The sequence below is a fragment of the Notolepis coatsorum genome (assembly GCF_963971535.1).
Source record: "Notolepis coatsorum genome assembly, chromosome: 2".
In the NCBI taxonomy this organism is placed as follows: Eukaryota; Metazoa; Chordata; class Actinopteri; order Aulopiformes; family Paralepididae; genus Notolepis; species Notolepis coatsorum.
In genome coordinates this window covers 216,766,894-216,838,982 of record NC_140166.1, presented here as the reverse complement: position 1 = coordinate 216,838,982, position 72,089 = coordinate 216,766,894, and the positions used below count along the sequence as shown (strand labels likewise).

Here is a 72,089-nt window from a genome sequence, read left to right as displayed (position 1 = left end):
GGCGCAACAACACACAGAGCGGCAGCGCGGTCACGTGGCCGTGTGGCCAATCAGAGAAACGCTGAACGAAAGGCTGAACACAAGTTAGTTGCCTTTAATGTTCACGCGTCCCGGCGCATGTAGGAGTGAGGGGAAATGAGGATGTGGACGATTTGGCAAAGGGGGCCTTGAGGAAGGGGGCGGTGGAAATGCAGGTCAGGGTCAGTAAGGCTGAGGCGAAGGGGATGATTTGGGAGAGGGCAGTTCAGATGTGGCAGGAGAGGGGGGGGGGTAAAAGGGCGTCACTTTTACACCATTCCAAATATCGATCGCGTTTATTGATCCAACGCTGGGTACTGGAAACGCACATTCTCCACTGTTCTGGTGGTGGGCGATAACTTTGATCGTCTCCGGTTACTTGTCTGACAAGTAAAATGTGGAAGCAGGACTTTTTCTTCTCCATGCGTTTCATTCAATCCAATCCAAAGGGGTGCAGTACCATCCGGAGAGACGATGGGGGGCGGTATTTTTCCTGTTCGAGTTCAGACAGATCCCCACTGGTAACGTGAGGCTAGATTGATGAAATATGAATGGAAATCGCGAATTAAAAAAAATTACGATAAAAAAAATGGCATATCTCGTTCCTGGCACTGAACGGTTGAAATAACGAATTATGCCGTGGCTGGCCATCAAAGTGTTAAGGTGACACTCATCATCAAGTACCAGTGACAAGACATGTCTAACATAAAAAAAACAACACTCAGCCAAACCTGTCAATCTACAATTACTCTGGGGAGAGTGAACGTTGTACTTTGCAAGACTCTTATTGTTACTGTTTTTTGTCTGGTATTTTTAGGCCACAGCCCCACTGATATCCAGTACAGTGGAGGAGATGGCGTCTTGCAGTCACCTCTCTCTGTTGGGACCAAAGGAACTATCTGTCTACTTGGTGGACTGCATTAAAACACCAGGACTTAAAGGAACTGTGAATGAAGGAGGAGGTAAGGCTCTAAATTATCTCTTTATTTATTTAAAAAAGAATTCACATCGAGATATTTTTTTCTTTTTTTTTTTTTTTTACAAGAGTGCCCTAGCCAAGACAGGCAACAGCACGATTAACAGGGTTGCAGATATTTAATTTCAACCTTTATTTTATTTTAAAATCTTAAGCTTCTGAAGTTTCCCTCATTTACAGAAATGACGATTGTACAAATGTAAACGGTACATAATAAAAGCAATATTCACAGAAAATTGAGTAATAATAATAAAAAAATCTAAAATAATTTATAAATCTAAATAAATAAATACCAGTTTTTTTGCACCTTTCTGCAAGAGAAGGCCAACCCACCCTATCATACAGGACACAATGGTGAGTATCATATCTGTCACCATTAATAAACCTAAGAGCTGAGTGATATGCAGAATCCAGATGTTTAAGAGCTGATGCCCCAGCATGCCTATAAATCACATCACCATATTCCAAAACTGATAAGAACAACAATTATTTTCCTACTAATTAGAGGAAAGTTGGATCTGTTTCTGTACAGGAAACCAATTTTCTGTGGCAGTTTAGAGGCAAGATTATCCACATGCAACTTAAATGTAAATTTCCCGTCGAGCCACAGGCCAAGATATTTATACTCAGTGACGCTCTCTATACAAGAGCCACTGACAGTAGATACCAGCACATTATCAAAGTCAATATTTCTGGCTCTTGAAAACAACATAAATATTGTGTTACTAGCATTAAGAACTAATTCAAGATTAACAAGGGCCTCCTGAAGAGCATCAAAAGAAATCTGCAATTTGGGTTACACATTTGGGTGGAACAGAATCAGCAATACAGTACACAATTGTATCATCAGAATACAAATGGAAATTATATCCGTACAAAGAAGAAACAATATGATTGATGTAGATCGTAAAAAGGACTGTATTCGAACATTCAACATTCGAATAAATATATATATATTTTTTTATGATTTTTATTTTATATATAAATCTTTTTTGTATAAAAACCAATGGGGTTTTTCTTCACAGTTGCAGATAAAGTTTAGGCTACACTAATATTATAATATTATACTATAAGACGTCACCATCATTTTTTTATGGAATCAAAATATATATATTTTTTTACAGACATTCGAAGCTTTGTTCGAATACTTCAATAGAAGCTTCGAATGTAAAAAAAAAAATTACATTCGATACAGCCCTACTTAGAAAATAGATAATCCCGAAACCAGACACAGACATGTTTACACAGTGTGCTTGTAATGCCGCGCGCCATGGTAATAATAAGCCGTGTTTTTTTCTTCTTCCTTCTACCCAAGATGCACAGTTAGATAGATAGATAGATAGATAGATGCAGTGTGCTGCGTGCGGTATTAATAATAATAATAAGCTGCGGTGTTCCTTCTACACAAGATGCCTGACTGACTACGTTTGGTCCGCGTTTGGTCCAATGAAGGCGAACCGAGACCTATGTTTTTTGGAGGACCGAGTTCGCGTGTTTGGTCCGTGGACCGAGTTCGACTGCGCATTCACACAAACCCGAAAAACCGGACTATCGACTTCTGGTCCGATAGTCCGGACCAAACAGCCCCTGTGTGAAAGCGACCTAACGCAGTCTAAACAGTCATAAAACTTCAGCCCTGATCATAACTATTTTATTTTTTTAGATTTCTATGTTTTTTGTAATGTCAGATTAAAAATGAAGTACTCCCACTTTTCTGAAAAGAGTTGTTAAATCTGACATTACAAAAAATCCATCAAAATCTGTGTTGTTGCTAATCATTATGAGCAGTTTACCAGCTGTTTTCAACCAATATTCCTGCTGCAAAGTCATCCTCTTAATGACAACACTGGAATAAAAATAGACATTTAACGTTAGACTAGACGCTATAAAGAATAGACTACTACAGAAATAAATGCATTCGAAAAGTTTATTTAGGAACCAATTATTTTAAAAAGTAAATAAAGGTACGACTGAAGACTAGATATTGGGTCCTCCTCTACTAGTCAATGAAAGCAGGTGGATTTTATTCAACAAAAACAGGATGCAGGTGCAGATAACTCTCTGCGTTTGCTTAAAGGCCAACTTGCAGGTTAAACCCTACTCTTCAATTATGGGTAGTTTACATCATTGGTATCTAAATTTCATTATACATTTTGTTCCATTTGACGCCGGAAATGCCACTCGGAAAGGGTTAAAATGGTCCACGCACGAATAACATGCACGGAGCGAATCAAAAAGCTTATCAGACGCTAGCAGGGCTGTGACGTCACTCGAGGCAACTTATGCCTTATGCCCGTCCGGGTCATAGTACTACTGGCTATATGGCTCTGGCTAACGTTACCCTGCTAACGTTAGCATTATGTCTACTGTCGTGAACCATTTTAAATCGGGCCATGCAAAAGAGTTTGGGGAACGAGTAAAATGTGCAGGTCCTCTTCTCAGACCTGTCGGGCAAAGCACTGCACACGCATCATGCCGGCTAGCAAGCTACACGTCCCGGCATGTTGATACGACCCACGAGTCCAGGTATTTGAAATCACCGACTTCCTTTAGAGCAGTGCCTCCTGTTGTCCTTAGAGGTGGATGATCCGGGAGGATGTTATACATTATGACCTCGGTTTTCTTGGCATTTAGCCTAAGGCCAACCTTGGCGCACTGCGTCTCCACTCTGCACAGGAGTTCCTGTGCCTGCTCCACGTGGTCAGAGAGCAGGCTGATGTCGTCCGCGTAGTCAAGGTCTGTTAGGACTATGGCGGGGTGTCGTCTCGATCTCCTTGGGGTTATTGTGAGACAAAGTTCCTGCTCCCGTCCATTGATGGCCTTCCTGAGCGCATAGTTGAGGACTATGACGAAAAGGAAGGGGGCAAGGGTGTCCCCTTGCATCACCCCAGCCAGGATGTCAAATTCTTCACTGTTGCCGTCTGGGGTTACCACCTTGGCCCTTGTACCCGTGTACATGGTCCCTATGGGCCGGAGTAGATTGGGAGGGACTCCGTAGGCCTTGAGTATCCTCATCATCACGGCTCTGTGTATCGAGTCAAAAGCCTTTTGCCTTGTGGAACGACCCAAAGCTGTAAAGGAATGTGAATCCCTACCCACATTCAAAACCGCTCTAAAAGAGCACCTACGGGAGGCTGCAATTCGAAACTGGCCACCGTAAATGTCCAAACCCCCCCACCCCCTCCTAGTAGACAGTCTCCTCCCCAACGTATGTATATATTCTCTCCCCACCGTATGTATATTTCTCTCCCACCCACCCACCCCCTCCTAATGTACAGTCTCCTCCCCACCGTATGTATATATTCTCTCCCCACCGTATGTATATTTCTCTCCCACCCACCCACCCCCTCCTAATGTACAGTCTCCTCCCCATCATATGTATATACTCTCTGTCAGGATCTATGGGTAATTTGCATATCATATATGTCACAAATGTAACAGTATTATATACCTGTATGTCATGTATGTCCCTATGCCATAAATGTCATGATGTAGGGCTGACCCCTATTAATCGATTAGTCGACTAATCGGTCGAAAGGAGCCGTAGTCGACTGGCCAAACTCTTAGTCGAATATATATAAAAAAAATAAATAAAGAAAATTACATTCTTTCCAAAAGAAAAGAGGCCTAGAAGCGTGGCTAACGCTAATGGCATGCATACCAGAGGCTAACTGCCTACGAAAACAGGCACAGAGGCAGTGAAAGAGGATTTCACCCATCTAATGAACACACTAGACTAGACAAATATCAAGATGTATCCATCAGTGGACCAATTGCATGCTTTTGCAGAGGACAAGAAGCCTTCAGTCGACTCCTTCAGACATTAAGCACCCCCCACAGCCCAAATGGAATGATAAAAAAAAAATAAAAAAAAAAAAATATTTTTATTTTTATTTTTTTTAAGTCGACCAATAGTCGACTAACGCCAAATTTTGGCCAATCCTAGTCGACCATCCAAATCCTTAGTCGGGGACAGCCCTATCATGATGTCATGTATGTCACTATGAATTGAAAATGGGGGACCCTGATGTAAACAAGACAAACGTCTTTCTCTGGTCTGCATCCCCTTAACAATTGTATTGTATTGTATTGTATAATTATGTTCACACAATATTGTTGACCATTAACCCATTCTCTGCCGGAGCTATATCCATCGCTGTACCCTACCAATGTGTCAGTATGGACGACCGACCAAGCCGGCGGTACCGCGGCAGCCGGATTCGATCCCACTGTCTCTGCGGTGGTAGACAGACGCTTAGTCCGCTGCGCTACCTGGCCGCACCAACCCCGAGATATCTCGGGTTAACTCGCCATGCGCTGGGCGCCAAGACCCGAGATATCTCGGGTTTTAATCGATATTTATTTTATTAGCTATATCCATTCATTTTTCATCCATCCAGCCTGACGTTATCATTGGGAATGGGTCTGAGCTCGCAAAGGGCAAATACCGCCGACTAACGTCTCCCGGATGGTATTGCACATCATTGGAATCCCTCTGGCTGGGGCTGTGCATCGATCTAAGAAGTCCGGTCCATGTTTTACTTCTTGGGCATGCAGTATTGTTATAACAGATGGACTGGGGACACTCGGAGCAGCGTGGATTATGTGTTTTGGACATATAACGTTGGATCAATAAACACGATCAATATTTGGAATGGCGATCAGGAATTGGATTAATCTTTTTGCACTACATCAGATGTGAGGTAAGGACTTCATGTTACGAAACTTGGGTTAATCCGATGTTTCTTTCACCGCCATCAGAGCGTGTGTGTGTGTGTGTGTGTGAGGTTTGCGCCAACCAAAGTACGGAGAAGCGATTTTTCAGACCCCGCTTCTGTTCGCGCATGATGACACAATATTGATAATCTAGCGTTTATTTGAAAACTATTCATAAATCAAGCGACAAATGGCACGATTTCTAACGAAATACATTTAAGCTCTATTTGCTGGAGTTTATTGAGATTAGACAGAACCCTCTAGAAATATATTCATATTCATCATGGTATAAAACGGAAATGTATGAAAAAAGTATCTGTTTTGTGCATGTTGACTGGAAGCAACTAACTGACGATCAACGTGTTATTTAGATCTATTGCTATTATATTTAATATATGTTAAGCACTCGCAAGTAAGTCCTATCCTACATTGGATAAAGCACTGGCGCTGAAGGGCCATCAGCGCCCTCTGCTGTTGGCCCCCAATGAGTTAATGTAGGGTCAGCAGTAATTACTCCACTTAGTGCTGAAGAGCTTCTCAGTAAATTAAGTGAAACTTTGAGCTTAGAAGCTGCAAAGCTAGTGGTGAGAACCATGCATTAATTAATACAATGTAAACACACAGTGGGTATTAATTGCAGCACTGTCACCACTATAATGGTTTCACCAGTATTATCAATACATTATAAAACAATAATGATAATTCTAAGCTTGTGTTGTTAAGAAGTTTGTGTTCTCTGTCCCCCCCTCCAGACCCCCTACAACCTTCTGTCTGTAAAGAGGAGGTTCCCCCTGAGCAGCAGGAGGGGTGCCCCCGTCTGGGCCAGGAGGACCCAGAGCCCTCACAGATTAAAGAGGAACAGGAGGAAACCTGGATCAGTCAGGAGGGAGAGCATCTTAAACGCAGCTACAAGATGGAGTACTTTGGCTTTGAGGACCTGAGTGAGAGAGATGAGGAGAGCTTCCAGGCTAAAGAGAGGAAGAAAGCTAAGAAGGAGGCAGCAGCGTTGGCTTCTTTGGGCTCCAGTGTGGACAGCAGCCCTCAGCCCACCAGTGACTCTCACCACAACAGCAACGCAGGTTAGACTATACTGCACCATAATGACCTAACGTCAGGTTCTCTGGCATACTATGGTGCAGCTTCCTAGAACAGATGTTCACAGATGTTCACTCTTGACCTTTTTCAACACATTTCATATGGCTTGACTTGGACCTTGTGGTAAAGAACGTTTGTAAAATGTCATAATTATAGGTAAAATATTTCTGATTGATGCCGATATGTACTGTCTACTATGGAGCCTTATTGACCTTACTCAGTACATATGGTCATTTCAAGGCTCTGTAAAATATACAAATCACATTCATGCCATTCAATCTCAGTACACATCTACTGCAAATTACTACTACTATAATATTTACTCAGTACTTAATTGTACTTTACTTTAAGTACTAACTATAAGGCCAATGTGGCCCCATAGTAGTAGTCCTTTGTAACTCAAGAGCAGAAAAACGGATGCAGTTATGCATTCAAATGTGGTTTTCTATGCAAGATCAAGTAAATTATCTACTCTGTTTCTGTGGTATGAATGTGATTTGTATATTTTACAGAGCTTTGAAAATTGTCACATAAATGCTCACTTAAAATGCAATTGCAATGGAAGTCTTCCCCAACATAGAGGTACTCAGTTTGTATGGCATTGTTTCAATATAGATGTTGTACAGAGCTTTGAAAACAACCAAGTCTACTGTCCTCAATGGGCCTGAGTAAGCCTATATATAATTGATCAGGTGTTTTAATTAATTTGTTTTATAATGCTCTTCACTCAAAGATTAAACTCAAAGTTGCACAGGTTACTCTGATACTGACTGTTATTCTCAAACTCAAATAATGTTTTTAGTCCATAATGAATTGTTTGTTGTCCAGCTCTGCGTTTTCGTCGTTTCACCAGGTGTAGGGCATTACTTTTTTTGTAGTGCATGTGCGCCAAGTTGAGTAGAAGCGCGTGGTCACAAAAACGCAGAGCCGGTGAACAAATAATTCATCACTGACAAAAAAGTGGACTATTTGGGGGGAAAGGAGGACTGGACTGTTTGGACTGTCAGTGGTGAGGTTTTAGAGAACATTGGAATAGAGTTAAGTTAAGATAATCGTAAATTGTAATACCACTCTATTGACTAGCCAACCACAGGGGACAGCAAGCAACCACCACAACCGCAATGTTCACCTTTTTTCTTAGGCCCTAGGCCCTTCTCGTTTTACACTTCAAGGCGCGTGTATTGAATAAAGCATTACATCACGCGCAGGAGTGGGTTGTGAGAATTAGACCATGCCTAGGGGTGGTCGTTGGCCCGAGGCACAGCCGTGATGCTTTTGTTCTACAGACGCACACCGTTCCAAATATTATTAATATTTCCACTACTCCCAATCAAGAAGAAAACAAACGACTAAGTGTATTTTGAAGGTGGACACGATGGTCATGTCAGTTTAACCTCTTAAGCCTGAGCCATATTTTCAGAAAATTCACCTAAAAATACATACCTAAGTAAATGGAAGATTGCTCCACTTCTACAAGGTCCATTTGCATGTTCCTGGTATCTAGGGACATCTATGGATCAGGGAATGAATTCCCAGTGTCAGAAATATTGTGTCTGTTACTAGGCTTGAGTAAATTGTAATGAACCAATTGAGAATATAAAACTACTTTTTCTTTTATCTTGACGGTGAATAACACCATGCTAAGATTTATTGATGAGGAGGCCTAGAGGAAGCATATAAATGGCAAAAAGGAGTGGTCCTAGCTAGGGGTGGACGGTATGGTCTAAAATTTATATCACGGTATAATTTGAAGCATAGACGGTAACGGTATATATCACGGTATCAGTGTTTCCGTTAGAATTTTTTTTTTGCCTGATAGGCAGGCTATATAAAGAATGACATCCTCAAGGCATGTAGATTTATAATATTTTAACTTAAAACTAGGCTACTTTTGCATATAAAGTCATTATATTCCAAATAAAATAAGTCCCGAGTCCGTGCTGCTCCCATTGCAAACAGCCGGGCTGGATGCTGGATTTTGCTAGAAGCATATGTAGCTGCAGAGCCACAGAGCCAGCGGCGCTTTCAGGTCTGGTCACAGCTTTCAGCCGTTGGGTGGGGGGGCGCTGTTGAGTGGACCTGACCTGAAAGCGCCGCTGGCTCTGCGGCTCTGCAGCTGCATGCTATTCGCAAATCCACTGCTGCCGCCGTCCTCCCGGATCCCGCTGCAGCCGTCGTTATCATAACACTACACGCATATCATAATGTTTACAGCAAACTGTAGTTGATCACCAGGTATGTTTTATTAACGTAGAATAATTCATATAAGAAAAACGATAGGGACATCTCTTACCTTTCTCCACTGGTTAAAAATGCCAGGAACTGAAATTTAAACTTGCTGTGCGCCGCGGTGATATGCGTTTATTATGAAATGACAATTGCGTGTTGACACGCCCACTGCGCGAAGCCTCCTAAATAACTTTTTCCAGTTTGCACATATCTATTATCTATGACTAATTCTATCTATTTTTAGGGGCAAATGCGATTGAAATAGTCGCGCTGTGGTTACATGACGTCATTGCTATTTTAGAGCTACTCTACCGGTTACACGGTATAGTCAAAATCCATACCGTAGAGCAAATTAATACCGTTTATACCGTATACCGTTTATACCGTCCACCCCTAGTCCTAGCACTGATCCCTGTGGTACCCCACATGAGAGGGGGGTGGGGTCAGATTTAAAAGGACCCACAGCCACAGAGAACGTTCTCTCCCTTAGATAAGAGGCAAACCAGAGATGCCCACCCACTCCTTGAGCCTGTCCAAAAGGATGCTGTGGTTGACCGTATCAAACGCTGTGCTCAGGTCCAACAGGACCAGAACAGAGCATTCACCAGAGTCAGCAGCTGGTTGGCTACAACCTTTTCTAACACCTTTGATGCAAAAGGCAGCTTGGAGATGGGTCTGAAATTGTTATGGATGGTGGGGTCTAGGTTGGGCTTTTTAAGGAGTGGCTGTACGACTGCCTCCTTAAAATAGATGGGTACAGAACCAGAGGATAGGGATGAGTTTATAATAGTGACTAGACTGGGGCCAACAGAGCAAAAAACTTCCTTGAACATGGATGTAGGAAGGATGTCTAGGGGGCTCGAGGAGGTCTTCATGGAGGTGACTAAAATGGTGAGATCATCCAGAGAGACAGGTGAGAAATTGCTCAGGGATGCTTGAGTGGCTGCGGCAGTTACGCCTGAGCTCACAGATGTTGTTGTCAAGCCAGGGGGAGGGGTTCACAGGACGAACGCTGCGTGTTGCTAGGGCCGCTACGTCATCTAAAATGGCCGCACAGTGTGTGTTGAATTTGTGAACCAACATTGGAATATCGACGAAACCTTACTTGGTCCCAAGAAAAAAAGAATGGTTTAGAAAATCTTCAGGTTTTTTTCTTAAGGCGCAATCACATCCCTGATAAAGGTACGACTGAAGACTAAATATTGGGTCCTCCTCTACTAGTCAATGAAAGCAGGTGGATTTTATTCAACAAAAACACGATGCAGGTGCAGATAACTCTGTTTGCTTAAAGTTGGGACATTTGCACAAGGTGCGCTTGATTTCCATCACAGGCCAGTTGAATTGCTCCTGGGTGAGGCAGCGGGCCGGATGAAAATGCCAGGCGGGCCGGCATAAAGATACTAGTAAAACATTTTTAATTAGCAAATAGAATCAATTATTGTTTTTCTGGTAAATTAATAGTTTAGATGAATCGATAACAAAATAATGGTTAGTTGCAGCTCCAGTGTTGGTGCCATGTACAGGAGTTCAGTCGTAGGTGAAGAGGTATTCAGTACATGGTTCTGGGTCTGTAGTAAGAAACATGAGCATCACGTTCTGTTCAATGTTGCTTCCAAATAAAAAGAGAAAATGCCTTTAATTTGTATTTAGTTTAGACTCGGAATTATTCAAAAGTAGTCATGGATTATGTGGTTATTTTGTAGACTAATGTTTCATCCAATTTACAGAAAACATACTATATCGTGATATATATTGTTACAGATATATGAAATTTCCCATAGCGTGATGTAAGATTTTATCCATAAGGTGACACTTAAATCGGTCATAACCTGAGACTAGTCCTGGACTAAATTAAACTGACCTTAACCATAGCCATGGTAACCACTCCTGCTCCAGAAACTGTTGACTAACTGGTGCTTGAAACAAAGTGATTTAAGTCTAACTGTAGATGACTGGACTACACTGTTCTTAAACTATAAAACCAAGATACATACCATTATAAACCTCTTGCATAGAAACTAAAGCTGAATAAAATCACCAATTATCTTTCTCTCCTTCCTCTGACACTCTTCTCCATCACTATCTCCATCCAGATAGCTGTCCTGTCAGGCCTGGGAGGAAACCAAGAGGCTTGGGTGGAAGAAAAGGTCTCTGCTGTGACCAGTGTGGAAAAAGCTTCAGTTCAAAAATGAATCTCAATAAACACCAACGCATTCACACAGGAGAGAAGCCTTACTCCTGTGACCAGTGTGGGAAGAGCTTTAGTCGGCTAAATAATCTGCAAACACACCAGAGAATTCACACAGGAGAGAAGCCCTACTCCTGTGACCATTGTGGACAGGGCTTTAGTCGGCTAGATAATCTGCAAACCCACCAGAGAATTCACACAGGAGAGAAGCCCTACTCCTGTGACCAGTGTGGACAGGGATTTACTCGACTCGATACTCTGAAAACACACCAGAGAATTCACACAGGAGAGAAGCCCTATTCCTGTGACCAGTGTGGGAAGAGCTTTACTCATCTGATTACTCTGAAAAAACACCAGATAATTCACACAGGAGAGAAGCCCTACTCCTGTGGCCAGTGTGGGAAGAGCTTTACTCAACAGTCTGATCTGAAAAACCACCAGAGAATTCACACAGGAGAGAAGCCCTACTCCTGTGATCAGTGTGGGAAGAGCTTTACTCAACTGTCTAATCTGAAAAAACACCAGATAATTCACACAGGAGAGAAGCCCTACTCCTGTGACCAGTGTGGACAGGGCTTTAGTCAATGGAGTAGTCAGAAAACACACCAGAGAATTCACACAGGAGAGAAGCCCTACTCCTGTGACCAGTGTGGAAAGATCTTTAGTCGACTCGATCATCTGAAAAAACACCAGAGAATTCACACAGGAGAGAAGCCTCCTTCTGTGACCAGTGTGGGAAGAACTTTAGGACGAGTACACATCTTCTGATTCATCAGCAAATCCATACAGCAGAGAAGCTACATCATTGTGGTCTGTGTGAGAAGAGATTCAGTAAATTAGAATATTCGAGAAAACATTCACACAGTTTATTCACCTGTTTTGTTCTGTTCTACATTGTTCTGTTCTGCATTATTCTGTTTAGCATTGTTCTGTTCTGCATTCTGTTTTGCATTGTTCTGTTCGGTCTACAAAACCTTCTGTTTAATCATATTCCCTTTATTAATTTCCTTAGATCTTTTGTACACGTGATCTCAAGAAGGTGCTGAATGAGCTCAGTGGCAGTTTTCATGTCTGGCCATTTTTAGCACTGTCAGAGATGCAAATAAAATCATAAATTATATTCTCCTTTGTTTCATCACAATTTACTCAAGCCTAGTAACAGACACACTATTTCTGACACTGGGAATACATTCCGCCAGGTCCATAAATGTCCCTAAATACCAAGAACATGCAAATGGACCTTGTAGAAGTGGAGCAATCTTCCATGTATTTTTAGGCGGATTTTCAGGAAATGGGGCTAGGGCTTAACAGGTTAAAGGTAGGCTGAGATCTGCCAGAACAAACTAAATAAAAGGTAGAATAAAATTAAATGGAATATAAACTAAATTAAAACAGATAGAATAGAATTATAAAATAGGCCAGGGCTGTACAATTGTGCACAATGTGGTCGTGTATATATACTAATTAGGATATTAGTGGGTTGGAATGGAATGGAAGTGCAGCGAATGTAGAATGGATGAGTTAGTAAAGGGTTGCGCCCGTTGTCTTTCAGGCCCAGGAGCTGAGTGTTTCTCTGGACCTCCCCTTGTCGTGCATTCTGCATAAAAGGGTTTCAAGTTTTGTTTTGATTGTCACATTATTGATACATGTACATTATAGTGAAATGCTTGGTTCTGTATGAGCCTCCTGAGATTGTGCTTCATACATTAAAAAAAAAAAAAAAAAACACTATACAAAATATACAAAACTAAAATGCAAAAATTAGGTAGAAGAGGTAGTGCAAATATTTTAGGAATTAATAGATAAAATATGGTGTAGTGTTTTAAAAGGTGTCTAAAGTGAGTGAATGTTTAAGGTGAGTGTTTAAAGTGAGCGTGAGGGTGTTGTGTCAGAATCAGAAAGGTCTTTATTGCCAAGTAGATAAAATATGGTGTAGTGTTTAAAGTGAGTGTTTAAAGTGTATATATTAGAGCTGGGCCGTTAACGGCGTTAACGTGCTGCGTTAACGGCGTTAACGTGCTGCGTTAACGCTATACTAGTATCGCGCGATAATATAATTAACGCATTAATCTATTTTTTTTTTTTTTTTTTTAACCTTTATTTACCCAGGGTAGGTTCGCTGAGCACAGATGCTCTTTTTCAGGAACGCCCTGCTTCACATTCACACAGTTCCATTCACACCTGGGAGCTGCCCAGTACAACCACAGTTGACACCATTGGCCACTGAGCAACTCCACTGGAGCAGTTGATTCAAGCCATGTCACATAGTTCAAGTTTGAAATGATTCTTTCTGTTTTGCTCCTGAGAGTGCTAGATACTGTACTGTACTGGTAATATTATTTATTTGTGTTAACTTCTGAATAAAACAACTTATTAAACACAAGTACATCTTATTGAACATTATTTTGATATTTCATTACCAATTATCATAGCAAAACAGCTTTTTCAAACAGTCTGTAATGCATTTTGGAAACGGGAGATGGGCTCATGGTGTAATGGGCCACCTGGCCTGAGAAACATAAGGAGGAAAGAAAAAGTAAGGACTTACTTCTGGTCATTATTTGGGTAGAACACACATATTTTGAATGCCTTCGGCAGGTTTTTTTTTAGCCATTTTAATCTAGATTAATCTAGATTAAATCCAGGATTGCAGATAGATTAATCTAGATTAAAAAAATTAATCTATGCCCACCTCTAGTATATATACATATATTAAATGTAGAATGGAGGAGTTAGTAAAGGCGTCCGTTGTCTTTCAGGCCCGGGAGCTGAGTGTTTCTCTGGGCCTCCGCTTGTCCTGCATCCTGCCGGTGAAGAACTACAGCCAGGAGCTGGAGCTGAACCCGGACATGGACATCCTGTTGATCAGTGCCTTGGAGCAGATGCTGAACTACGCAGACAACTGCTTTGACAACCAGGTTGAGACGGATGAACCCAAGCTGGAGGAGGTCACATGTCCATGTCCGCACTGTCCGCTTCCAGTCATTGTGCTAAGCTAGGCTATCTTTCAGCCAGATAGCTTTCTACTGAACGCACAGAGAGGAAACTGGTATCTATCTATCTTTCTTTTTTTTATCAATATTTTTATTTATTTTCAACTTCAACAAACGACAACACAACATTAACTCATTCAGCGCCAGCTATTATCCCTATCCCTGTAGTCAATGGGCCACGCTTTAAAAGATAGGCATTTTCACTGTGCGTCACGATGTTTGCAGAGCTATATCTATATTCTATAATAGATATAGATATAAGTGAGATGTGAATTGGAAGCATGCGCCAAAATGAGAATTAGAGACATAGACCCCATTAATATAAACCCACATAGCTAGAAAACAATGTTAAACACCGGGAAAGGCCATTTATAAGATAGTTCCCGTTTAAGTGGCGCTAAACACAGGCAACGACCATAATCACAATAACCAATCACAGGCAACGACCCTAATCACAATAACCAATCAACAATAATAAAAATAATAAAAACTATTTTACTGCTGTGAAGCAGACTGCAATTATTGTATGAAAAGAGCTATACGAATAAAGTGTATTATTATTAATAATAAACGATAACCAATCAACAATACTAAACAATGACCAATCAACAATAATCAACTATAATAATAATACATTCTATTTGTAACGCACTTTATATTTGTAACAATCTCAAAGTGCTACTAAACTAAACTAAAGCAGGCTGATAAACTGCGCTGATAGGCTGATAGAGTGTATGCGCGTTCACGAGGTGTATGCGCGTTCACCCGAGGGGGGTAGGTCCATAGATATATATAGAACACTAGATAGCTTAAGGCGGAGTCACCAGCATCTCTGAACTGCCGCCATCTTGCTCGAGTCAGCCTTGAGTGAGGGTGAGTGATCTGCACAGACAAAAATACTCATAACTCGCTGAAATATTGACGGATTTACAAACGGTTTGGTTTATTACAAGCATTATTAACGTGGCTATGATTCAAGTGGTTTGTAAAAAAAAAACTAAAAAAAACATTTTTATAAGTATGCAGTATCATAACTACATATTTGATGTTTATAGCAAACCAACCAGTTTGAAAATCGGTAAAGAATTGAGCAATCTATGGTTATTTAAATAGTACATGCACCATATACATTAATGTTATCAGTAGCTGAGCTGCCTCTGGCAAGATGGCCGCCCTATGATGGTGTCACTCTATTGGCCGGCAGCACAGGTAAGCTATCTAGTGTTCTATATATATCTATGGGTAGGTCAGAATGTGGCGGGCGGTCGGAATTAGGCACAACACCGGTGTTACCTCCAAAACAGTCCTAAGTGCAAAAACGGTACTTAAATACAACCATCCTATTGTTACAGCGTCATTGCGCCAATATATTTATACTCATATTTCGATAACAACACATACAACCATTGAATGAATGAATGAATTATTTTATTTCTAATGTTTACAAATACAAATAAATAAACAAACAAATAATTTTTCGAAATGTTTTACAAATAAACAAACGAAAAGGATAGGTTTGAAGCCGAAGGCTTATAGAGCAACCTACCCCTAATTCAAAAACAAATTCAAAAAGTTAAAGTTTCCAAAATATAACAAACGAACAAAAAAAATATCAACAAAAAATCAACAAAAAAACGATCCCGAAAAGAACAAAAAAAGTTAAAGTTTGCAAGATAAAACAAACAAACAAACAAAAAATCAACAATCAACAAAAAACGTCCCCAAAAAGAACATAAGCCAACATAGGAAAATCAAAACTTGGTAAACAAACGTAGTGCTGCAAATATACACTTTGACTGCTGCTTTGATAAGGTTAACTTAGGGCATTTGCTCTTGGCCACATTTGAAAAAAAAACAGTGTGACCCAAGCTAGCAAGCATGCTACACACGAACCAACACGCAACGTTTGACTAACTAATTCACTTGTTAAAATGACTTTTCAGATACTAGCATGTTCATTTTAGCATGTAAATCAGATTAGGTGCATAACCATATCATCCTCATTGTTACCTGTAAAGGGGCGATATGAATGAATGAAGCGTTGTTGAAGTCCAAGTTCGTAGGGATGAGCGATGAGCAATGCGCAACACGCTCCCCTACAGGTTGTATGACCTAAGTGACGTCACCAAATAAACTATGTAGGGTAGTGTAGGCAGGGTATGTAGTCTAGGCCCTACGGTAGATGTAGGGTAGTGTAGGCACTAGGCAGGGTATGTAGTCTAGGTCCTAGGGTAGATGTAGGGTAGTGTCATCCATCTAGTTACAAAAACCTTGATGTGTGTCAACAGTCATATTGAGTCACGTGGGTCTGTAGTCTGTCTACTGGTGGCGTCTCCCTTGTCCAGCAGGTCTGTGGTGACACACTAGTCACAAAGAATATAGTCAAGTCAAGTCAAGTCAAGAGTTTTAATTGTCACGGCATACAGGTATACAATGAAATGCGGGTGGTCTTGCCCGCAACGATGTGCAATACAGTGGTACATATAATAGAATCAAAAGAAGAAACAACATTGTGCAGTAACAGATAGCAGGTAACATGGAGTGACATCTCGGTATCTGTACATAGTTAGATATAGATATATAGATAGATAACCTACATGAGCTTATAAAATATAATACCCATATAGATAACCTACATGAACTTATAAAAGATAATAATCATGCAGATAACCTACATGAACTTATAATAATGTAGATAACCTACATGAATTTATAATAATCATGGGATACACAGGTGTGAGACAACATGGGATTTATAGGGGATTATTATAAATGTACAGGTAATTACAGTACCTCTCACTAAGAGATACTCTGCCTATACATAATTTGATCATTTTTCTCAACTCCTGAGAACTGACATCCACATTTATACACATTTAAGTCTACATAACACAATTCAAGAAGAGAAGGAATAAAACAGACTTTAATGGAACAAAAACACTTAATTGATCAATTTTCTTTTACAAATCTTATTTGCACACCAAAGATGCAGGCGTTATCGTTTCTCTCGACTATAAACCCACAACGTTATAGGATGTGGGACTTAACACGTTGGTCTGTGAGACTCTGCGTTGGTCTCGTTTCAACGAGTGTTGTACCTGCTCACCACCACACAGGCAAAACACAGAGTTCGCTTGGATGTCATTTTGATTACTCTTCGGTGTGTGTCACGAGGAATCACATCTCGTCCATACAGTGGTAATACTATGTCCGTCGTAGGGGCGAGTCTGCGAGCAAAGCTCTTTTCTTCGTCGAAGCGTAAGCGGATTCTTCCATCTCATTCGCTGTCGTTGCTGTCGCTGTCCGAATATGCCCCAAGGAGGCTGAGAGACGACGCCTTCTGTGGGACGATGGGTTTGGCAGAGTTAGCCGCCACCACGCTGGAATCTAGAAGAGAAGCGGGAATATCTACGGTGAGATTTACAGGGTCGTATAATGCAGTTATTAGAGGACTAAGTATTTGATGAGGCAGGCGAACTTGAGGCCGAAATGCCTGAATTACCCCGTTTCCCTGACCTGTACTTGTAAGTGTCTACGTTCACCGGCCAAATTATCACTGAGTACCGGTAGTTAATTAATAATTATGTCAAGTTAAGTCAAGAGTTTTATTTGTCACGGCATACAAGTATACAGTGAAATGCGGGGGGTCATGCTCGCAGCGATTGTGCAATAATACAGTAATAAGAATAGGATGAGAATAAGACATTTGTGCAATATACAAGTAATAAGAATAAGACATAACAGGTATATGTACATACGTTTACAAAAAGCATGGTAGACATGCTAAGGTCCTGCGATAGTGCAATACACTGTTAGCTACGGATGAGGCACTGGGTCTTATGTACACTACTATACAATGCTATACTATACAATCTACAGTTATACTATGTGTCCTTATGCTAGCTTGCTATATCCATCTGTTTACTATACAAGAACCATTCCCGTTCTTGTTTTTAAAGTGACCTTTTCATTGTGTAAAGTGACCGTTGAGTGAGCGTGTTGTCATGGCCAGTGGCCTTGTTAGGTTGGAGGGCGCTCAATTTTTTGAGTACCTCATTGGTTGTTACCATTTCAATTTTGAAGTCGTCTTTGTGGACTCCTAGGTTTTTGTAGTATGCTACTATGTGTTCTACCCCATAATGCCCTGAGTGGGAGGGTAGTTTGTTTACCAGTGTTGTGGCTATGTTTGTGAAGAAGATGTTTAAGTAATTGGCTACATCCAGCTTGTCTGTGATGAGCGTGTTGTCCGTCTTTATGTTTATGTTTGAGAATCTGGTTTTAAGTTTTTTACTGCAGCCTAGTTGATTATTGAGTAATTTCCAAAGTTCGCAGGGTTTGTTTTTGTTTTCCTCAGTTTTGTCGTTGATGAAATTTCTTTTTGCGGTTCTGATCATGGTGTTTACGTCATTTCTTAGTCTGTTTCTTTGAAATTTTAGTTCAACCACGTGGGCTTGGAGTTCACTGTTTGAGCTTTTGGAAAGCTTTGTCTGACTTTTATGAAGTTCAGAGCATTTTTTGTCTCTGGTTTTCATAGCGGCCAGTATTTCAGTGTGCATCCATGGCTCAGCGCGATTTTTAACCCTGGTGGTTCTTATGGGTGCCATGTTGTTGAGTATTGCTATGAATTTGGTTTTGAATCCAAGCCATGTTTCTTCAACCTGTGTACCACTGAGTTCATCTGACCAGTCCAAGCTCCCCAGTTCTAGGTTAAAGGCCTCTCTAGAGTAAGTTTTGAGGTCTCTAGATGTGACTGTTTTGTGACAGCCGGCCTTCTGTTTTAGCTTTTTGCGGGTACAGAAAATCATATAATGATCACTTAACCCGCATGCTATCACCCCTTTATTGGAGATCATGGACTTGTCAGAGGTCAATGGTGGTTTGTGTCGAATCACATACCCTTGTGGGTTGGGTGATTAGCTGGCTGAAACCGTGCAGATCAGAAAATCTACTGAAGGCCTTGAAGACGGGTGCTGCTTTACGCAGCATATCCGTGTTCCAGTCCCCAATGAGAATTTTTTCTACCCCCTCCACCCCAGCTAAACACCCATCAAGTGTGTCATAAAAGCCACTCTGTTCTGGCGGTCTATAGATTGTGCTTACTAGTACTGGTTTCGCCCTGTCTAATAAGATTTCAATCCAAACAGTTTCAATTTCATCATGGTTAACACTTTGAGTGCCGGGACACGTCTTTTCACGTCTTTGCTGGCCATGCTAAAGGTGCCGGGGGACGCTGTACAGTGTCCTTATATCAATATTTCAAAAATCTGCGATCGGATTCATAATGTCCCTCCGCTGGCCTGAGATCCACCAGCAGGACCCACTGAGCTCTCTGGCGGTTCAGGAGCGCCATCTGGTGGCTGATCGGCGCAATCGCCAAAACAGGATGTTGAATAGAGGTTGTCATGACGACCGTAGTACTTCCGGGCGCTCGCTATGGTTCATGGGACTCTGGCTCGTCACGCTACACGGTGATCGATTGGCAATAACTCGATAAACAACATGATTTGGACGTATATACCATTATACAAGCTGGAGATGGACCGGGTAAAAATATATCCCATAATGATAAAATTTCTACTCGACGATGATCGCCCAACGGCGCGCGGAGACTGGGGTGAGTTTCAGCGTGTAACGTTACCGTCTTCGATAATAACTGATATTATCAACATTTGACCCACATTAGATGATTGGTATAACGCTGCCCACGGAATTATAAACGCCCCCTCGCCCATCCGGTCAACATCAGATGACGTGTAGTAACTTCTAGAAGTACGTCTAGTTGGAATTTTTTATATCGCGCTGATTGCCATCAAACTGTATTTCATCATCAATATAATGCATTTGGGGCTATATATCACGTTCTGGAGAAAGCTGCAGAAAGAGATGAAAACATACTTATACATTAGACCATACTTTACTATGAATATGTGAATGAAAAAGTTTAACGTTGCTACACAATGAACAATACATATAGGACTTTGAATGGGCCCTAATAATGGCAATGTAGCAATAGAATTTAAAAAGTTATAGCCCTGCAAAAAGGGGACTTTCTCCATAGACAAAAATAGCGCTGGCAATCTATGGTATATCATTAATTTAACCTTAGGCAACCAAAGTGTTAAGGTCAGTACGGTTGATGTATTTGGTATCTTTGTGTATATACACACAGACGCCACCTCCATACTGGTTTCTATCTCTCCTGACTATTGAGTAGTTTTCAATTTCAATCTCTGGATCCTGTACAGATGAGTCTAATTTTGTTTCTGTTAAACACAATATGTTAGCCTTACTGTTTAAAAACAACTGTTTGATTTCAGTTTAGGTCTCAGGCTGTTTGTATTAAGATGGAATATATGAAGTCCATTTTTGCTGGTAATCTGATTGATGTCGTCACACTGGAGGTAACTCTGTTCATTTGTGTCCTGTCCTGTGGTGGGGGGAGGGGGGGCGTTGTTGTTGTTTGTGCCGTGAGTGGGGAGGGGGGGATCCTTTGTCCTTTGCTGGAGTCTGTATTCCTCTGTGTGAAATCCCGCGATGTGGGGGGGGGGGGGCGGGGGGGGGGGGGCTGGTTGTTTACAGATGTGTCTGTTAGTACTCCATTGTGGGGGAGGGGGGGTGCCTTTTGTCCTGGCCCCGGCCCGGGTAGTCTAGCTGGCATGGCGGGGCCAGCCGAGCTAACCGGCGGGTCCATGGTGATCTCGACGTCCCGCGCCGCTCTCCCTCTCTCCTCTCGCCTCGTCTGCTGGGGCTTCGGTGAGGGTATGTCGCCGCTTGCTGGTCGGCTGGTGCAACTGCTGGCTGTTGTGTGTGTGCTCATGTGTGCTTGTGTGTGGAGAGTTCAGTGTTCAAGACTCTGATGGCCTGGGGGAAGCTGAGCCGAAGTCTCTCTGTCCTGAGTAGTTAATTAATAATTATGGAACCCGTTCTAGTGACTAGCTGGTCCTTAAGGTCCAGAGTTTGCTCGGAACAGAGTAAATCTGCATTTTGCTATGATGCTCCTCTAGCTCATGGAATGAACTCCAACAGTCCTTAAAGCTTGAGATTCTCTCCTCTGTTGGAGAGTTTAAAACCTTGATCTCCAACCTTTGTCAATCAAGTTGTTTTAATTGATTGTTATCCTTACTTGTCTTATTGTTATGATTTTATATGCCGTGTGATTTTATACCCTTTTTTTTTTGCTTAACTCTATATGTACACTCGACCTGACTATAAATTAGGGAAACCTCTGTTTCCTTTAGAGTTTAAATAAAGGTTTGAAATTAAATTAAATGAAAATTTCCCAGGCTTTATCTTGACCAGCTACTACAACTTATAGGTGCTATAGATAACATTCAGCCACTAGATGTCGCACTAGAGCACCAGCTCGTCACGTCACTTATCCAATCAGGTGCATTCCACATGGGGAAATGGGAAGTAGGGAGGGGATACATGTTATTCAACGCATGGTGGACCCGTTCCACTGGCTGTTCGCAGCGTCCCTTCCCATGGTGCACTTTGTGGCTGCTACACTCCTCTACATTGGAAATAAATTGAATGTAGCGCCGCTGCTAGACTGGTAAGTTGCTTGGGTCATGCTTTGTGGACAGTTTTATTAAGGTTTGATTTGTCTTGGATTATTACCCAGCAAGACATCAAACTTTTGTAGTTTGTTTCGCTTTATAGCTCTACTAACCTAGATGGATCCCTTCTTCACAGAAGTGAAAAATAAGCTCAAAGAAAATAAATAAGGTCTAACAAAAATGATTATCTTGTATTACAAGTTCATGTAGGTTATCGACATTTACTATATTTTATTATAAGTTCATGTAGGTTATCGGACAAAGTATCTTTTGTGTCTACTTACAGCCCTATCACGAGAGACACACGGAGTATTGTCAATAAACATTGGCATATTCTGCAGTCCGACCCTCTTATAGGGACAGTGTTTCAGCATTCGCCTAACTATTTTTATAAGAGACAAGCGAATTTATCTAATCTCCTAGTCAAAACTGATTTGCCCTTAAAGAAACCTTCTCATTTTATGTCCAATATCCCAGATGGGAATTTTCCCTGCCAATCCTGTGTACAGTGCCAGGGCATGATTAAAGATAAATTTTTCGCACATCCTAAAACGGGGAAAAATATACCAGTCAAAGGACGGATTACGTGTAATTCGTCCAATCTGGTGTATTTGCTAAAATGTCCTTGTAATTTTTCTTATGTGGGCAAAACAACGAGAGCCTTTAAATCAAGAATAAGTGAACACAAATGTGCTGTGAGAAATTCAGATGTCAAGTCGTCGGTAGCTCGACATTTCTCTAAGTGTAAACATACCGTCAACGATCTCAAATATATGGGACTAGAGTTAGTACTCAGGCCAGCGCGAGGTGGAGACAGACACAACTTGCTGTTGCAACGTGAATGTTATTATATCCACCTGTTCAATTGCATCGAACCTAGAGGAATGAATGAAGAGAACGTTTTAACCTGTTTCCTCTAACCTCCTTACGCCTACAGTGTTATTTCTGGTTTTATTAAAGTTGTTGTTTGTTGCTAAACTAGAGGCATGTTTCACAAGGATGCCCAATGTATAATTTGAAACTATTTAATTAAATATGTAAAGTGGCTCAATTAGCCCTAGAAATTAATGGGCATGTTATATGTTATCAAGTTTGTGGTAATTTTGTTTTGTTTTGTATTGTTTATAATATAGATTGGTGTTAGATATAGATATATCTATATATATGTATAATTTATGATTGGACTCTATTTTGATAGGTCATTCCTTTGGTCACATTGCACAGGCACACCTGCGTTGTGATGTCATTTCCTGCCGTGTCATGTCATGTAATTACCTGCCAGGTGTATTTAACTATCACCTTGAATGTATTTCCAGTGCTAGCCATATCACTGAAGAAGGACATTGTCCGAAACATGTCTGCTATTTATTCAGGCTGCCATTAAAAAACATTGAACCTGTGAGTGCTGGTCCGGCTACCCTGCTTTTTGGTTATCTACATGATAATTATCTTTTATTATAAGTTCGTGTAGGTTATCTACATGATAATAATATTTTTTTATAAGTTCATGTAGGTTATCTACATTTACTATATTTTATTATAAGTTCATGTATCTACACACAACTGCCAGGAGCCAATGAGGCGATTGAATGTTATTATCATTTCAGAGTAGTGAACGTGTCACCTGAGCTGCTGGCAGCAGGGGGCGCCACTGGACCAGGTTTGCTTACAGCCACCGCTGGTTTCCTCCTCACCACCAGTGATGCCAGAGATTTAGGATCGCTGAATAGCAGTCGTAAGTTGACAGACTGGTGTGTGCCGTATTCTTAAGGGCTTTATTTGGGAGGAATCATAGTGATTCCTTCATGTCAACTCTACAGGCCTCCTTGGAATTAATTAATCATAATTTAAATAAATGACTATTTGTACGATAAATTACGCATTTGATGTCGGAAAAATAAATAATAGCACTACACAAACACTGCAAATGACTTTGAATAAATAAAGATACATTTTGTTATTATTTATTGTTGTTTTTATTTATATTTTTGGACATTGCTTATTGTATACATTGTAAGAGCCAGTGGATAAACATTCTACTGCTCATCTTACCGGTATGTTGCGTGTGACAAATAAAACCTTGACCTTGCAGGTGGACTTGAACAGCAATCATGTACATTGAACCCTGCCATCCAATTAACAGTGAGCAATCACACTATTACTATTTAAATGATCAACTCTGCACCCTAGGCATACACAATCCGGGTGAAGACGGCATTCTATGGCATTGAAATTACAGTGGATAAATAAATAAGAACTAAAAGCTAATCGTGTGGATATATCTATAGTGGAATAGACTGTATTAATATTCCATATTTATACCTTCTTGTTTGCTCCTGCCTGGCCACCTGTTCAGTACACGCGCGTACTGTATAGTCTACCTGCGGCAATGAATGAACAGTAGGCTTATATTATTCGAATGACTTGTTTTATTAGGAGATCACAGATACTGCGCGGCCCTATAGTAGCTTGGGCGGCCGGATCTGCTGCCAGAACTATCACTGTCACAACTCGGGACTTGAGAACTAGAGACTCACATCACCGTACTGACTATCTTGTATTTTGCACAAATATCTAATCTATCTCTGGATATCACTGGACTCTCATCACTGGACTATCTTGTGTTTGTACTTTTTTTTATATTATATTTTGTATCTATACTTTAAGTGTACCTATAGTGTATATAGGACTGTGAAGCTATGCATCCCCCACCCTGTACCCCCCCCCCCCCCCCCCCCCCCCACATGCTGCTTTGACACCCGGATCAATAAAGGATCATCTTATCTTAGTAGTACAGTACGTACAGTACACATCTTAGCGTAACATCTCCACAGAGTCGGGCGTGAGCGGACCAGACGGCATGTCCGCAATCGCACCACATTTCCTACATTTCTCACGGCAGTTTACTAGATTTAATGCAGGTCGATGTCAACCAACAAGCAGCCTTTTGTGGGACACCAGTGCAACACTGTGGAGTCTGGTCCACTCAGGCCTGACTCTGTGGAGACGGCTTTGGCTCAGGGGTAGAGCGGGTCGTCCAATGATCGAAGGGTTGGTGGTTCGAATCCCGCTCAAGCCCATGTCCATCCCATTGCCGTTGTGTCCTTGGGCAAGACACTTAACCTACTTGCCTCGTATGAATGTGTATGCATGTGAATGAATGTTGGTGGTGGTCGGAGGGGCCGTAGGCGATGATTATTCGCCACGCTTCCGTGAGTCTGTTGAGATATATGTTCTCATATGTTGAAAATGGGATCATATGTTATGGTTGTTATGTTTTGTAGTGAGTAGCCTAGACATTCATATGCATGTGTTGTATTGGAAATGTGGTGCAACTCTATTCTAAGTATTGTGTTTTGTTCTTGTACTTGCAGTACGTAAAGACATGACGGTATGACGCAGTGGCGGGAAGCCGAGCACGTATATCTAGCTGTCAGCTGTCATCAGTCAGCTGTCAGTGCGCACAGGGGTGAAAATGGTGTGTCACAGCCAGTGATGAGAATAACGGCGCTATAAGTAATGACGTTACTAACGCCATTACTGTTTTCAGTAACGAGTAATCTAACGGATTACTCTTCCAATCTTAATAACGCCGTTGCCGTTACTGCAAATAAATCCGGCGCGTTACTATGAATGAACCTGTTTCTTTCATCAGACAGATATCTGCGCTGAGAGAGGCAATATTATGTTCTTCCTTGTTTAGTGGGCAGTGCGCGAGTCCAGCGGATACAGCTGACGAGTGACGATTGGCTGAGGCTGAGTAAAATGTCATGGTAAGCCAATCAAAGGTAGAGGTGGGCGGGTCTAACGCATCCAGAGTCTGAGCCACTCGAGCCACAACACAAGCGATTCAGTCAGCGGAGACCGCGGGTCTGTGTAGTGTACGTAGGGTGACCAGATGCAAAAAGTCCAAAAGTGGGACAACAGTAAGATTTTGGTGGGACAAAGTGGGACAACAGTAAGATTTTGGTGGGACAAAGTGGGACAGATAGATAATGTAAATTTTTTTATTAGAATAACTGAGTCTGGCAAAATGACAGGAGCTAGTTTCATACCACAGTCGGCTGACCTGTATGAATGGGAGTGTTGTACTGTGTGATAGACACTTGTTATCTCAGCTGCAGTGACCTTGTCCGTCTGGCTATCATTGTTTGGTTTAAAAAGAAACGTATCCATAGATCTGGATGTTTCTTTTTGGTGAACCACTTTCAAGTCAGACTCACGTCCACTGTGGCGCTTCAAGTTGTATTCTCCTCCATGCGCAATTGAAAACGAACTATGACACAAAACACAGAAAGCCTGCTGCGGATTGCCTGCCATCGGCCTCACCCAGTCATGTGTCGTTTGCCAGTCTTGGTTGTAACTGCAGGTCCGTTTCTTTTTACTGCTTTCCATCTTGAACTAGTTCGCTTGTAATGTTATTGTGTTTTTTTTGACCAATCAGATTTGCGATATGAGGTAGCGTCACAAGTTCAACTCTCACGAGCAGAGCAGTGCGCTAAATTACTATAACCAATCAGATCTGCGATATGAGGTAGCGTCACGACTCAGTCACGTCACAAGCAGGCAAGCAGCGCGCTAAAGTACTATAACCAATCAAAGCAATGTGTGTGGACAAGAGGCGGGTTGCTACGTTTACTGTCTGTAGGGAGGGGCTTTTAGACGCATGTTTTTTTTTGGCTTCGAAAAGAGGGACATCCTCTCAATATGAGGGACGCAGGACATTTGGTCAAATGGTGGGACAGTACAACCAAAAGGGGGACACCTGGTCACCCTAAGTGTACGGTTTGATCCCAAATAATCTAAAACGAATCCAACGGAACAACATAATAAGCGAGCAGTCAGCGTGAGACCGCGGTTCACTCTTGTGTTGCAGCGCAGGGCAGTAGTGGCTCTACTGCTGACAGGCTCAACCATAGATATATAATCTATGGGCTCAACATAGTGCTGCACTTCCTGGTTTAATAGCACAGTCTGGTGCGCAGAGATATATATCTGTATGTCATGCATGTCTTAAATGTCATGATTAGATTGGTTTAGAATGATTCGATTAGATTCTTATATCTGTATGTTGTGTATGTCATGAATTGAAAATGGGGGACCCTGATGTAAACAAGACGAAAGTCTTTCTCTGATCTGCATCCCCTTAACAATTGTGTGTATTGAGCCGTAGTGCTGTACCCATTCTGCAATCTGTTAATTAAAATGTTCAATCAATCAGTATATATTTGTTATTTATTTTTGGTATAGTGCTTAACAAGCATAATTTAATGTTGCCCAGTTGTGGCCTGTTGAGGGGCAATACATATCAAAAGTTCCAAAACATCTATTGTATTTGTATGATCCACTAATATATAAACATAGTAATTATAATATCTACATACATGGCATTTGATTGGAGGCTAGTCTCACTTTGTCCCACAGCAACATTAAAATAGTTTAGATTTGTGTATGTTGTTTATGTAAAAAAAATATATATATTGAAAGTAACGCAATAGTTACTTTCTGAAGTAACTAGTTACTTTTATAATTTGTAACTGAGTAAGTAATTTAGTTACTTTTTGGAAGAAGTAACTAGTAACTGTAACTAGTTACTTTTTAAAAGTAACTTGCCCAACACTGGTCACAGCTGGGAGTGTTTGTGGTGTTTGTAATGGAGGAGAAGTTTGGTTCACTTATTGTAAATAAACTATTCACATAAAAGAAACAAAACTGATCAGGCGTTCTTTGTGTGGATAAATACATATGATAAGATAAGAGTCATGATGACAAAGAAACAGAACCCTCTACATTGAACGACACTGATGACGAAGAAACGGAACCCTCTACATTGAACATGGAGAGCGAAGGAACAGGAAACTCTACAGGTTATGGGCCCAGGCGTGGTGGTACCGCAGAAGGACGATGGCAGAGATTCGTTTTCGACGGAGATGAAAACAATTACGAGCTTTGGGAAGTGAAGTTTCTCGGCCACATGAGAATGATGGGACTAAAAGACACGATACTCTGCACCAGTGAGGACGGTCCAGATGACAACAAGAACGAAGAATGCTACGCAGAGCTAATACAATTCCTGGATGACAAAAGTCTATAGTTGGTTATGAGAGAGGCGACAGATGACGGTAACAAAGCACTCGAAATACGTTTATAGCAGCGGAAAACGTTTATTTTGTACATTATCTAACGTTAACACGAACCTAAACTAACGTTAAAACTAACCTAAAGTTAGTTTAGGTTCGTGTTAACGTTAGATAATGTACAAAATAAACGTTTTCCGCTGCTATAAACGTCGCACTTTTATTTTGAAAACCCCAGAAAGGAAGTCATTATATTTGCTTTACACATCCTGTTCTGCGTTAGCTCCGGTTAGCTCCGAGCGTCCAGTAGGTAGTAGTATATTATCAATACCAGCCATTGGATTACTGTTTTCTAAATTGGGGAGGCTTTTAATCGTCAAGGTAAGAGGATTTTAAGTCATGGTATCCATAAACTTCAATCGGTTCAGATCCTTTGAAGGAATGAGAATATCAACAAACCTGTCGGGAACGTCAGGGTACTGTCCCGCCTCACTTCCAGTGATGAAGCTAAGCTATGCTAACGGAGCGTCTGTTCCCTAAGCTAAATGCACGCACAGAGACAAAAAAGGTATGTATCTTCTTGTCTAACTCCAGGGAAGATGTTAAATAAGCTAATTTCCCAAAATGTTGGCGTTATCCTTTAATAGAGCTTGTGAATGGATAAACAACGTTATTTAACATTGCAGAATGGGTACAATTACAATGCGGCTCAATACAAACAATTGTTAAGGGGCCCAGGGGGTGTAGACTGTTGTAGTTTGAGCTAATTTACACCATGCTCCAAAAAAATAAAAATAAATCTGCCGAGCGATGTGGAGTGGGGAGCGCTCGATTCAAGGTGAGCGGTGAGCGACTTGGGGGCGGGGTCAACATGAGCGATTAGCGGAGCGGAACAAGCAGTCTAGAGCGAAGAGCGGATTTCATGCCCGCGCCGATCCGCTCACGTGGCCTGTCCCCTATACAGCACTTGGTACAGATTTAACATTTTGTCAGTGTTGGTACAACCCCACATTGTACCAACACTGACAAAATGTTAAACCTGTACCAAGTGCCATTTCTGCAGTTCAGCTGAGACAATAACGCCCCCCACGGAAACAAGACTTACAGATGTGTTCCATAGACACACAGGAATTGTGTAAAATTGCCCAAATAGTGAAAAATTGTGGACCTTTAAACACTTTTTAACACTACACCATAATTTACCTATTTTATTATATTTAATATTCCTAAAAGATTTGCACTACCTCATTTTTGCATCTTGTACATTTTAGTTTTGCATATTGTATATTTTGTATAGTGTTTTGGTCTTTATTCTTTTTACTTGTTTTACTGTATGAAGCACATTCGCAGGAGGCTCATACATAACCAATCATTTCACGGTAATGTACATGTACCTTATATGTGACAAATGAAACAAATCTTGAAACTTGAACTTGAGAATTACAAGATTTTAGTCATCATGATGATGGCAAGGTGATAGAAAATGAGAGATTAGGTCAAAAACCACTGGAATCAGCCCTCTGGTTGATTTGGGTAATAATTAATACCCACTTGGTCTGACACGCTGCACGGCCGTACCTGTGTGTCCACGGGTCTGTCTGTGGTCAGGATGTCTGTGGGTCTGTCTGTGGTCAGGATGTCTGTGGGTCTGTCTGTGGTCAGGATGTCTGTGGGTCTGTCTGTGCTGCTCCTCTTGGTGCTGCTGCTCTCCTCTACCTCTGCCTCTGCCTCGTCAGAGTCGGAGTCAGAGTCCTTGAGCCTCTTCACCAGAGCTCGCTCCAACATCTCCCTGGAAGAGTGTAGAGGAATATAACACGAGTAATGAAGTATTCAGACTAAATGTAGACGTAGTTAACAAGGTTTATTTAGCTTACAACCCATGAGCATTGGCTTGAGAGACCCGGTGAAACCCCTGGCCGTGGGGTCTCATAAACGGGCTCTCAGAGACGAGGGAAACGCTGATCTATAGTCAGAGAAGATGGGCTGTTCCCAGGTGAGAGGGACGATTGGATTGGAGGAGTCAAGGAGGGGGGGGGGGGGGGGTTAGGCTGGAGGGGGTTGAAGGTGAGAGACAAAAGGTGAATGGATGAGGATGGGAATGGGAGGGGCGTTTGAACATGACTGGGAGATTGTTTGAGGGGGGGAGAGGATCATTATTCCACAAGAGGAACAGGCTCACCGTTATAATGCACTGTTTTCTCACAAGCAAAGATTCAAGATTTAGTTTACTGTAATTTCTTGTGTATTTCCATACATAAAAAAAACAAAACACTGTTCCTCCAGCCCAGAGCAGTGCAACAAGGTTAAAATAGAAACTAAAATGTGTATGCATGTATAATATTCAATCTAAAATATCCAAAATGAACTTGTCTCAAACCCCACCGTCTTTTCTTCATCCTTCCAATCACCACCACCGCTTTCCTCTGACAAAGGGAAGCAACAGTTGTGATTAGAGGATGGGGGGGGGGGGGGGGGGGTCACAAAGACAAGTGCTTCTTTCCAGCAGGGGAGGGGGAGAGTCAGACCCGGCGCCATGGGCACACTGAGTCAGCTGTGCCCACCCTGGGGATTTTTTTTTTTCTTCTTTTTTTTCTCAATCAAAGTCGACTATCCAAATGCTTAGTCGGGGACAGCCCTAGTGGGCACTGATGTCAACAACAACACTACTGAAGCTAGCACAGCACTCTGTGAGAATTCGTTTTCTGCCCTCAAGAACATCTTTACAGAACATCGCCTTAGTATGCTTCATCGACGCAAGGCCAATTTAATTCAGTTGGCATTTGAGAAGGACTTAACAAAAAAGTTCAGGAATGAGTTAAGTGGAGGGGCAGTGTTTTAAGAAGATTTCACTCTGTCCCCAAACGATGGTGAGTAGCCTGTGGAGGAATTTTGTTTGCTTTTTTATGCACTTTATTTTTGTCAGTTCAGTTCAGTTTGTCAGTGAATTCAGACGTGTTGAATAAATGGAGACTTTTCAAAGATATAGAATAGAATAGAGTAGAAATGTATTATCCTGAGGGAAATTTGACAATCCAAATCACTCAACATTAAACATTTAGACAGAACAAGTCACGAATAAGAATAACAAAACAAATGGCCTAAAAATAGAATAAAAGATACAGTAAATAAATACAGTAAAAATATACTGAAGTCTACAGTAGGTGTAATATTGCACAGTGCTGTTTAAAAAGTAAGAGTCCAGGAAGATGGTAACTGTCACTCTGTGCTCAGTGATGCAGTGAGGCACAGTGATGCGTTTTATAAAGTCTGATGGCTGTCGGAATGAAGGACTTCCTGTGCCGTTCAGTGCTGCATTTAGGTAGTGTGAGCCTATAACATGCTCCTCCTGTCAGCCAAGTCTGTGTATAGTGGGTGGGAGGGGTTTTCCCTGATGGCCTGGAGCTTAGCAAGGCTCCTCCTCTCCGCCACCCTCGCTAGGGCGTCCAGCTACACCCTAACCACGCTACTGGCCTTCCTGACCATCTTATCCAGCCTGTCTGTGTCCCCTGCTCTCAGTCCGCTGCCCCAGCAGGTCTGTTATATATATCCGTTCAGTCTGTTTTTGTATAAGTGAATGTTCTTAAGATAGAGAAATTAGATTTTTCAATTGCCTCTCTGCTGTTTAGTTCAGCACCGTGGGCAACGCCAAGCAAGCCACAGCGCCGTTGTCCCAGCTGAAACGTATAAAAGGGAACCTGTGTTGAAAAACCATTGTGCCCCCCCGAGAACATTTTATGCCCCCCCACTAATTTGTTTCTGCAGCCTGGTCTGGGGAGAGTGCAGGCAAGTCAAAACTCAACTTATTGTTGATTGGTTATAGTTTATTATAGTTTATTATTATTGATTGGTTGTTTATTATTGTTGATTGGTTATTTTGATCTGAATGTTTCTTCCATTTCATTGGTTGTTTTATTCATTTAATTTTTAAAATCTGTATCTCCTTTCATGTAGCACTTTGAGATTGTTACAAATATAAAGTGCGTTACAAATAGAATGTATTATTATTATAGTTGATTATTGTTGATTGGTTATTGTTTATTATAGTTGATTGGTCATTGTTTAGTATTGTTGATTGGTTATCGTTTATTATTAATAATAATAATAATACACTTTATTCGTATAGCTCTTTTCATACAATAATTGCAGTCTGCTTCACAGCAGTAAAATAGTTTTTATTATTTTTATTATTGTTGATTGGTTATTGTGATTAGGGTCGTTGCCTGTGATTGGTTATTGTGATTATGGTCGTTGCCTGTGCTTAGCGCCACTTAAACGGGAACTATCTTATAAATGGCCTTTCCCGGTGTTTAACATTGTTTTCTAGCTATGTGGGTTTATATTAATGGGGTCTATGTCTCTAATTCTCATTTTGGCGCATGCTTCCAATTCACATCTCACTTATATCTATATCTATTATAGAATATAGATATAGCTCTGCAAACATCGTGACGCACAGTGAAAATGCCTATCTTTTAAAGCGTGGCCCATTGACTACAGGGATAGGGATAATAGCTGGCGCTGAATGAGTTAACACTTTAATCGCCGATGACGTGTTTAGACGTCATTCCTCGCCATGCTCATTCTGCCGAAGACGCCGTAACTCGTCTTTGATATCAATAATTCAAAAATCTGTGATCGAAATCATATTTCTCCTCCGGAGACATGAGGTGTACTGGTGAGCTCCACTCAACTGTCTAACGGTTCAAGAGCGCCATCTGGTGGCCAATCGGCAGATCGGCCAAGAGGGAGGGGCGCGCCAAACAGGAAGTGCTCATCCATATTTCGTCCGGGCACTCGCGATCGGTAGCCGGACTCCATCTCAACACACTGGATAATCAATCGCTCGCCCTAACTCAATAAACAACGTTATTTGGACGTATATAGTATTATACAACCTGGAAATGGTTCATCTATATCAACATCCCATAATCGAAAACTACTTCAATAAAGACCTTTCTGATTCTGACACAACACCCTCACGCAAACGCTCACTTTAAACACTCACCTTTAACATTCACTTTAGACACTTTTTTAAAAACACCATATTTTATCTATTTATTCCTAAAATATTTGCACTACCTCTTCTATCTCATTTTTGCATTTTGTTTCTTTGCATTTTGTATATTTTGTATTTTATTTAACCAGGCAGGTCAATTAAGAACAAATTCTTATTTTCAATGATGGCCTGGCAAGAGGACAAAAGGTCCACTCGAAGGGTAACAGGCAAAGGGGACAAATAAAATAAATAGAAGAGAGACAGATGGTACATACATCACAGAGGGGAAATAATTAAAACACAACCACATACAATTACAAGGTATGTAATACATGAAATTAGTTAAAAAAAAACTGGGTGACAGTTGCAGGTGTGTGTAAGCAACTCTGCAATAGAGTCCTTAAAAGTAGTGAGGGGGATCAATGTATATTTATAAGACCAATGTATAGTGTTTGGTCTTTACTCTTTTTTACTGTATGAAGCACAATCTTAGGAGGCTCATACAGAAGCAAGCATTTCACTATAATGTACATTATACAGCTGCCAGGGTTCTCACCTGCACCAAACCCTGGCAGCACATCACCCCCACCCTCATCCACCTGCACTGGCTCCCCATCAAATCCCACATCACCTACCTCCTGCTCACTTACAAGTCCCTCCATGCTCTGGCACCTCAGTACCTCATTGACCTCCTCCACCCCCTCACTCAGTCACGGTCCCTGCGATCCTCAGACACTGGTCAGTTCTCCATTCCCCGAACCAGACTGCAGACCTTTGGGGACAGAGCTTTCAGCGTGGCAGCTCCCATCCTCTGGAACTCCTTCCCCGCAGGACTCCACAACGCCCCAACTCTGGCCTCATTAAAAAAGAATCCTCAAAACCCACCTCTTGAACTTGGCCTTTAACCCCTAATTTCCCACTTTGAATGTTGTGTCTGTCCACCATGTTTGTTATTTGTAAAGAGACCTTGGGTCTTATGAAAGGTGCTATATAAAACGAAGTTATTATTATTATGTACCCTATGTGACAAATAAAACAAAAGTTGAAACTTAAACCTTGTGGTTTTTAGTCTGTTGATATGGCCAATGTAAATTAAAGTATCATTCTGTTTACAATGTGGGTTAAAGGACCAGTCTAACTGTGACCTCTCACCAGTACCCGTCTCCAACTACTCCTGTGTGTAAAGGTGTATAAACTATGAAGTGTAGGTTCTGGCAGATCTCAGCCTACCTTTAACCCGTTAAGCCCCATTTCCTGAAAATCCGCCTAAAAAATACATACGTAAATGGAAGATTGCTCCACTTCTACAAGGTCCATTTGCATGTTCTTGGTATCTAGGGACATTTATGGACCTGGAGGAATGTATTCCCAGTGTCAGAAATATTGTGTCTGTTACTAGGCTTGAGTAAATTGTGATGAAACAAAGGAGAATATAAATTATGATATTTATTTGCATCTTTGACAGTGCTAAAAATGGCCAGACATGAAAACTGCCACTGAGCTCATTCAGCACCTTCTTGAGATCACGTGTACAAAAGATCTAAGGAAATTAATAAAGGGAATATGATTAAACAGAAGGTTTTGTAGACCGAACAGAACAATGCAAAACAGAATGCAGAACATAACAATGCAGAACAGAAAAATGTAGAACAGAACAGAACAATGCAAAACAGAACAAAACAGGTGAATTTCAGGCTTCCATCCTGTTTGAATTCTCTGGTGTGATTTCAGATTACTCAGATGACTAAAGCTCTTCCCACACTAGTCACAGGAATAGGCCTTCTCTCCTGTGTGAATTATCTGGTGTCTTTGCAGACTCCTCCATTGACTAAAGCTCTTTCCACACTGGTCACAGGAGTAGGGCTTCCATCCTGTGTGAGTTCTCTGGTGTGATTGCAGACTCTGTTGCTGAGTAAAGCCCTGTCCACACTGGTCACAGGAGTAGGGCTTCTCTCCTGTGTGAATTCTCTGGTGTGTTTTCAGATTCTCTTGTCGACTAAAGCCCTGTCCACACTGGTCACAGGAGTAGGGCTTCTCTCCTGTGTGAATTCTCTGGTGTGTTTTCAGATTCTGTTGATGACTAAAGCCCTGTCCACACTGATCACAGGAGTAGGGCTTCTCTCCTGTGTGAATTTTCTGGTGTGTTTTCAGACTATCTTGTCGACTAAAGCCCTGTCCACACTGGTCACAGGAGTAGGGCTTCTCTCCTGTGTGAATTCTCTGGTGTGATTGCAGACTCTGTTGCTGAGTAAAGCCCTGTCCACACTGGTCACAGGAGTAGGGCTTCTCTCCTGTGTGAATTCTCTGGTGCGTTTTCAGATTCTCTTGTCGACTAAAGCCCTGTCCACACTGGTCACAGGAGTAGGGCTTCTCTCCCGTGTGAATTCTCTGGTGTGTTTTCAGATTCTGTTGATGACTAAAGCCCTGTCCACACTGATCACAGGAGTAGGGCTTCTCTCCTGTGTGAATTTTCTGGTGTGTTTTCAGACTATCTTGTCGACTAAAGCCCTGTCCACACTGGTCACAGGAGTAGGGCTTCTCTCCTGTGTGAATTCTCTGGTGTGTTTTGAGATTCGTCTTTGAACTGAAGCTTTTTCCACACTGGTCACAGCAGAGACCTTTTCTTCCATCCAAGCCTCTTGGTTTCCTCCCAGGCCTGACAGGACAGCTATCTGGATGGAGATAGTGATGGAGAAGAGTGTCAGAGGAAGGAGAGAAAGATAATTGGTGATTTTATTCAGCTTTAGTTTCTATGCAAGAGGTTTATAATTGGTTTTATAGTTTAAGAACAGTGTAAGTAAGTAAGTAAGTAAGTAAGTAAGTAAAGTTTATTTATATGTTTCTATGTAAGAGGTTTATAATTGGTTTTATAGTTTTTTACATACAGCAGACATTAAATTAAATATAAAATATAAAAATAAAAAGCAAGAACCATTCAAGAGATAAGAGACAGAACAAAAACACAATGCATTACAGAGAAAGAAAACAAAAACAAGACATATTTTATACCTGGAGGAGAAGCTCAAACATTACCCAAAGGCCTGTTTAAACAGTAATGTTTTTAGCTGATTTTTAAAAATGTCAACAGACGCTGCAGCTCTTGCAGGCCACGAGGAAGGGCATTCCAGAGTCTAGGCGCTACAGATTGAAAGGCTCTGTCACCTTTGGTGATCAACCTGGTGCGCGGAATGACCAACAGATCCTGGTCAACTGTCCTCAGGGTCCTGCTGGGCACATACCCACGAACCAGCAGGTCGGTTAAATATTCTGGTGCCTGGCCATGCAAAGCTCTAAAAGTGAGCACCAGGACCTTGAAATTAATTCTAAGATGTATAGGAAGCCAGTGCAAGGAGGCTAGAATTGGAGTGATGTGACACCTTCTGCTTGATCTGGTTAGCAGTCTTGCAGCAGTATTTTGGATGAACTGGAGGCGGTCTATGGATGATTTATTGAGGCAGGTGAGAACCGAATTGCAGTAGTCTAGACGAGAAGAAACGAAGGCATGGATGATCAACTCTAGGTCAGAATGGGAAACAATCGACCTGAGCTTAGCAATATTCCTGAGATGGAAAAAACAGGTGTGGGTCACCGACTTGATATGAGTGTCGAGGTGCATGGCCTGATCAAAGTTTACCCCAAGGTTCCTTTGGCCTCATTTAGCTGGAGGAAGTTGCTAGCTAACCAGACCTTAAAACAATAAAAGTAGAATTAAAATCATCAGGGCAATCAGGGTTAAAAGAGCAATAAAGCTGGATATCATCCGCATAAAGGTGGTAGGAGATGCCTTTAAAAGCGTTAATAATGTGTCCTAATGGGAGCAAATATAGTGAAAATACAATCGGACCAAGTACCGAGCCCTGGGGGACCCCACAGGAAAGGGTAACAGATAGGGGTGTAACTAGGCCTGCCGCGATAAGCAATAAATCGATTAATTGCCGCGATAATTAAAATTAATGCAATGATTTTGACGGGCGCGATTAATTGCTATTTGCGCGTTTGTTTTAATGAGGCGGAACCAGTGCCCCTTGTCAGTCACTGTCCGTGTTGGGAGGCGGGCCGCTGGCTTTACTACAGAGCAGAGAGCACACCACATAGCTTAACTACATTTCTCAATAGTGTTGCTCCTTTTAACCAAGTAGCGTTATTTGTAGTGTAACGTTAGCGTTTTAACGTTAGTAGCTAACGTTAAAACTAACTTAAAGTTAGTTGTTCACCAACAATCTCAACATTTGTTTTATCATTAGCTCATGTCGATCTACTAGTAGCATCAGCAAGCTAACGTTAGCTGGCCCCAGTCCACTAGCAGCATGTCAATCTACCAGCAGCATCAGCAAGCTAACGTTAGCTGGCTCCAGTCCACTAGCAGCATGTCGAAGTAGTAGTAGCATCAGCAAGCTAACGTTAGCTGGCCCCAGTCCACTAGCAGCATGTCGAAGTAGTAGTAGCATCAGCAAGCTAACGTTAGCTGGCCCCAGTCCACCAGCAGCATCAGCAAGCTAGGATAATAACAACAATACTTCCGGTCCGGTCGGTGGGCTTCAAAATAAAAGTCTAAACACCGGAAAAGACGGAGCGGTGGGCTTCAAAATAAAAGTTTTGGGAAATAAATTTCTCAAAAAAAAATTCTCTAACCGGTCGCAATAATATCGCTTATCGCGATATTTTCGGGGGCAATTAATCGCCCAGCAAAATTTGTTATCGTGGCAGGCCTAGGTGTAACGGTACACAAAATCCACGGTTCGGTACATACCTCGTTTTTTTCGGTACAGTGGGGGGGGGGGGGGGGGGGAGATACCAGTGCATACATTAAATTTTTTTTAATTTAATTATATAATTATATAAATTATACTTTTTTTTATTTATTTTTTATACAGCTACTGTTTTATATATACTGTTTTTTAGTAATAACTAGAAAGTAATGGTATTTATTCAACAACAGGTGATTGATTAATGATACTAATACAAATCTATACAATGAGTATGGGGCTGCAGCGCTGCAGATATACCCTACTCCAATGATCCACACGGACAATATTCGTTGCTGCACTCAGTGCACTTGCTTCCAGAAGGCTCCGTTGAAGTAGCACAGAGGATCTGTTGTGATTTTTGCACAATAAATATTCAACATTCTCTTTTGAGACTCCGCCTCAGACTCTTATCATTTGGCACTAAAAGCTAAACATTGTCACCGATATGGCTGTCCGCAACATGTCATTAATTGTGTATCACTAGTGACGACGACGTGAGCTAGGTTAGCTAGCATGAGCTACTGGGAGATGGAAAGACTAACTTTACTGGTGAAAATGTGATTTACGTTGGAATACTCCTTTGCCAACTTGCTGTACTTTGCTTGCAGGTCTGCAGCCATTATTGCTGGATTATGAATAGCCCCAACTTTAGCCAAGGTAACGTTATGGCTACACCTTTAACATTAGTTAACGCTAGCTTTCGGTTAGCTGTTCAATGCTAATAACACCACCAAGCGAACCCATCAGAGCTCCCCGTCAACAGCGCTCTGTCGGGAGGATGGCATTTAAGAAAGTATCTGCTGTTAAAATGACAAACAGCATTGACACTTTAATTCACGTCGGTTAAACACACGTTTGTTTTATAATGCTCACAGCAGACCGCAGTGTTGTTGATAAATTACGTGGGGCCGGGGGGATTTAAGTTCCGCAAAAAAAGGTTCCGCACCGTTGCAATCGTACGGTGCACAGCCCGTACTGTACCGGAGGACCACATTGACGCGGTACAGTACGTATCCGCGTACCGTTACACCCCTAGTAACAGACTCAGACACATGGGGGCCTACTCCGACTGAGAAACATCTACCTGAGAGATAGGACTTAAACCACTCACGTGCACTCCCTGTGACACCCACCCAATCTCCGAGCCTATTTAGCAGAATGTTGTGATCCGCAACACTAAGATCCAGTAGCACTAAAATGGAGCATCTACCAGAGTCGGCGGACATCATTAGATCATTGGATACTTTTAAAAGTGCAGTCTCTGTGGAGTGTTGCTTACGAAAACCTGACTGGAATTTGTCAAGAATGTGGTGTTCATTTAAAATGGATATAAGCTGGTTGGCAAATTTTCTAAAATCTAACTGATAATTTGGAGATGGGCCGATAGTTACTTAGTAACGAGGCGTCCAGACTTGGCTTTTTTAAAAGCGGCTGAACGATTGCCTGTTTGAAGTAGGCGGGGACCTGGCCAGAGACCAAAGAGAAATTTATGATGGAAAGCAGACTGGAACCAATATTGCTGAAAACGTCCTTTAACAGAGAGGTTGGGATGGTGTCTAATGGGCTAGAGGAGGTTTTTGTGCTTCTCACTAGCTCTGTTAGGTCGTGGAGGGAAATGGGTGAGAAGGAATTCAGAGTAGACTGACTGTTAGGGGATAACGGTTGGATTGAGGTGGAGGGTGTAATACCTGCCCTGACATTGGCAACCTTATTTACAAAAAATAGGAGAAAATCATGACAGTCCTCAGCAGATAAAACAGGTGTGACAGGGGTTTGTGGACTGACAATGATATTAATAGGTGTCGAATAGGACTTTGGGGTTTAGTTTGCTAGATGAAATTAAGTTTGTGAAATAGGCAGCTCTTGCATCCATAATCATACTGTTAAAATAAATTAAAAGTTGCTTAAAATGAAGACGGTGTTAAGCTGAGTGGACTTCCACTTTCGCTCAATACACCGGCAATTTCGTCTAAGACGATGAATATCCTCATTGAGCCAGGGAGAGGAATTTAAAGTGCGAACAGAGCAGGATTTCAGAGGAGCAACTACATCTAAAATGTCTGAGCAGTGCCGGTTAAAAGCATGATACTAAAGTATCAATGTTGCCATTAACGTTCAGAGATGGCACCGCACTGCTCTCAAAGGCTGTGGAAAATGTATCTGCCGAGAGGTCATTTAGCATGCGCAAGAGTTTAACTCGCTTAGTGGAAATAGTGTCCGTTTTAAAAACTAAATTAAAAAGTATGCATTTGTGATCACTTAAAATAATTTCCTCAAACAATGTTATCTATGTCTAATCCAAGAGTAAAAACAAGATCAAGTGTGTTACCTTTGTTGTGTGTGGGGCCTGAGACATGTTGGACAAAATTGAAGGATTCAGTGATACAAATAAAATTGGTGGCAAAATTGTCATTACAGTTATTAATATGGAAATTAAAATCCCCTAATAAAACGATTTTTTCCAGTTTGATGATGGAGGTAAAAAAATCGCTAAAATCGGTCAAAAAATAACTGTTAAAGCCAGGGGGTCGATACATTTAAATACAATAAAATGGGTTGGTGTGCCCAACATTGGTGATTAAAAGTTCAAAGGAGCAGTGTGTAGTACTGGAGTGCACAACCCTGGAGGAGAAACAGTTCTTGTGCACCAGTGCTATGCCGCCTCCTACACGACTGGTGGTGGCATTTGACCGGGGGGGTCTGGGGGCACAGGTAAAAGAGAAGTTTGGCGGACACAGTTCATTTAAAAAGACATATTCCTCTGACCTTTGCCATGTTTCTGAGAGACAGAAAATGTCCAAATCTTTGGCCGTAATGAAATCATTTAGGATGAAAGATTTGTTAGGTATAGAACAGGAATTTAACGAGGCCATTTTGATAGCCTTAGGTCCTAGTTTACAGGGTGGTTGTGACAGTGGGCATAGATGACAGGCATTCGCGCCCCGGCGAAACATGCCACCAGACTCCCGTGGACTATGCTGTGACCAGTGATTTATGATGACTGGGATGGGGAAGAGCTGTCAAGAGGGTTCACAAAAAACATAATACCATGGTCGGATGGGAGTGTTGGGACGGTTATTAGCTACTTTGAGAGTGTTGGATGAGCAGTGATCAGCAGGACCCACAGTGGGATGCTCAACATAATGACCAAGTAAGGATTCTAGTGCAGGGTCATGCTGAGGTAAGTATCTATCCAGAGTCATCTACAGTTAGACTTAAACCACTTTGTTTCAAGCACCAGTTAGTCAACAGTTTCTGGAGCAGGAGTGGTTATCATGGCTATGGTTAAGGTCAGTTTAATTTAGTACAGGATAGGATTTGAACGATTCCGGTTCCGGTTCCGATTCTCCATATCGATTCCTGTTCTGAATGATTCTCGATTCCGATTATTTGAGGTGCAGGTCACCGCTTATTTCGCAGGAGATTAAAAAAAATTAAATTTTAAAAAAATGTCATACTATTCACATTTTCAGTTGACTTGATACAGTTTAATTTGGTTGCTGTACTGTAACTAGGGTATTAATTAACAAAGTATTTTTTTTTATTTTTTTTTAAGAATCGAAATGCAGATATGTTACTTCCGGTTCCAGAACCGGAAGTTAGGAACCGGTTCCTAATTAGAACCGGTTTTCGGTGCCCAACCCTAGTCCAGGACTAAAGCCCCTTTAGTCTCAGGTTATGACGGATTTAAGTGTCACCTTATGGATAAAATCTTACATCACGCTATGGGAAGATTGCATATATCTGTAACAATATATATCACGATATAGTATGTTTTCTGTAAATTGGATGAAACATTTGTCTACAAAATAACCACATAATCCATGACTACTTTTCAGAGTTTAAACTAAATACAAATTAAAGGCATTTTCTCTTTTTATTTGGAAGCAACATTGAACAGAACGTGATGCTCATGTTTCTTACTACAGACCCAGAACCATGTACTGAATACCTCTTCACCTACGACTGAACTCCTGTACATGGCACCAACACTGGAGCTGCAACTAACCATTATTTTGTTATCGATTCATCTAAACTATTAATTTACCAGAAAAACAATAATTGATTCAATTTGCTATTTAAAAATGTTTTACTAGTATCCTTATGCCGGCCCGCCTGGCATTTTCATCCGGCCCGCTGCCTCACCCAGGAGCAATTCAACTGGCATGTGATGGAAATCAAACACACTTTGTGCAAATGTCCCAACTTTAAGCAAACAGAGTTATCTGCACCTGCATCGTGTTTTTGTTGAATAAAATCCACCTGCTTTCATTGACTAGTAGAGGAGGACCCAATATTTAGTCTTCAGTCGTACCTTTATTTACTTTTTAAGTTAGTCAGTCGTCAGTTTTCACTCGACCCAAGCCGTGGTTATTCGTTTGCATCCAATTTTACTTCATGGATTATTGTTCATTCGTCAGCCTACACTGTAAAAAAATTTATTCTCACAGGAAATTCACTATTATTTTACAGATTACTTTTGTTTTTCTACGTCATTCGGTGCCAGCTATTAGTCGGGACCCGCTGTAGCTAGGCCGTGCTTTAAACAATAGGACTGCGTCACCTTGTTTGTAGAGCTATAACTATATTCTATATTATATCTATGGATACAATATTATGGCCCATTTGACATCACCTATCGATCGTTCAATATGTGAAAAAGAATAAATCTTTCCATCCATATGTTCCCGTGTTATACCGTGGTGAATCTAAGTATGGTTTTAGACGTTTAAACGTTGCAGTTTCTTGCCTGTACACGCTATTATTCCGAAATCAAATCTATATCATAGGTATTATGTTTAGGGCTGTCAGTTTATCGCGTTAATTAGGTTAATGAATTACACAGCAAATTATCACGTTATGAAAATTAACGCAATTATTTTTTTTTAAATTTAATAAATTTTTTTTTTATCTCATTCATTCCATAAGAACTTAGAATAAACATTCATATATATATTTTTTTAAATGGTCCATTTGCATGTTCTTGGTATCTGAATCTAGGGACATCTATGGATCTCAGGGAATGTATTCCCAGTGTCAGAAATAGTGTGTCTGTTACTAGGCTTGAGTAAATTGTAATGAACCAAAGGAGAATATCAATTCTATTAAAAAAATTAAATTTATCTTTGACTGTGAATAACACCATGCTAAAATTTACCAGACCTGAAAAATCTAAGCAAATGAATAAAGGGAAAATGATTAAACAGAAGGTTTTGTAGATACAGTACTGAATTCTGCCATCTTTTTTATAATGTAAATTTCTCCACCATTTTCATCATATTGCAACACAGTTTTTTGCTAGACGTTCACAGAAAGGTAGAGAAACTAACTGCGTTCTGTTTTATGGCAATAAAGTTCAGGTTTGTGAGAGATAATCCCAAAAAATAAGAGAAATAAAAAAGTTAATTCAGAAGTCAGATGATTGACAGGGGCTGGCGTGAGCTGGGTAGGGTAGTTGTCCAATTATCTAGCGGTCTCAGTCAATGAGTCAACTAAATGTCCCCATTGGAAGGGTGTAGGCGAACGACTTATAAATTGAACAAAAAGAAACAATTCGGACTTTGCAAGAATGTTCATTTATTGGGACTCCATGTCCAAACATTCCGTTATTTGGATAACTGTCATGCCATCATCACCAGGTGGTCAATCAAGCAAGCGGTTAGCTGGTAGCAGCTTAAGTCTGTAGATCAGGGGTCAGCAACCTTTTTGACATGGAGTGCCTGTTTGAAATATAGTTGTAACTAGTGTGCCTCAACAATATTCCATGCATCGTAATTTTTTTTCTCATAATCAGGTATTTTTAATGATCATTTTTACATTATTACATCATTATTGTTATTATTAACACTTTAATCGCCATGGGTTAAATTCATAATTTACCATCCCTCGCCAGCCCTATTTAACATGGAGAAGTTCCCCTTCTTTGCAGGGCTATAACTTTTTAAATTCTATTGCTAAATTGCCATTATTATGGCCCATTCAATGTCCTATATGTATTGTTCAGGGTGTAGCAACGTTAAACTTTTTCATTCACATATTCATACTAAAATATGGTCTAAAGTATAAGTATGTTTTTATCGTTTTCTGCAGATTTCTTCAGAACGTGATTTATAGCCCTAAATGCATTATATTGATGATCAAATACAGTTTGGTAGGAATCTGTGCGAGATAAAAAATTTCAACTGGACGTGGTTCTAGAAGTTTCTACGCATCATCTGATGATGACCGGATGGGCGGGGGATCGTTTATAATTCCGTGGGCAGCGTTAGATGATTCATCCAGAGTGGGTCATATGTTCATCAGATCAGTTAGTATAGAAGACGTTAGAAATAACGCTGAATCTTACCGTGGCTTCCTCGCGCCGCTGGCAGATGAGCGTGGAACAGAATTTTTTCTATTATGGGATGGAGAAATGCCAGATCCATTTCCAGGTTGTATAATAGTATATACGTCCAAATCATGTTGTTTTTTCGAGTTATTTGCACCGATCGATGTTCACTGTGTCAATACGGAGTCTCTCTAACGATAGCGAGTGGCCGGACCACATATGGATGAGCACTACCGGTTCAAAGGTTAATTTCCGGCTGGCGATCTGCCGATCGGCCACCAGATGGCGCTCTTGAACCGCTAGAGAGTTGAGAGGAGATCAGCAGTGTGTCTCAGGGCTCCGGAAAGGAAATATGATTTCGATGACAGATTTTTGAAATATTGACATCAAAGACGAGTTACGGCGTCTTCGGCAGAATGAGCATGGCTCGGAATGACGTGAAAACTCATCCGCGGCGATCATAGTGTTAACAATATTATTATGATTATTGTATCAACCCTAAATCTGAGTTGGGGGGGGGGGGGGGAATGCAATGCAGACAAACAGCTGCATACAGTGCGACCGTTTCACTCACATTTGCCCATTCATTTTTGGACACATCACACACCATCGGTGTGTGTACTGTACGTGTGCTGTCATAGCTCCACCTACAGGCCTAATGGAGAACACCAGGATGTGAATGGAGGGTGACTGTGAGGTATATCGTGTAAATAAGTTTTGATTGATCGCAAGACTACACTATAAAAAAAATAATAATAATAAGTTACCAGAACTTAAAAATATTGAGTTCAGTTACTGTGCATTAAGGTTTTCAGTTTTCAATCCATAATAAGTTAACAGAAAAATAAGTACACAACCACATTATTTCAACCTAATAAAACTATGTTTATTGTCATTGTTTTAAGAACACAAGTTGACTTGGTAATACTCACATTTTGAGTAAAAAAAATGGCTTTTAACATGTGCAATGTTCAATGAAATAGAAAAATAAATAATACAATTTGTTGATTAATCCCACTGGTCACAATGGTGACCGTAATAATGTTTTTGTTATAAGGCTCTGCAAATGTTACTGAATGATGTAGCAATGTATTTCCAGCTAAATTGAAATAATAAACAAATAGAGGGTCTCAATTAAATATGTGGTAGTAAAAATAACCTGTGGGAGGATTTCAACAAGATAAATGCGACAACAGTGCAAAATATTTCACTATAATATTTCAAAGCAAAAAAAAATATATATATATATATATATATCATTTTCATTTTTTGTATTTTTTTTAATGCTGCCCCCTGTGCCTATGCAAATTCCCCCGCGTGCCTGTGCAGGCACGCGTGCCTAGGGTTGCCTACCCCTGCTGTAGATAGTAGTACTTGTTTAGCAGTTAGCCAGCAGTAGTAGCATTTAGCCAGTAGTAGTAGCATTTAGCCAGCAGAGTCGATACAGTCAGTAGCATTTAGCATCGGTCAGTAGTCAGATTATTTACCTATAAAAAGGAAAGGAAATAAACGGCATCAATTAGTAACTAGATATATGAATCAAAGGATAAATGCGGATATTAAAGCCCTGAGTCTCTTCCTTCAAAAGACTACTCACTTTTGGCTGCTCCACTTCCTCCTGTCAATATGCGCCGGTTTCCGACTCAATGCCCTGAGATTTCTATAATCTTATATCTCACTAATAACAGTTAAAATCATTGGTAAACAAACGTAATGCTGAAAATATACACTTTTACTGTATATCTCAGGCTTAAGAGGTTAACCCTGTGAGGCCCAAATTAAAAAGACATTAGCTACTTCAGAGGCCAGAGGGTGGGATATATAAACACATTTACTATCAAATAGCATTGTGAGGGGCGGCTGAGTGGCGCAGTGGGCAAGGTGCTCACCACTAACACAGGATATGCTGGTATCGAGCCCAGCTCTCTGCGTTGCTACCGGCTTGGCCGGCCGTCATACTAACACAATTGGCAGTGTTAGAGGGTGGGAAAGCCAGTGGGTGGGGATTGGACGTTGTGGACAGCGACTCCTACAGGTTGGTTGGGTGACGCCGGTACGGCGGAAACAGGACGTATCGGGGGCAGCGTGAGCCTCCCACGCGTTACTCCTCGCCACTGAGAGTTCGAGCTGCTGCGGTGAAAAGATGCGACAGGCTGCCTCCTCGTGTACCGGAGGGGACACGTGATGCAAGGCTTCCATTCTCACTACAGCCGACCAGTGGGAGGCATAGTCTAGCAACATTGAAGACAGGGGAGGGAAGAATTGGCCAGTCAGAGTTCGCCCACAGGGCTTTTCACCTTACAGCCTATGGTCAAGAGTGTCTCTTAAATAGTGTGTCACAGACGCTGATTCAGCCTCACCCGTCCACATCTCAGTCCCCTGGCGTCCCACAGTTGCAGTAAACGCCCACTAGGTGGCACCAGATGATAAATAATACTTGTATAATAAGTGCCTCTATAATAATGATAATAATAATAATATCTCTGTAGGAAGGGCACTGGATAATTCTCCAGTAGTTTTTCGAAATTCGAAAGCCCTGAGTCTCTTCCTTCAAAAGACTACTCACTTTTGGCTGCTCCACTTACTCCTGTCAATATGCGCCGGTTTCCGACTCCATGCCCTGAGATTTCTATAATCTTATATCTCACTAATAACAGTTAAAATCATTGGTATATTGGAATTGGAAATACGAAATTGGGATGGGAGAAAAATAAGGAGAAAAAGTGGACCAAAAAGGCCGAAGGTTGCTAGAGGCTTCCGTTAATGAAATGATTGGTCTGGTTTTAGAGAGTATATGTTATTGTAATATGAACTACATAATATACTATAATAACACATTTCGTTTGTTGGCAACGGTTTTTGGGTCATATCTTTATGAAAATTAATGTGTTGATAAGATAAAAACTACCTACGTTTGTGAAAAGGGGCGTTGCTGCGGAACCAATCAAAACGCGTTACAACGTCAGGTGACTTGATTTCTCCCAATGACATTCTTCAAGCCCTGGAACCAGGAAGTAAATATTGCGAATAGTCTGTTGACAACACTGGATTTAGCTCTGCATCGGTAAGCTCTCAATTCATATACATTACTATTGAAATGCATTTTTACTTAACTTTACAGCATTATTCAAACGTGATAGGAAGTTATGAGTCATCAGCAGTTTATATGCAGTCCGTTTTGACTTCGGATTACACATTGGAAAATGTTGTAGCCAGCTCACATAGACTAACGTTACGTTAGCATTTTAACTTTCTCAGATAGCAATCTAACATTACGTTAGTGTAAATCAAACAACTCTAACCCAATACTAATAATAGTAACTTGTTTCACATTCTTGCTGTGTGTTACACTATGGTATAGCGGTCTGTGTTGTTTCCTGTGACGTTGTTACAACCGTTACATATGTACAAAATATACTGTCTCATAAATATACTCTTCCAATATATAAATATACATATAAATATATTGTTTTAGATGCTGTTGTCACTATGAATTACAAATGGGGGGCCCTGATGTAAACAAGACAAACGTCTTTCTCTGGTCTGCATCCCCTTAACAATAGTTTGATATTGGATGGTCCCTGTGCTGTTGTTTACTGTCTATCTGTATGTCATGTATGTAATATGTTATGATGAATTGAAAATGGGGGACCCTGATGTAAACAAGATGAAAGTCTTTCTCTGGTCTGCATCCCATTAACAATTGTGTGTATTGAGCTGTACTGTACTCATTCTGCAATCTGTTAATAACGTTTTCAATCAATCAATCAACATTTATAACACAATAACAAGTGTGAAAATAACATGTTATTTATTTTAACAGTAACATGTATTACAAAAACATATTCCCTGTTGTCCCAAATTACTGCTCCTTAATGATGATGATTCTTTAGCTTTAAGTATTGTTCAGAGACGATTTTGGCTGGCAGGAAGTACTGCTGAAAAAAATAATTGGCGCTTTGATGGCAAGCTCCACATTCTCTGCCCTTTAATCACTGGAAACAGTTATTAGCTGATGTTGTAACAATGGAGCTTTCTACAGCTAGATTAAATGGTGCAAACTATCAAACAATAGATAGCTGGAACCAACAATGTGCATTGTATGCCTGTACCTGTGCCTATCTTCCAAAAATGAAATAAAATATATGAAAAAAAAGAAGAAAAAAACTCCAGTGAAAACTTAGGATACAGTGTTCTGACAGTCCAAACACAGACACATGTCTGTACATGGTAGGTTGTTTGATTTGCATGTGCATCGCCCCTTCATGCATTGTGTTTTTTTGCAGGAGCAGTATACAAGTTCCAGGATTGCGACTGGGGCTGGAGGAAGTGACATCCAGTCAATCTCGAAGAAATCTCCCTCTATCTTCCATCCATGGCTCATTGGTGGAAGTATGTCTGGCTGGCTCTGCAGGGACCTCCGGTATATGGCTGCCTGGTAGTTAGCCTGCTGAGTGTGTTTACGCAGGGAGTCCTGATTTGGTGGCAGACTGCGGTCAGTGCACTTCCCACTCTTGAACAGTTGACTTCTTGCATCATTGACATCCCTGCAGCCTTTCTGGTCATAGAGGTCACAGGTAAATGTCTCTGTGCCTTGATACAGCTCCTCTGGCAGTTCGAAAGCTGCTCCCAATGTTCTGAACGTTGCACAATTCTCCACCCAGTCACACCCAGTCACAAGTGTGAAAATAACATGTTATTTATTTGAACAGTCAGAAAAAATAAATAACGCACATCCTCCGTTTGTTGGTGCTGAGCCAAACTGTAAAAACAGTAATACATAAGAACAAAGCGGGGCTCGCAACTCACTTGTAGTTCCAAGGTGATTTTAATAAACAAAAAAGGCAGTAGATGCAACGTTTCGACCTTACCGGTCTTCCTCAAGCATGCCATTGACTGTCCCTTTGAACCTAAACATCTTCTCTTCTGCACTTCTTCACTCAGCTCCAGTGGGCAGGATGGGAAGGCAGAGGAAGAGGGTGGTGACCGGTGAAGCTGCTCCCCTCCAGAGGAAAGAGGAGAATCCTGCTGCCTTGCACCGCAAGGAGAAGAAGAAGGTTGACATGGGCAAAGTGTTCATCAACATCTCCATCGGCCTGTGCATCTTCAGCCTCGTCTGGTTCTTCTATGCCCTCTACATGCGCTCTGCCCTAGCTAAACAGGTGGTGACAATCCACCCCTCACCTCCTGTGCTTGACGCCAACAGCACCATGTCTGGGAAAATGTATGCCGCAATTCATATCTTACAAGAGATGCATTGATGTATGTGCAGGCTATTCTGCCTCCGTCTGATCAGTATGTAAAAATCACAAAGTTGGGGATATGGATGGGAATATATTTCACTGATTAAAAGAAAAACCAAAAAAAGAAGCAAAACTCATTCTGTCTCTAGTATTATTTGTTCACGCCAACTGTTTGAGATGAGGGTGGAAGGGAAGAAAAACAAAAAATGGTAAAGAGCAAGAATAGTTTGGTTTTCCATTATTGTTGATTAATCATCAATTGTAATGCACAATCTTTACATCTCTTACTTAATTTCTCCATTCAATCCCCAAGTTCCTCCTTTCTGTAGTGTTCGCTGTCTTTCTCAACACCTTTTTTGTTTGTTCATGGTCCAAGTGGATGTAAGAATATTACAATATCACGATGCTGGAAGAAAGTTGGAGCAGCGTGAGGCTGAAGTTGCATTTTCTTTTTCTCAATTCCTGACTTGTGGTGGTACAGTGTCTTCAACACCCATGGGGGTAATTTGGCAGTATGTTTTTATGGGGGGGGGGGCATTCATTCTGTGTTTATTGTGTCATACTGGGTGTAACTGAGGGGTACAATTCCCTGACTGTATTGAGAGTATGGTATTATTAAACCACTACTTAGTTATGTACTTTAATTACTGGCCATACAGTACACGGTATATCTGGTGAACACCCACACAAGAATACAACAATGACACTAAAGTTCTATTTGGAGGGATTTATTATTATAGCAGCAACGGTAGGTTACAAATTGAGAATTATGAATTGCGCTTATATGGCGAAGAACACTTAAGTAGGTCAAGAGCGTAAGTCCATGAGCATAATAAGATGGGTATAACTAACGCCACCTGTAGCATAAGAATTACATAAGGCACACTCGTAGTCAGCTGGAGACACTAGGGGGGTTCCCTCCGGTTGTAAGCCGGCAGAGTAGAAGAATGTTCGGGAGCAAAGTCTGAATCAACGAGGAATCAATAAGCTCCAGCTACGGGAGTCGGTACTGTACTCCCCTGATCGGCAGACAAAAGCAACAGCTATAATCCAGTATGCACGACAGCATGGACGAAAGCCAGCCAGCCTCTGTGGTCCTAGAGGCGGGCTCGATGGTGCTCCTCACAGGGTAGATCCCACACAGCAGTGGGGTAGACGGTTCTCTGCTCCAGCAGCCACAGTACCAAAGCAATATAATCCAGCCGGAAAAGGCTCTGCATTCGCCGGTGTAGATTCTCCTGTGCACTATACTTCACATTAACAAGGTCGAACTTGACGTTATTTCACTAAACTCTGACACTTTTACTATCCTATTCGCACATGTTATAAGTGCTCTATTTAGACGCAAAGTTGCTCACTTCACTTGGTCGTTGACTCGTGGTGAAGGCTTCAACTTTGGGATAAGACTAGACATTACTTTGAACGAATGAACGAACTGAACGAAGTGAACAAAGTGCTGCTGTTTCCACCTGCGCCGTATTTATACGTAAGGTGAATAATCTAGTGCCAACCTCAGTTCTGTCTCGTATTACTGCGCAAACCTGGACATGTTGAGACAAGCCTTGGCGGTGGCTTTGAACTCGACATTGGGGGTATGGTCGTTGGCGCCTAGGGGTCGCTGTCCAATAGGAGAACGAATATTATGGTCTGGCTTGTACCTAGGTAAAGGGATATTCCGTGTATATGTACAAAGAATATACAAGGGATATCAGACGATATACAAATATTATCCAAGGGATATCAAGCAATAAATATATATATTCGGTTTAATCTGACCCTTTGTAACAGCCGCCTCCTAATTAGTCCGCACCTAATTAGATAAGCAGAGACAGATTAACCGTCTTGTCCACTACTCAATGTCCGTTGTGAGGAGTAGGGCAATTCACAAAGTCAGTGGGTCATGATCGTCAGCAAGGGAGTCAGGGAGCCTTGGCAACTCTATCAGCCTCGCCACGGGTCGGGTGTATGTCCGTCCCTGGACGAGCACTTCTGCCGCTCTGACCTTTCCGTCGGCACCAGTGATCACTTTGCTTACGCGGCCGGCCGGCCACGCAGCTCGGGGTAGTGACTGGTCTATGATCATGACGATTGTGTCCACTTTTAAGTTGTCCCTGTCCTTGACCCGCTTCTGACGGGCTGGAGGGGGGCTTAGGAGGAAGCGGGCCTGAGACTGGTTGATCTGTGCCTCCACATCCTCCGTCTGTTCCTCTTGTTTGGTCTGTACCCCGTCTGAGGAGGGGCCGGTTCCGGCCGCCCCATCAAGGAGTCGCTTGGGGTGCTGGGTTCGAGGTCAGCTACGTCTGGAGCGCAGCTGAGGGGGGTGGAGTTCGGAACTCCCTCTTGTGCCCACGGTTCTCTCACAGGCCTCTCGCCTAATGTCAATAGCCTCTCAACGGGCTGTACGAGAGAGTGGCCGGTGTCGCTCACCTTTGTGTGTAGGCAGCGTGTAGACGCGGGTTTACTGTCAAGTCCGTAGAGGGGGCCCTGGAGCGTCCACCCCAGTCGGGTCTGAACCGCGACTGGGCATCCTTTGGGTCCGATGTGGGCCGCCTCAATTGGGAGAATGAGGTCCGCGTGGTCGGAGCCGATGAGCAGGGTCGGTGTGGCGCCGTCGATAAGCGGTATAGGTAGTCTGCGTAGGTGCACGTACTTCGCCATCAGCTGTGGGATGGGGTAGGTGTACTGTGACAGGCCTATGTCATGGCTGGTGAAGACGTTGGTAATACTATACTGCTTCTCGGGCTGGTCCACCGCTGCTATCTTGAAGGAGACATTTTCACCCTTTATGGTCTTCTGGTCTCTTCTGATGGTACGTATTGTCATTGTTCCTTTGGCACCCCGCAGGCCCAACTGGGCTGCGGCGGAAGCGAGGAGGAGGGTCTTTTCCGACCCATCGTCTAGGACGGCGTAAGTGTCCAGGACCTTGTCCTCGTAGCTCAGGAGCACTCTGACCACTTTGATGAGCACTCAGGGGGGTCCCGCTATGCTGGTCTATGTGGAGCACTCCTGTTGGCCGGTTGCCTTGGATCTTCTGGAGTGGTGCCGACTCGCGGTCGTCCGAGTAGCACCGTGACTCCCAGTGTCTGCTGTAGCAGTTGGTACACCAGGGGGAGGTCTGGTGGATCTTCGGTACTGGTGCCACCGCCTCGGCCTGGTACATTACCGTGACGGGCCCACTTTGTTGTCCTGGCGGACGCCTGTTGATGTCATGCAGGACCTCCAAGTGGGCGCCGCCGCACCTGCTGCACTTCTTCTTCAAACGGCACTCAGCTGCCATATGGCTGTGCGCGCAGCGGAAGCAGCGGCGGTGGTCTTTGATCCACTGACTCACCTCGTCCGTGGTCAGCTTCTTGAAAGTGTCACATTGATACAGCCGATGTTCCCCTTCACAGTACTGGCATTCAATCTTCCACTCCTCTTTCGTCGAGGGGGTGTTGTGGTTCTTGTGCTGCGGTACTGATTCAGCTTGGTGCATAACGGTCACCGACCGGCGGTTATCATTTGATCCCCGAGGTCCTGGTCTTGGGCTTGGTCCACTCCACACGAACGTGTCCAGTCGTAGGCTGCTGATCTCCCTGGCGAGGAAATCAGATAGGTCTAGGAGGGATGCCTCTGGGCCGTTGGGGTCGCGGTGGTCTCTCTGCCGCCGAAAGCGCTCTTGGCGGGCTGGAGGGAGCTTCTCTAATATTCGTTCTACATTAGAGTTAGCATACAGTTCATATTAGAGCTGCCGCAATAACCGCATTACCTCGGTATCGCTGTTGCATCACGCTCACCGCAGAGTTAGGCTGAATACCGCGTCACCGCTGTTTTTTATCATAATAATAAAGTTGGCTTGCGGCTTGCGGCTCTGCAGATATACCCTACTCGGTTCCAAGCGACCCTATTGGGTAGAAGTGGTACCAGAAAAGTCATGTGAAACATTGCAGACCACTGACTGGTCAGAAGAGAGACGCGTCACACTTTGACTTTGTAGCCTCTGAACAAAAACAGAACGCCGCGCCGCCATCTTTACTGCCTCGCTAAGGATGCATTTCATTCAGGATTTGTTTGCGACAGAACCAAGTGCAATAAACACAAAAGAATGGATTCACTGTGTATTCTGCCTTATTTATTGATGAAACAAAACCGACATCAACCCAATTTACCACCGAGCGGAGAGTTTAGTGTCACAACAAGATCGCTGATGTGTTAAGTTTGTTGTTGTTATTAGCCTAATACCACCGTCAGCCGATATACACGAGAGGTAACGTTAAACCCGGGTTTGCTTGGTAGAATACACAATGAGAGGTAACGTTAGCTTTGGCAGAATAGACGCAACGAGAGTCTGGTTAATGTTGTTATTGATTGATTGATTGATTGAAACTGTGTTAAACTCTGGCTTGCTGCAAGCCCTCGGACATCTATGCCCACGGAGCTTTCAGTGTACACAAGCGAGCGGCCCCGCCTGCATCCCCACACGGAGACAAACGGAGTAGTACCTGGCTGCAGTGGAAAAGGAACGAAGTACCAGGTGCCTAAAGCGGGTCGAGTCGAGTAGGTACTATGCAGTGGAAAAGCGCCATTAGACTAGAGGCAGGCTATAAGAGTAGACTACTAAAAAAAAAAAATGCATTCAAACTTTTTTTTTTTTTTTTGTGCGCACTGTGCGGTAATAACCGCGGCGGTAGGACATATTTCGCAAATTCGTGCGGTAAGGAAAATATCAATACCGCGGCAGCTCTAGTTCATATATCCCTTTCTCCTTTTGGGACCCCAGCATCCCTACCAGGGACTGTACCTTGATAGAGAGGTCATCCAATGCTCTATTGTCTCTGGCTGGGGGGAGGCGGTCGATATCTCTTATTTCCTGTATCACGTAGTCCCATATGCGTCCATAACGCTGGTCGAGGGCTACAAGAGCCGCGGTGTATGGGGTGCTTGAGTTGGAATATGCCAGCGCTATATTATGCGCTCTGGGCACCTTGAGATGCTTGAGGAGGATGGCATATTTGTACGACTCATCGGGGACGTCGGACCTCATAGTCTCCAAGCACATCCGTAATTCCGTGTACTGTGCTCTGTCCTCGCGCGTAAAGTCTGGGAACGTCGGTGTGCCAAGGTACGATGCCATGGATGGCTGGCACATTGGTGAGCGTAGGGGAAGAGACCTCCTGGGCGAGTCTCCCCGTACGTGTTGTCGTGGGTTGGTACTTGGTGGGTACCAGGGGCCGGGTACCCAGGTGCTGTTCCTCGGTGCCGACTGTACGTCAAACTCACCCGTGAGTTGGGTCGGGGGTTTGTAGTGCAGTGGCTCGGGGCTGACGTCGGGGCTGTACTGGGCCTCCTGGTCCAGAGTACGTTGCTGCTGGTCGGGGCTGTACTGGGCCTCCTGGTCCAGAGTACGTTGCTGCTGGTGGGCTTGACATTCCTCCTCTTCCTCTTCCTCTGCTAGGTCCTGGAGTCTTCTAGTCAGTCTCTCGGCTACGTAGGCCGGTTCTTCCCGGTGACTGGGTCTCGTGTGGACCGGTCGGGGAGGGGGTTCGGAGACGTAGACAGGATCCTCCTGTTGGCGGGGTCCCGGGTCGCTTGGTCGGGTAGGGGAATGTGCCCTAGACCCTTGTCGTGATGATCTCCGGGAGCTCCGTGCGGAGAGAGGGGGTGTCGCCATGGCAATCAATTGTTCTACCATCTGCGCCTGCAGCCGGTCGCGCTCTGCTTCGCGCTGGGCATGGGCGGCGTCACGCTGTGCTTCGCGCTGGGTATTGGCGGCGTCGCGCTGTGCATTGGCGGCGTCGCGCTGCGCATCGGCGCGGCTTCTTTCAATGTTCTCTTCCGTCTGAAGGCGTCTGGTCTCCAGTCTTATGCGGTCGTCTTCACTCCTTTGTTGCGCCTGGAAGCGCTCTCGCTCGATTGCAGCGTGTTCACGCTCGCTCGTCTGTTGAGCCTGGAGGCGTTCTCTTTCCATGGTAGAATGTTCGCGCTCACTTAGTTGTTGCGCTTGAAGTCGATCGCGTTCGGTGGAGGCTGCCAGGGTGGCGATGAATGCCTGCGCCAGCATCTTGTCCGCTTCGCTGGGGGAAGACACTGACGGAGGTGATCGGCTTCTGGCAGTGCTCGTTGGAGATCTGTTCTCTGGGCGCGCCTCGAGATCCATCTCCTGGGCGCGCTTCTCTTCTCTTGGTTGTGTGTCGGGTTCTGTCCCCGGAGCGCTTTCTTTATCCTGGAGCTCTCCGGGGACTATTCCGTTGACGTTGTCTGGGGGTATAGTCATGTCATGTCCCCCCTGGTCCCCCCCGTGAGCTTGGTCAGTTACGTTAGAACCCACTGGGTTCTCTACTGGCAGGGTCGCCTGGTCGGTAGGTTTTGACATGCTTTGACTATCCGCTTTATTTATTTTATCCGCATTTAACGTCTTTATAAAGCTAGGTATTAGACTGACAGCGTATGCCTCTAGATAGGGAGGTGGCTGACGTCTGCGCTGCGGGCGTTCTAGCTCGGGGGAGCTGCTTGGGGAGTGTTCACCGCTGGCCATGGTTAATATCAATATTATTAGATATTACACTGATACCCTCCGGCTCGAAGGACCAATTGTAACTGAGGGGTACAATTCCCTGACTGTATTGAGAGTATGGTATTATTAAACCACTACTTAGTTATGTACTTTAATTACTGGCCATACAGTACACGGTATATCTGGTGAACACCCACACAAGAATACAACAATGACACTAAAGTTCTATTTGGAGGGATTTATTATTATAGCAGCAACGGTAGGTTACAAATTGAGAATTATGAATTGCGCTTATATGGCGAAGAACACTTAAGTAGGTCAAGAGCGTAAGTCCATGAGCATAATAAGATGGGTATAACTAACGCCACCTGTAGCATAAGAATTACATAAGGCACACTCGTAGTCAGCTGGAGACACTAGGGGGGTTCCCTCCGGTTGTAAGCCGGCAGAGTAGAAGAATGTTCGGGAGCAAAGTCTGAATCAACGAGGAATCAATAAGCTCCAGCTACGGGAGTCGGTACTGTACTCCCCTGATCGGCAGACAAAAGCAACAGCTATAATCCAGTATGCACGACAGCATGGACGAAAGCCAGCCAGCCTCTGTGGTCCAAGAGGCGGGCTCGATGGTGCTCCTCACAGGGTAGATCCCACACAGCAGTGGGGTAGACTGTTCTCTGCTCCAGCAGCCACAGTACCAAAGCAATATAATCCAGCCGGAAAAGGCTCTGCATTCGCCGGTGTAGATTCTCCTGTGCACTATACTTCACATTAACTAGGTCGAACTTGACGTTATTTCACTAAACTCTGACACTTTTACTATCCTATTCGCACATGTTATAAGTGCTCTATTTAGACGCAAAGTTGCTCACTTCACTTGGTCGTTGACTCGTGGTGAAGGCTTCAACTTTGGGATAAGACTAGACGTTACTTTGAACGAATGATGAACTGAATGAACGAACTGAACGAAGTGAACGAAGTGCTGCTGTTTCCACCTGCGCCGTATTTATACGTAAGGTGAATAATCTAGTGCCAACCTCAGTTCTGTCTCGTATTACTGCGCAAACCTGGACATGTTGAGACAAGCCTTGGCGGTGGCTTTGAACTCGACATTGGGGGTATGGTCGTTGGCGCCTAGGGGTCGCTGTCCAATAGGAGAACGAATATTATGGTCTGGCTTGTACCTAGGTAAAGGGATATTCCGTGTATATGTACAAAGAATATACAAGGGATATCAGACGATATACAAATATTATCCAAGGGATATCAAGCAATAAATATATATATTCGGTTTAATCTGACCCTTTGTAACACTGGGGATTGGAATAATATTAATATTATTATGTCCTATTGGGGACATAATTTAAAATTCTGAGCAATTCAATCGTTTTTTTTAATGGAGAGGACGTCTGACATTAATTGAAAACTGTATTAACAGATTGCAGAATGGGTACAATACAGTACAGCTCAATACACACAATTGTTAAGGGGATGCAGACCAGAGAAAGACTTTCATCTCGTTTACATCAGGGTCCCCCATTTTCAATTCATCATAACATATATGACATACAGATACAGTAGGCCTACTGCTACATCTATACATTTAATTATGACATACCAGATTTGCAAATACAGTACTGTTTATGATACAAAGAGTCCAGAAAAGTATCAAACAATTGCAGATGGGATGCAGACCAGAGAAAGACGTTTGTCTTGTTTACATCAGGGTCCCCCATTTGTAATTCATAGTGACAACAACAGCATCTAAAACAATATATTTATATATTGGAAGAGTATATTTATGAGACAGTATATTTGCAGTCCAGAGAAAGACTTTCGTGAGAGACCAACAAAGTGAGGTATGTAAAAACTTGGAATCAAATTGTGGTCATAGATCTAACGTTAATATCACGTTAACAATCTAATGGCTAGCAAGCTCATCTGTACGTCGGTATGGCTTAATACAGTGCGAAATACAATCTTATAGTAACAAAACAATACACAAATTGAACATAGTTTTGAACGTTTTATTACAATAGTATTTACTGTCTCATGTTGCAATGTATAATCCAGCTAGCGTTCCAGTCAGATCCATTCTCCGTTGTTAACTTGTTGACAATGTTGGGGTCCCGATTCCCGTTTCTGTATCCTGATTGGTTGATCAGCTAGAGGTGTCCAAAGATATGCATGAGCAAACATTTAATTTAAATGTAAGATTACGAACACCGATGACCACCAGACGGCTGGCCAACAAACGTATTTTGACTCAACATAATAACTAGATATCACACACAAAGAATTGTGTAGTCTCCCAACATGGATCAATCAAGTTCACTTTAGACAGTCTCGGCCTGCCATCTATTCCTGCGGTGACGCGGCTGGTTTCATGCGGGAGAAAGGAAACGATAACACAGTACGCGCTGGAAAAGAAAGTCACGGTACCGGCATAGGCAGGTTATACATTCAGACTAGGGCTGTCCCCGACTAAGGATTTGGATGGTCGACTAGGATTGGCCAAAATTTGCCGTTAGTCGACTATTGGTCGACTTAAAAAAAATAAAAAGGTATATATATATATATTTTTTTTTTTTGTTTTGCTGTGGGGGTGCTTAATGTCTGAAGGAGTCGACTGAAGGCTTCTTGTCCTCTGCAAAAGCATGCAATTGGTCCACTGATGGATACATCTTGATATTTGTCTAGTCTAGTGTGTTCATTAGATGGGTGAAATCCTCTTTCAGTGCCTCTGTGCCTGTTTTCATAGGCAGTTAGCCTCTGATATGCGTTCCATTAGCGTTAGCCACGCTTCTAGGCCTATTTTCTTTTGGAAAGAATGATAAAAAAAAAAGATTTTTTTTTTTTTTTTTTATTATTATATTCTACTAAGAGGTTGGCCAGTCGACTACGGCCCCTTTCGACCGATTAGTCGACTAATCGATTAATAGGGGTCAGCCCTAATTCAGACAACGCTAAACATTCAGCCAGCCATGAAGCCCATTCATTTTTATTTTGAGCGAAAGAGAGACGAGGAGAAAGAACTATCAAAACATACACGGACTGTGTATCTGCGTGTGTGTATGTGCGTGTGCAAATGGGAACGGGACACACATCTGTGCAATAGCACACACCACCAAAGTCACTGGCTGGCCCACAGTGTGAGTGTGCTAACTTTGCTAACGTTATCAGCCGTCAATATAACGTTATCCGCCTCAGTAACATTAGCTGCCTCGCCAAGGACCATACACACACACACACACACACAGTAAGCCATCACTGGGAACTAGGGGTGGGACGGTTCACAAAACCCACGGTTTGGTACGTACCTCGGTTTTGTGGTCACGGTTTTCGGTTCGGTTCGATATATTGTTTTTTATAAAAGAAATTCATAAATGTAACTCCAAAAATACCAGAATCAGCATAAGATATATATAGCCTAAAAATAATCCAACTTTTCAGTTATTCTCAAGGACGTACTGTAGTCATGCAAAAACTGAAAGAATGAGGCAGTTTGACATCAGGCACATCATTTTACCATGAGGAGGAAGTGTTTACAGCCTTAAATAATGTTTGGCACACAAAGACCGAACTGACTGAAAAATATAGGCTACATTTGTCAAAGTATTAACTGGCAGCATACATCAAACTAACACACACACACTGTACTGTTTAAAAACAACACTGCTCTGTTCATTCTATTTTTAAAATACGTACATTATCTGTCTACATTTATTTAGACTAACATTATTTAAATATTGAGTGCAACTGTGGTGGATTACGTAATTCGGTGAGTTGGAACTATCTATGGGTTGGCACGGGTCCCCGCGGACATTTTAGCGTGTGGCACCTTCAGCTCCGGTCACGTTAGGAGGACATTCATAACATCAACAAGCAGCACGAAAGCGGCAATAGTCCCGGTTGGAGTTAGTAAAACACAGTTGTATGTTAGCCTTCTTGAATAAACGCCTATGTCAACGCCTTGTCTTTAAACACCCCGTCTCTCAGACTCTCATTTCCTCCTCTGCTAGCTAGTAACTACGGTAACATTTCGTTGACTGTATTAGCTGGGGCTAGTGCTACCATAGTTAAAACGTGCATTGTGTTGTACAAACTGCTAACGCTATGGCAAGATGTGTGTAGGCCTATGTAATGTTAATGGCTATGTTTTTAAAGTCGTAATGAAGATTTATATTGTGCTTGCCATTTTTACACAAACTGACTAGCACCTGGCTGCAGTGCTGCTGCTGGTGCTGCTGCCTGCAGCCAGTGCTCGCCTCTCCCGGCTCCGCCAAATGATTTTTTTAAATTTGCGCGTCATCTGAACCGTACGACACACAGTACGACACCCCGAACCGTGGGGGTCGTACCGTACGGGTACGGGTACACGGTTCGGATGCGTACCGTCCCACCCCTACTGGGAACGCATAGTGAGGGAAGGGGGGACTGAGAATATCTGTGTGTGTGTGTGTGTGTGTCTCGCTCTCTCTCCCTCTACATCTCTCTCTCCTGAACCCATTTAATTCAAAAGGAAGATATTGATGGACAGTAGCTATAGTATAAATTATAGCTCAGTAGCTGTAACAGAATAATTGCATTAACTATTAATTAATGAATTATTATTCAATAGCGTTTCAATTATAATGAATCCGAGTCATCTAATAATATATTCCATTACCTTTCCTATCTGTATCAAAGTCAAAATGTTGGTATCGTGACAAGACTACAACATACAAAAGCAGCTTGACAACCGATATCCTTTGCGTCTAGTAGGCATGGGCCAATGTGTGATTTTGGTGGTATGTGCTATTTGCACAGATGTTTAGCCCTTAGTATGCACACGCACAGTATAATATGCATGTAATAAATAGTTTGTTAATAAACTCTGTGTTACTTGAACAATTTTCACTGTGCTCCTAAATTTCTTTGTGTGCTCCTACATTTTTATTTAGATTTTATTTATTTAAGTTTTATTTAGGAGCACATGCGCTCCTTGGTAAACAGGTTAGCGTAGAGCCCTATATATGGAGACAGACACGTTATCAAACGGAGACGAAGACTGTAAAATAAACATACATCGCTTTGCGCCACCAAGACAGCTGCAGCCACACAATGGCATTATGGTAAGTGTCAACAATGTTTTATAATTTTTATGTTAATTTTCATCATAAAAATTCAGTGCCCCCGAAATACAAAAAAAGCCCCCGAAAATCAATTAGCGGACGTCATATCTCGTTTTATCAGCCCAATGCCTGAATGCCCACGACGACAATTATCGTTTTATTTTTTTATTAGCGATCTGAATTCATATTTCATCAACCGAGTCTCCCGTTGGTACACCAGCCCCATCAGGAGCTCAGATTTGGAAAAAGCGCCCCCTATCGTCTATCCCTGTGTAACTGCAGGTCAGTCGCTTAGACTCTCTAGAGGTGGAGCCTTGTGCTGGCAAGCCCTCTGATGAACATGGAAGTGATCGCGGGACGGAAATCAGCCTGGAATATATATTCACAGCAGCCAATATTCAATCAATAAGCGTGATCGATATTTGGAATGGCGATCAGGAATTGGAATAATCTTTTTGGATAACATCTGATCTCAGGTAAGGAATCTATTTGACCAGTCTTAGGATAATCAGACCTGTTTTCACGGAGATATAAGCTTTTTCCCTATGTGTGATGTGGCTGTTTGGCTGTGATCGCTGATGAGGAAATAAGAGAATCGATTTTTCAGATCGCCTATATAGCGTGCATATGTACACATATATTATCGATAATCTAGCGTTTATTTGAAAACGATTTATAAATAGGCCGAAAAATGACAATGTTTTTGTGTATTCTAGAATATTCCAGTAAATGTCTTTTATCACGGAATCTTTATATTTTAATCAAGGGCACTGAAAGTGTTAAGGGGGGCAAAAAAAGCCCTGGGAAAAAAAAGTTAATTTATAACCCTGGTAAAGTGTTATGTTGAAAGAGGAGCTGCACTCTTGCTCTCTTCAGAGCGAATGAGAGATGTTGACTAGACTGGTCTGTGAGGGGGAGGGGCATGGGCAATGCGAGCACTGGGAGCAGCGTGTGTGAACGTGTGTGTGCGTCAAGGATGAAAGAAGACAGCGAGGCTTGAAGGCTAATCTTAACCAATCTAAAATCAGCATTAAATGTAAGAACGTCAAGCTCACGTGTGATTGGTTAGAATGGTCACTGTCAACTCACAAGGCACATACTGAGTGACAAAGTAGCGAATGTACGGAGAGGGGGGGGGGGGGTGGGGGGGGGGGGCGGTCGCACCAGAAAAATTTTTGCACTCGTACGAATGCTCCCAATTGTATTTTGAGGTCGCAGATACAATTTCGGTCGCAATTTCGAGCCCTGCATGTGCTTAACATTTTTTTATAAATACTGCTCGTGGAGGTCCGTAGCACACTACCGACAGTTTCACAATGACGGGCGGGCGGCGTTACTGTTCGGTGCCATCGCTGTGACCTGCTGGGGCAGCGGACTGAGAGCAGGGGACACAAACAGGCTGGATAAGCTGGTCAGGAAGTAGGGGTGGGGGGGGGATCGATACGTAGTAGTATCGCGATAATTTGCGTGGCGATACTGTATCGATACAGGGAGCCAAGTATCGATATTTAATTATTTATAATTAAAAAAAATATTATTTTTTTAAGGAAGTTGCATTGTTCATTTCAATACCTGTAATAGTACAGTAGTCCACACACATGTGTGCATTCAGTTCAGTTGGGATATGACTGTAATACAAACAGTTCAGTTTGTCAGGTACATGCAACACAGATTACAGTGTTTACATCTGTCTGCTTGAGAAAATACCATGTTCTGCAATAAAAATGATTGAAGTGAGATGAACAGACTGAACTTTTATTTTATTAGATAAAACATGTTGACAAAGTTTTACTTTGCAGTTGAAAAAGGGTAATAAATCGCAATATATCGCAATATTAATATCGCAATACGCAGCATATCGCGATATATTTAGTATCGCAATACTATCGTATCGTGACTCAAGTATCGTGATAGTATCATATCGTGAGGCCTCTGGTGATTCCCACCACTATCAGGAAGGCCAGTAGCGTGGTTGGGGTGGAGCTGGACTCACTAGCGAGGGTGGCGGAGAGGAGGAGCCTTGCTAAGCTCCAGGCCATCAGGGAAAACCCCTCCCACCCACTATACACAGACTTAGCTGACAGGAGGAGCATGTTCAGTGCCAGGCTCACACTACCTAAATGCAGCACTGAACGGCACAGGAAGTCCTTCATTCCAACAGCCATCAGACTATACAATGCATGAGTGCATGACTGTGCCTCACTGCATCACTGAGCACAGAGTGTAGAGCCATATGAAATCCATTTTATTATTTTCCAAATTCCATTAGATTTTTTCCCAAATGCCGTTTTTTCCATTTTAATATTTCAGAATTCTGTATTTTGCCTTTTACGCCCATTTTACCATCAGAAATTGTGTCTAATAAGTGGGAATGAATAAATGTCCACAATTAAATAAGATATAAGTCCATTTAATGTTTTTAAGTGCTGCAACTCAGAAATACAGTTACATTTTACACAATATTTTTCAAATAATATTGTGACAAAATAAAAATACACATTTCAAGTGTAAACAAGATACAGCTAGCTAATTTTATCACAATGTCAGTAGCCTAGCTATATCTATTCTATTGTGATGGAATATAGTAATGCATAATTTATGCACCTTTAGTTTAGTGATGCACCGGTGTGAAAATTGTGGCCGATACCGATAACCGATATTAATATTGCTGTTTTGGCCGATACCGATATTTACCGATGTCGATATCTCTGTATAGAAAACACTTTTTTATGATAATCAAATAAAGAGCTATTTTCCAAAACGCATACTTTACTTTTGTAACTTATTTTCAGAAATGACTATTTAAGGCCAAAACATGTAAAAAATATCGGCCCATATCGGCCCGGCCCTATCTTGATATCAGACCAATACCGATGTGTAAAAAAACTGCCATATCGGCGGCCGATATATCGTGCATCACTACTTTAGTTTATTTCATTTATAAAGGACAGTGTGTAGGCCTACTGACAATCATTTGCAAATAGATGGGTGCACCAGATTTAGCAAGAAGCTATCATTTCTATCTATAGTCCTATGTACTGTAACATTACATAGCTTATTTAAATCACAATAGTGTCAGTGATTAGCCTCGCCCTCTAGCATCTATCATGTATCTATTGTGATCACCAGAGAACATCATTAGAGAGCTGGTGTGTTTTGGGAAGCACGGTCCTTGTTCCTGACATGGCTTTTGAAGTGATCTTCGCACGTGTTTTTGCGGGTCCAGTCCACGGGGTATGTTGACAGAATTTGCAAAACACCTTATCGACTGAAGCATAAAAGTCATTAGGATACTGCTCTGCTCTGAATTTAGGGCTTAGTGCGGAATTTCTTCCGACGTTAACGTTAACGACGTACCGAAGCAGCCAGGCGCTTGGATATTTCTCCGTGTTGTGTGTAACACGCTGTAGCGTCCCCGATCATGTTCGAGTTGCACCAAACGTTCCATATTCTCCCGAACACGGAATTTCAGTCCAGATTAGGGCAAATTCTGCAATATTCCACGTTTTACAGTTGATTCCATTTTTATTGGTCAATTCCGTCCGCGATTCCGTGAACGCGGATTTCATATGGCTCTAACAGAGTGACAGTTACCATCTTCCTGGACTCTTAGTTTGAAACAGCCCTGTGCAATATTACACCTACTGTAGACCTCAGTATATTTTTACTGTATTTATTTACTGTATATTTTATTCCACTTTTATTCTATTTTATTCTACTCTTATCTTAGGCAATTTGATTCGATTTGTTTTGTTATTCGTGACCTGTTCTGTCTAAATGTTTAAATGTTTAGCGATTTGCAGTGTCAAATTTCCCTCGGGATAATAAAAGTATTTCTATTCTATTCTATTGTATAGAACTGGCTTGCCGAGTATTTAAACCCCACCCGCCCGGCTCAGATCAGCTCCTAAAACACACCAGCTAATTTCCAATGAGATGCAATAGCTTCGGATGGCAGTAGAGGGCGGTGTTGACCGTCTGCCAGCTCAGACAGGCTCTGAATTGTATACCAGAGGCTGCAGCTATGAATTATGAATAGATATAGCGATATAACAATCCCAAAAACAAGTAAACTCATTTCTGGCGCTGACCGCATTGGCGGGGAATAACGAGTATACTCGTTTCCGGCGCGGATTGTGTTAACACATTGGACGCCAAAAACTAGTATACTCGTTATTGCCCGCCATGCGTTGTGCGCCAGAATCAATATTTCATTTTTTCGCCATGGCATTCATAATTCATCCAGCCTCCCTCCGGGACTGCAGCTGGACCCTGTCTGATATTGCAACGCCTCAATACCACCGCATGGTGGATGTCGGGCGAGTTACACTCCAAGCCAAACCGGAAGTGGCACTCGGTGCATTGAGGAAATTCCTCCGGCAGTAATATCTTGTAACGTGGGTCTAGATACACACTCCAGTGCATGGGATCGCTTTCTAAACGCAATAATCAATATGCCATTTATTGAGTCATACAAACGGGAAATGGATCTAGCAGATCGACGTCAAATAATTGGAATATTTTTCCTCCAGTCTCATCGGCGAACGGTAAGAGGAATATAACGTTATTTTCAGCCCGATTGTTTATTCATTTCACCAACATATCAACCCATACTAAATAAAGCCGTTACTGACGATCAAGGAATTATAAACGACCCCCCCCCTTTCCTTCATGCATGATGAAGCATAATGTATACCGATCATATACATTTGAATTTTTTAATATAGCGTGTATAGGAAAGAAACGCCAATCAATAATCTATCATATGCGTCAGGGCCTATAACTCACGTTTTAGGAATTACTGCAGAAAACCTTAAAAACATACTTATATTCTCGACGGTATTAACACAACAATGTATGAATGAAAGAATATAAGGTTCCCACATCCGGAACGATAGATACCCGATGTTGAATGGGCCATAGTAATGTCAATATAGCTATAATATTAAAAAAGTTATAGCCCTGCAAAGAAGGTAAACATCTCCATAGGGTTACAGCACTGGCAGACTGGGCATAAGGATGGGCATACTGCGTGGCAGACAATGTGTTAAGAGGTTAACCCTGTGAGGCCCAAATTAAAAAGACATTAGCAACTTCAGAGGCCAGAGGGTGGGACATATAAACACATTTACTATCAAATAGCATTGTGAGGCGGAACAACAGGACCATGTGCTTAACATTTTTTAAATAAACATTTACAGACTTTTTCTTTTTTAAATGGCTAAAAGTGATTTTGTAATTTTGCAACCGTGGGTCTCACAGGGTACTTTTAACCCTGTGAGGCCCAAATAAAAAAGACATTAGCAACTTCAGAGGCCAGAGGGTGAGGCCTATAAACACATGAAGGGTGCCGTGACTGAAAAAAAAAGGTTGAGAAACACTGGTATATGGTGTGGCTCTTTGTGGTACCACAGTCATTTTTGTGGCTCTTAGTCTCTGACTGGTTGGCCACCCCTGCCCTATGGTAACACTGAGGTCCCCGGATGAATAATGAATAAAAATATTTAAAAAAAAAAGGAAAAACAATCAAATAACGTATATATATATACACGTGGTTGGCGTTCAAAGGATGGCGCCCAATAACGTATATAAACGTTGTTGGCGGGGAATGAGTTAATGGTGACAGTAGATATGATACTCACCATTGTATCCTGTATGATAGGGTGGGTTGGCCTTCTCTTGCAGAAAGGTGCAAAAAACACTGGTATTTATTTAGATTTTTTTTATTATTTTAGATTTTTTATTATTTTTTTTATTATTATTACTCTTTTGTGTTTCATTTTCTGTGAATATTGCTTTTATTATGTACTGTTTACATTTGTACAATCGTCATTTCTGTAAATGAGGGAAACTTCATAAGCTTAAGATTTTTAAATAAAGGTTGAAATTAAATATCTGCAACCCTGTTAAATGTCTTGGCTAGGGCGCTCTTGTAAAAAAAATATATATATATAGCTCAATGTGAATTATTTTTTAAATAAAGAGAGAATTTAGAGCCTTACCTCCTCCTTCATTCCTGGTGTCAAGTCCTGGTGTTTTAATGCAGTCCACCAAGTAGACAGATAGTTTCTTTAGTCCAAACAGAGAGAGGTGACTGCAAGACGCCATCTCCTCCACTGTACTGGATATCAGTGGGACTGTGGCCTAAAAATACCAGATCAAAAACAGTAACAATAAGAGTCTTGCAAAGTACAACATTCACTCTCCCCAGAGTAATTGTAGATTGACAGGTTTGGCTGAGCATTGTTTTTTTTATGTTAGACATGTCTTGTCACTGGTACTTGATGATGAGTGTCACCTTAAAGGGATAGTTCAGAGTTTTGGACATCAAGTGGTATGAAATACTATAGTAGTATAGTTGATGCAGTGCCCTTAATTTACACACGAGTCTCGTGGTCGGAGTTCTGACCTGGCAGAAGTTTTAATCACCCACAGCAGAAAACAGCATGCCTCAAGAGTGACCCAGCATTTAGTGACTACGTCACACTGAGACTAGGGGGGCTTTCTCATTAGGAGCGGGTGCTCCGCTCCGTCCTCGCTCCGTCTTTGAGTGCAAACTCCCCCCCCTCCCTCTCCCCCCTCTGGTTTGCGTACACACTGCAGTCTTGGTTCGCTCCCAGCCAGGCACAATTGAGGAGAGCAACTCTCTATAAGTCTATAGTCTATATATTTCTGAATTAACCAAAACAGTTACACGGGACATTTTCGCTGTACCTCGGGAAGTAATGTACCAGCTAAACCTACACGATGGGATACAGGCGGGGATTTGGATACTTTTCCTACACTAAAAACATTATGGCCATGCCGCGCGCTAACCACATAGATTACAGACAGATAGACAAAACATTAGGGCTGCAACTAACGATTATTTTGGTAATCGACTAATCTGTCGCTAATTTTTTCGATTAGTCGACTAATCTAACGATTCTTTTTGTCATTCGATTAGTCGACTAATCTAACGATTATTTTGGTCACACCCTCAATCTCTGCTTCCTGTGGGCATGGCTCCTTCTCCAATGCATGTTTTACCTCACATGCTGCTAGCGTAGCTTAGTCAACTAGCCTGTTTCCCACTGCTAGGACTGCCCCTTCAGCTAGCAAGGAGCCGCCCTGTCGGCTAACCTCTTGGCTTCTACAGCTAGTACAGCCCCGTCTGATAGCGTAGCCTAGCTGCAGCTAACCAGGCTTCCACAGCTAGTCCAGCCCTATTGGCTAGCCTAGCCCCTGCTAGCTTACTCCAGATCGCCCATGTAGCCTCTGTAGCTGGTGCCTTGGCTCTTCCTGCTAGTATACCCTCTACGGCTAGCACATCCCCCACTGCTAGCAGACCCTCTGCAGCTGGTACTGCTCTTGGACTTAGCTTAGCCCCTGCTAGCTTACTCCAGATTGCCTATGTAGCCTCTACCACCAGCATGTCTCCCACTGCTAGGACTGCCCCTTCAGCTAGCAAGGTCAGTCTCCCCGCTGCTAGGACTGCCCCTTCAGCTAGCAAGGTCAGTCTCCCCGCTGCTAGGACTGCCTCTTCAGCTAGCAAGGTCAGTCACCCCACTGCTAGGACTGCCCCTTCAGCTAGCAAGGTCAGTCTCCCCGCTGCTAGGACTGCCCCTTCAGCTAGCAAGGTCAGTCTCCCCACTGCTAGGACTGCCCCTTCAGCTAGCAAGGTCAGTCTCCCCGCTGCTAGGACTGCCCCTTCAGCTAGCAAGGTCAGTCTCCCCACTGCTAGGACTGCCCCTTCAGCTAGCAAGGTCAGTCTCCCCGCTGCTAGAACTGCCCTTCAGCTAGCAAGGTCAGTCTCCCCGCTGCTAGGACTGCCCCTTCAGCTAGCAAGGTCAGTTTCCCTGGAGCCGCCCCGTCGGCTAACCCCACAGTCTCGTCCGCTAGAGCCCCTGCTGCTAGCCTCTTAGTCCTGTCCGCTAGAGCTCCCGCTGCTAGCGTTTCGGTCCCGTCTGCTAGGGTTCCTACGCCTAGTCCCTCAGTTCTGCACGCTAGAGTTCCTACTGCTAGCGCTTTAGCCCCGCCGGCTGGTGTAGCCCTAGCAGCCAGCACAGGTCCTGCAGCTAGCATTACCCAGGTAGCTAACTGAAGGTGCTTTCTCACTCACCATCGGGGTCGAATCAGCTCCGTACCATCTCATACCGTCTTTGGGTGCGAACTCCCCCCCCCCCCCCTCTCCCCCCTCTAGTTTGTGTACACACTTCAGTCTTGGTTCACTCCGGGTTCTGTTTAGGGTTTGCGTTTTGAGCGTGTACGCTTGCCGTAGGGGGCGATGATCATCATCATTAGGTGGCTTCTTCGTTCCGAAGGTTGCCTATCACTCTCCAACCCATTCTGTCCCCACTTCTTCTCTCCAACTCCGTGACTCCGCCTCTCACTCCACTCCAATCACAGACATAGTCTACCCAGCCTCTTCTTGGTCTTCCACTTCCTCTCTTTCCATCCACCTTCCCCATCACCACCTTCTTGAACATCTCCCCGCTGGATCCTCTCAGAACATGCCCGCACAACTCCATCTTTCTCTTTTTCAACCTCTCCAGCAGCTGTCCCCCTTGCATATCCGCTCTTCTCAGTACCTCCTCATTCTTGATCTTATCCTTCCATGTTATCTTCAGCATCTTCCTCAGTGTCCACATTTCAAAAGAGTCTATCATCCTCTTTGCCTCTTCATTCAGCGTCCATGCTTCTGCTCCGTATGAAAAGACTGACATAACATACGTTTCCAAAATCCTGGTCTTCGTTTTCCAACTTATGTTTCTTCTCAATAATTCTTTATGGTTCCAGAATGCGCCCTTTGCAATTCCGGTTCTTCTCTTAATGTCCATGTTAGCTCTTCCACCTTCACTGATCCAGCTTCCAAGGTACATGTACTCCTTCACTTGTTCAAGTTTTTCTCCATCCACCTGTATTTTACAAACAGTTCCTGGTGTTTTTTCAATTATCATTACTTTAGTTTTCTTTGTGTTTAGTGACATTCCATAGTTTTTGCATTCGACATTCAGCTTATTCATCATGTCCTGTAGATCTTCTTGACAGTTACAGACTATAGCAGTGTCATCCGCGTATCTTATATTGGTGATGTTCTCTTCGCCAAGTTTTACTCCTTTCCCTCCTCTCAGACCTTTTTTCATCAGTGATTCACTGTACATATTAAAGAGTACAGGGGACAAGATGCATCCTTGTCTTACACCCTTCTCCACCGGGAAGTCTCTTGATTTCTCCTTTCCTATTCTAACATTAGCCTTCTGCCTCCAGTATAAGTTGGCAATTATTCTTCGGTCAGAAACTGGTATTTTGAATTCTTGCATTGTTCTCATCAATGTTGTATGTTCAACTCTGTCGAAGGCCTTCGTGAAATCGATGAAGCATATATACAGCTTCTTCTGTTGGTCTATCGATTTTTCACCAATGATTCTGAGTTGGCAGATTGCATCTCTTGTTCCTTTTCCTTTGCGAAAACCCATTTGGCTATCCGAGAGCTGATGTTCAATTATGGGTTCTATTCTGTTCTTGATGATTTTCAGGAGTACTTGAAGTACTTGATGATGTCATGCTCGAAAATGTAAACACAGGAAGTGTTAACACGGCGGTGGAGACTGGATGCTGATATAAAATAAACAAATAACCAATAAATATGAAGTTATATTTGAACCTCTGTTGTCAAGCCTCGTCAATATAACCCACCCCCTTTTCTCACGAATGGATTGTGCTGTAGAGTCCGCTTTTGAGCGTTTCCCAGGGCTAACGCTAAGCTAACGACTAACGCTAGTTAGCTTAGCCTATTACTAGTAACATTGCTCGCATCAATTATATTGAATGTCATTGATCTACCGGTCGATCACGGCCGACTGGTTGGGCACCACTGGTCTATAGAAATAAATGCATTCGAACAAGAAAGTATAGTAGACGCAAGTTAGCTTAGCCTGTTCAGCACCTAACATTATCCCATCGCTCGTGGCAATTATATTGCATGTCATTGATCTACTGGTCGACCACAGCCGACTGGTTGGGCACCACTCGTCTAATAGAAATAAATGCATTCGAACAAGAAACCAATGTATAGACATAGCAATGGCAAACAAAATTGCCAGGCCTAATGCGAGCCAGGGAAGTGCTTTGTAACGTGGCTTCATGTTTTCATCCACTGAGCTGTGACCAGATGCTTGTTTGGTTGAGGTCTGAACTCGCAAATTGCCCATAAATATCGTTTTTGTGGGTATTGTCCAGTTGTTGCCGTGTGGTTTTATCTGCCCAAAATTCAAGCAAGCATGAAAGCATTACAGTAACGACGTTGTGTGTGTCACGCCCCCCGCTCCCACTAGCGCGCACCCGAGACCACCTATTTCACCTGTCCAGGTTCAGCGCCCCCGGGGACGAATCAGCGGGGGACGGGGACGGGGGAGAGCGTTCTCACTCAGACAGACACACCCTTTTCTGGTGCGACCCGACGCTGATTTGACCCCGAATGGTGAGTGAGAAAGGGCCCTGAGTCTCTACTGCCAGTTTAGCCCCTGCTAGTGTGGCTCTAGCTGCTCCTGTTCCTCCGGCTCCCGGGGAGACCCCGACGTCTGGTCCGGGTCGTGCCCCTGCTCCTGTCCCCGGGGAGTCTCCTGCCTCCGGCTCGTCGTCTGGTCCTGGCTCGTCGTCTGGTCCTGGCTCGTCGTCTGGTCCTGGCTCGTCGTCTGGTCCCGGCTCCTCGTCTGCCTCCGGCTCGTCGTCTGGTCCAGCCCTGCGCCGTGGTCTACGCCGTGGTCTGCACCGAGGTCGATCTGCACCTGGAGAGTCGTCTGGTCCAGCCCTGGGCCGTGGTCTACGCCGTGGTCGACGCCGTGGTCAACGCCGAGGTCTGCACCAAGGTCGATCTGCACCTGGAGGGTCGTCTGGTCCAGCCCTGCGCCGTGGTCTACGCCGTGGTCAACGCTGAGGTCTGCACCGAGGTCGATCTGCACCTGGAGTCGTCTGGCCCAGCCCTGCGCCGTGGTCGACGCCGTGGTCAACGACGAGGTCTGCGCCGAGGTCTACGTCAGGAGGGGCTCCCGTCCGGGGTCCTGCGCCCGGTCCCAGGACCTGCGCCTGGAGTGTCCCCCATCCGGGGTCCTGCTCCGGGGTCGTCGCCTCCGCCCCTCTTCTCCGGGCCCCCTGGTTTGGTCCCGAGGTCTCCACCTGGAGTGGGCCCCGTCCGGGGTCCTGCTCTGGGGTCGTCGCCTCCACCCTTCATCTCCGGGCCCCCTGGTTCGGTCCCGGGGTCTGCACCTGGAGGGGTCCCCGTCTGGGGTCCTGCTCTGGAGTTGTCGCCCGCGCCCCTTTGTTCCGGGCCTCCTCACC

At 42.8% G+C, this 72,089-nt stretch overlaps 1 protein-coding gene across 1 annotated transcript; it reads right to left on the bottom strand.

Moving 5' to 3' along the window:
• Nucleotides 1-34,408: 34,408 nt before the first annotated feature.
• Nucleotides 34,409-66,892, bottom strand: LOC311222721 (uncharacterized protein). Its single transcript, XM_084307330.1, has 2 exons — nucleotides 66,773-66,892; nucleotides 34,409-35,519 (listed from the first exon to the last, which is right to left on the bottom strand). The coding sequence occupies exons 1-2, from the start codon at nucleotides 66,876-66,878 to the stop codon at nucleotides 34,609-34,611; spliced, it is 1,017 nt and encodes a 338-aa protein (XP_084163456.1). The 5' UTR covers nucleotides 66,879-66,892; the 3' UTR covers nucleotides 34,409-34,608.
• Nucleotides 66,893-72,089: the final 5,197 nt, after the last annotated feature.

Bases quoted from the DNA above. Each gene is read 5' to 3' on its own strand.
- LOC311222721 (XM_084307330.1), bottom strand. From the start codon at position 66,878: ATGGCGTCTTGCAGTCACCTCTCTCTGTTTGGACTAAAGAAACTATCT. The intron at 35,520-66,772 runs GTAAGGCTCTAA...ATCTCCATCCAG, and splicing joins CACCAGGAATGAAGGAGGAG to ATAGCTGTCCTGTCAGGCCT.